This window comes from Crinia signifera, chromosome 1 (assembly GCF_055691185.1).
Source record: "Crinia signifera chromosome 1, ASM5569118v1, whole genome shotgun sequence".
In the NCBI taxonomy this organism is placed as follows: Eukaryota; Metazoa; Chordata; class Amphibia; order Anura; family Myobatrachidae; genus Crinia; species Crinia signifera.
In genome coordinates, this window is record NC_139217.1 from 230,951,549 (window position 1) to 231,023,637 (window position 72,089).

At 45.1% G+C, this 72,089-nt stretch overlaps 1 protein-coding gene across 1 annotated transcript; it reads left to right on the forward strand.

Annotated features, from left to right (window-relative positions):
* Positions 1-26,644: 26,644 nt before the first annotated feature.
* Positions 26,645-41,465, forward strand: LOC146070777 (ectoderm-neural cortex protein 1-like). Its single transcript, XM_083179402.1, has 4 exons — positions 26,645-26,746; positions 27,121-27,216; positions 31,223-33,038; positions 39,463-41,465. The coding sequence occupies exon 3, from the start codon at positions 31,264-31,266 to the stop codon at positions 33,028-33,030; it is 1,767 nt and encodes a 588-aa protein (XP_083035528.1). The 5' UTR covers positions 26,645-26,746; positions 27,121-27,216; positions 31,223-31,263; the 3' UTR covers positions 33,031-33,038; positions 39,463-41,465.
* The last annotated feature ends 30,624 nt before the right edge of the window (positions 41,466-72,089 follow it).

A 72,089-nucleotide genomic window follows, 5' to 3' on the forward strand; every position in this document is an offset into this window, starting at 1 on the left:
GCAACTTCTTTCTTAGAGCTGGCTTTACATATCTTTTTCCTGTAGGGGGCGTGAGATTTGAAACTCTCGTTGCTGAGAAGGCCACTGGATCAATAATGAAATGTTGATGTGTGGACTTGGACTCACTTTCTTGCTCCCATGAGCGGGAAAGGGCATCAGCTTTTCGGTTTTGTGTCCCTGGACAGAACGACAGCTTGAAACGGAACCTGGAAAAGAAAAGTGTCCATCTGGCTTGACGGGGATTTAAACATTGAGCAGACTTGAGATACAGAAGATTCTTGTGGTCTGTGATAATTGTGATCTCATGAACAGCGCCCTCTAGAAGATATCTCCATTCTTCTAATGCCAACTTGATGGCGAGAAGCTCTTGGTCACCGATGGCATAGTTACGCTCTGCAGGCAGGAACTTACGGGAGTAGAACCCACAGGGATGAAGACGACCATCGGGCGCTTTCTGCGAGAGGACTGCCCCAACACCCACGGAGGAGGCATCAACCTCGAGAATAAAGGGCAAGGTGGTATCAGGTTGTCTTAAAACAGGAGCGGAAGTGAACCTCTGTTTCAACAGATGGAAGGCTTCGATGGCTTCTGCCGGCCACTTCGCTGGATTAGACCCCTTTTTCGTTAAGGCAGTGATGGGAGCCACAATAGACGAGAAATTACGAATGAATTTTCTGTAATAATTGGCAAAACCCAGGAAACGTTGAATACCTTTCAGCGAAGAGGGAATTGGCCAATCTTGGATGGCCTGCAGTTTTCCTGGATCCATTTGAAGACCAGAACCGGAGACAATGTACCCTAGGAAGGGTATAGACTTCACCTCGAAGACACACTTCTCCAGTTTACAGTAGAGATGATTAGCTCGCAGCCGGGACAGAACCTCTTTGACCCAATAACGATGTTCTGTGATGTTATTGGCATAGATTAAAATGTCATCGAGATATACAACTACATGACGATACAGAATGTCCCGAAAAATGTCATTGACATAGTGCTGGAACACGGCTGGGGCATTGCTGAGCCCGAAGGGCATGACGAGGTACTCATAGTGGCCGTCTCTGGTATTAAACGCCATCTTCCACTCGTCGCCCTCTCGTATGCGGATGAGATTATATGCACCCCTCAGGTCGAGTTTCGTGAAGATGGTTGCACCGCTGACACGGTCAAACAGCTCGGTGATGAGGGGCAACGGATATCGGTTTTTTACTGTAATGTCATTGAGGCCGCGATAATCAATGCAGGGACGTAGGCCTCCATCCTTCTTCTTGACGAAGAAGAATCCTGCGCCAGCAGGAGAAGTCGAAGGACGGATGAATCCCTTTGCCAGATTTTCCTTGATGTAATTGGTCATGGCTTGAGTCTCTGGAAGAGAGAGAGGATAGGTTCTACCTCTGGGTGGTTCTTTGCCTGGGATAAGTTCGATAGGGCAATCCCACGGTCTGTGAGGAGGTAGGACATCAGCGCCAGACTTGCTGAATACATCTGAGTACTCTTGGTAGGGAAGAGGCGGAAGGTCTGCTGCATCGGCTGAAGAATGACGAGCTGGGAGTACCTTTTGGAGACAGGTACCGGAGCAGGAAGGATCCCAGGAAAGGATTTCCGATGTCTTCCAATCAAGACGAGGATTGTGAAGACGGAGCCAGGGTAAACCCAGAACCAGAGCATGAGTGGCTCGGGGTAAAACCAGGAAGGACAAAAGTTCAGTGTGCAGGACTCCCACTTTTACTGTAAGTGGCAAAGTTCTGCGGGAGACTGTCGCATCAGGAATCCTACTGCCATCCACAGCAGTAAGGAAGACAGTCTTGGAAAGACTTTCAGTGGGCAACCCCCACTTGCGGACCAGTTCTGCAGTAACAAAGTTGCCAGCGGCACCGGAATCAAGAAGTGCGGAGACAGTCTTGAAATGCTGACCAACTTGTAGGGAAACTGGAAGGACACAATCAGTTGCTGATGGAGAGGACTTAATTACTCCTAGCCTACCCTCTCCTTGACGGGCTAGGAGGAGGAGTTTTTCTGACGCTTTGGGCATGCAGAAATTTGATGTGCAGGATCGGCACAATACAGGCAGAGCTGTGCCAACCGACGACGTCGACGTTCTCCGGAAGACAAACGGAAGCGGTTTATCTCCATTGGTTCTTCTTTGGAATGGACTGCGGTAAAGAAGGTGGAGGAGTTGGCACTTTAACTGGAGCGCTCTTGTGACATTCTACAGCCCTTTCTCGAAGCGTAGGTCTACTTTGATACACAATGATATAAGGTCATTTAGACCTGAGGGTAAGTCTCTGGTAGCGAGTTCATCCTTAATACGATCGGATAGGCCATGCCAGAAAGCTGCGTATAAGGCCCCATCACACCAGGAGAGTTCAGACGCCAGAATCTGGAACTGGACCAGATATTGCCCGACGGAGCGGGATCCCTGTCTGAGACGGAGGAGTTCAGTGGAGGCAGATGTTGATCGCCCAGGCTCATCGAAGATACGCCGGAAAGTTGACACGAAGTCCTTGTAATTGGACAGGATGGCATCAGATCTTTCCCATAAGGGAGACGCCCATTCTAACGCTGCTCCACACAGGAGGGAGATGATGTAGGCGATCTTGACCCTTTCAGTAGGGAAGTTGCTGGGTTGCAGCTCGAAGTGAATCTCACACTGATTGAGAAAACCTCGACAGGTCTTGGGGTTCCCATCATACTTGGTGGGGACAGACAGATGAAGGCGAGGTGCAGCAGCCATTACAGGAGGATGAACTGGACTTGGAAGTTCTCTGACAGGCTCAGGGCCACTGAGAGTGGTCTGTAGCTTATCCAGCCGGGAAGACAGATCTTGCAGACAATGAATCACTTGGCTCTGCGCAGCCTCTTGCTGATCCAAGCGAACAGCCAGTTGCTGTACAGGGCTGGGTGGAGATGCTTGGTTTGCGGCTGGATCCATTTGGCTAGTGCTTACTGTCACACCAGGGGGCTTAGTCGACGAGACTGAGACCTCTGGTGGGGACCTGGACCGGGGAGGTTGGAGAGGACCCTTGCGCATGGAGTGCGCGACAGTGCACCCAGAGCCAATAAGCAGTCAGAGGTAAAATACAACCGGAGTTTATTTGCAGATGGTTGTAATATAAACAGACAGTAAAGTATGCAGGAGAAATAACAGAGTTCATGCAGATTGCAATACTTTACAGATGTGATGTGATGTGGGATCGATGGTGGAACATCGGATGTGAAGACTGTGGGTCCGGAATGACGGACGGAAGACTTGAGCTTGACTGTGGGTCCGGAATGACGGACGGAAGCTTGGCTTGGAGATCCGGAATATCGGACTATCGATGATGATGTGGGAACATCGGATTCGGGTATCGGATATGGAAGGAGACTATGGGTCCGGAATGACGGACGGGAGATGACTGTGGGTCCGGAATGACAGACGGAAGCAGGAGATCCGGAATATCGGACTAGCGATGAAACATCGATGGTGGATGATGCTGGAGCATCGGAAGGATTAGAGTCCCGGAGCTAGGCTTGGTCGCTGGGCTGAGAGGCAGGATCACAGGCGGTGGAATAACCTGGACTTCACAGGAGATGGAACAACCTGGAACACACTGCAGCATGGAAAACAACACCAGCAGAGAAATACACTTGCACGGAGACAAGGACAGCTGACCATACACTGGAGACAACTGAAGCACTAGCAATGGTTCTGAGAGCTCCCAGCATACTTATCCCCACTGGGTGGCCAGGATTGGCCAAGGAAGTATGACAGGGAGATCAGAACCAACAGGATTGGACAGCACAGACATGTGACTGGGAAGAACATGGCAGCCCCCATGTCTGCTATGGCGGGAAAGTGTATTTGTGCACACCATGCTGGATACTGGGAGCAATGGCGGCGGACAGGTGGATTGCCGTGCACTGGGGACTGTCACTGGGAGACAGGAGGCCGGCAGAGATGACGTCTGGACCGCAAGCTGAACCTGCGGAGGCACTTAGCCGGTAAGAAAGTCTGTCTGACAGCTCGGATCGTGACACCTGTCAAGCTGGTTGGCCCTTTCCTCATATACAGATTGTCTGGAACAGTTACGTTTAGTTCTTAAATATTCTCCCTTTGGGAGACCCTTAATAACTGGTGGGAAATGTGCGCTGCTACTGTGAAGTAGCGAATTAGTTGCCGTGCTTTTCCGAAAGATGTCAGTGGTTACCGTCCCATCCTCCTCAATGATGATACGGAGGTCTAGGTATTCAACCTCTTTTTGACTCGTGTGGAAGGTGAGTTTCAGGTTCATATGATTATCATTGAGTTTCCCCATAAATTCTCTGAAGAGATTGATGTCACCTTCCCACACTATCAACAGGTCGTCGATGTATCGCAACCACAACAAAATATGTTCGGTATAGGCCTCATTGTCCTCAGTAAAAACGCACTCGCGCTCCCACCACCCCAGGTACAGGTTCGCGTACGTCGGAGCACAAGTGCTCCCCATAGCGGTCCCCTGTACCTGGAGGTAGAATTGTTCCTCACAGACAAAATAGTTTTTGGACAGGACAAACCCAAGTAGCTTGATGAGGAACTCGTGGAAGGGTATGTCTCTGTCCATACTGAGGAAATATCTGGCAGCCTGTATACCGTAAGTGTGGATAATACTGGTATACAGGCTTTCCACGTCACACGTGATTAACCAGGAGTCCTTGTTGAGGATGATACCCTGAATTTTGTTCAGGACATCCATGGTATCTCGCACATGGGACATGGGACATATTTCCTGAGGTGGTGATCCACAAACTGTGAGGCTTTCTCGGTGAGGCTTCCCATCCCAGACACTATGGGGGAAATTTACCAAAATGGATTCGTAGAAAAAAGGTGTATTCGTAGGGAGAAATACACCTTTTTTTCACGAATTTGTATTTTCGGGATTTACAATCCCAAAAATACAACAATTCGTAGTCCTAAAGATGGAACATTCGTATTTGTAGTTACAAATACGAATGCCCTACACCATCGATAGGATACGACAGAAATCACCATTCAAAAGAATGGTGGTTTCTGATTTACTAAGCAGCCGTACTGACAATACGGCTGCTTAGTGGTGTGAAACACCCACGCAAATACGACAGGAAAATAGAACACCATTTTCCTGTTCTATTTGCGTTTTAGCCTGCACGGATCAGTCAGATCCGTGCAGGCTTTAGTGTAAAAAAATAGAAAAATAAATAAATTTAAAAAAAAAACGGCGTGGGGTCCCCCCCACAGCCGAAACCAGCACCAGGCTGAAGGAGCCGGGGCCGGTAATTAAAAATCAGGGAACCCGACAAATAGGGGTTCCCCGATTTTTAACAACCAGCCCCAGGCTCCAGGTCCGGGGCTGGTTCCCAAAATACGGGGGACAAAATGAGTAGGGGTCCCCGTATTTTAAGAACCAGCCCCAGGCACAACCAGCCGGCAGGGTAATGTCACAGCCGGGGGACACTTATAATATAAGGTCCCGCGGCCAAAACATTCTCCCTACCGACCAGTCAGCCTGGCCAGGGGCCCTGGGGGAGTGGGGACCCCCCCAATAAAGGGGTCCCCCCCCTCCAGGACTTACCTGACCAGGCTGAAGCCTGGTGCTGTCCCCGATGCCCCTGGGCGGTGGGCATCGGGCTGATTATGTTGTAAAAAATAGATGAACCATTGTTTTTTACTGTGGCACTACAAGTGCCAGCAAGCCTCCCCAGCAAGCTGGGACTTGGAGAACCACAAGTCCCAGCCTGCTGGGCATTAAAGGGCCCGCTGGCACTTGTAGTTCTACAGTTAAAAAAATAGTGCACAAAACACACTGACACACTTTTAAAATAAAACTTTATTACACACAAAGCCCACACATACTAATACTTACCTATCTTCTCTCCGTAGGTAGCCCTGATGTCCTGTGTCGGCGTCTTCTGGTCCTGTGTCGTCTTCTTCCTCCATGTCGACCGTCGCTGTCGCCGTCCGGATCCGACGAAATCCATTTGGGAAGCTGTGGAAGGAAACCATACTCACCTGTCCCAGCGCGACGTAGTCCAGGTAAGGGTCTTTGCAAAAAAATAAACCGACACCCCGAAACCAGACCGGACTGACGGAGACGCACGGTGTTTACATCGTGCGGCTCCGCCTCCCGAATGCCGCTATTGGCCGCCTTGCGGCCTAGCGGCTCCTGATTGGCCGCTAGGCCGCAAGGCGGCCAATAGCGGCATTCGGGAGGCGGAGCCGCACGATGTAAACAAACACACGTGCGTCTCCGTCAGTCCGGTCTGGTTTCGGGGTGTTCGGTTTATTTTTTTGCAAAGACACTTACCTGGACTACGTCGCGCTGGGACAGGTGAGTATGGTTTCCTTCCACAGCTTCCCAAATGGATTTCGTCGGATCCGGACGGCGACAGCGACGGTCGACATGGAGGAAGAAGACGACACAGGACCAGAAGACGCCGACACAGGACATCAGGGCTACCTACGGAGAGAAGATAGGTAAGTATTAGTATGTGTGGGCTTTGTGTGTAATAAAGTTTTATTTTAAAAGTGTATCAGTGTGTTTTGTGCACTATTTTTTTAACTGTAGAACTACAAGTGCCAGCGGGCCCTTTAATGCCCAGCAGGCTGGGACTTGTGGTTCTCCAAGTCCCAGCTTGCTGGGGAGGCTTGCTGGCACTTGTAGTGCCACAGTAAAAAACAATGGTTCATCTATTTTTTACAACATAATCAGCCCGATGCCCACCGCCCAGGGGCATCGGGGACAGCACCAGGCTTCAGCCTGGTCAGGTAAGTCCTGGAGGGGGGGGACCCCTTTATTGGGGGGTCCCCACTCCCCCAGGGCCCCTGGCCAGGCTGACTGGTCGGTAGGGAGAATGTTTTGGCCGCGGGACCTTATATTATAAGTGTCCCCCGGCTGTGACATTACCCTGCCGGCTGGTTGTGCCTGGGGCTGGTTCTTAAAATACGGGGACCCCTACTCATTTTGTCCCCCGTATTTTGGGAACCAGCCCCGGACCTGGAGCCTGGGGCTGGTTGTTAAAAATCGGGGAACCCCTATTTGTCGGGTTCCCTGATTTTTAATTACCGGCCCCGGCTCCTTCAGCCTGGTGCTGGTTATGGCTGTGGGGGGGACCCCACGCCGGTTTTTTTATTTATTTATTTATTTTTCTATTTTTTTTACACACCGCAGCCTGCACGGATCTGACTTGATCCGTGCAGACTGCTAGAAATAATTCGTATTAGCAGCCGTATATACGGCCGCTAATACGAATCATTACACCATCGGAGGGTTACAAAGCAGTCGTATCTGACTGCTTTGTAAATCCCCCTCCGGAACACGACTTTGCATACGACTTAAACAGTCGTATGCAGTCGTAGGGAAACAACCAATACGAAAAACTAGGTTTTTCATATTGGTAAATTTCCCCCTATAGGTCTGCCTGGGGGGTCCACCTCACATTTGTGGATCTTGGGCAAGAGGTAAAGGGTGGGGATTCTTACGTTTTCAACCTGCAGGAATTCATATTGGGTTTTAACTAGAATTCCCTCCCTATAGGCTTGTTCTATTAGCCTTTGGTATCCTTCCAGGTAGTTACTGGTGGGGTTGAAGGTAAGTTTTTTGTAACACTTGGTATCCCCCAATTGGCGTGCCAGTTCTCTCTTGTATTTTTCTCTTGCCCACAACACCACATTGCCCCCCTTATCTGAGGGCTTAATGATGGTGTCCTCCCATTTCCTGATTTCACCAAGTGCCTCTCTTTCTATTGTGCTGAGATTGTCGTCATGGTGATACAGATGTTTATGACTTTCGATTTTGTCAAGATCTTTGCTGACGAGTTCTAAGTAAACCTTAGCCTGTGGGCAAATGGAGAAGTTTGGGGTGAATGTGGATTTCTTTTTTAATTTTTTACATGTGTCAGTTTGCGTTGCTGGAGAGGCATCAATCTCTTCATTGTCATTTAATTCATCAAGGATTTGTAACATTCTGAGATCCTGACTGTCAAAGAATTGGTCTATTCGGGGTTGTAGTGGATCATTGACCAGCAAATCCTGTACCAAAGATTCTTGTGTGCAGGAAAGATTCTCTGTTCTCTTTTTAAAAAAAAATTTCAATAGTATTTTTCTCACGAACAGATGTAAATCCTTCTCATACTCGAAACGGTTAAGTGATTTGCAGGGTGAAAAGCTGAGGCCTTTGTTGAGAACTGATATTTGTGCTTCGCTTAAAGTATGCTCTGTGAGGTTTATTATCCTCAGGGGGTCCTCAGGTGCTATCTCCTGTATCTCCTGACCTCTCTGGGATCCTCCCTCCATTCCCTGTGTTCTCTCTTTCCTCTTCTTTTCCCCCCTCCTAGTCCTCCTATGTCTCATCCCAGGTTCTCTCTGAGATCCCTGGGACTGACCCCTAAAAAATTACGTCTGGTTCTGCTGGTGTGGGAGGAGTCTGGTTGGTCACTCTCCGATGAGTCAACATCTGATGTGGTGTATCCTGTATTATTGCCCATAATAGGTTTTCTGCGGTTATTGAAACCCCATCTGTAAACTCTATTGGTTTTTAAATCGTTCTGATCTCGCAGTAATTTATTCTTTTTCCTGCTGACTGTCTCTTTCTCAATGTTTTCTAATTCCTGTTTGATTTTTTGATAAGTTCTTTGAAATTTCTCTAGGGACTCAAAGCTTTTCAATCTCTCACTTAATACATTAATTTCTTGAGTATGTTGTGCCAACATCATTTCATCATGTTTGATCAAAATGCTCATAAGCTGTAAGGAGCATGTCGTCAGTGTCCGTTCCCATTCGACTTTGAGGGATTCTTCCGCTAATTCAAAGGACGGAAAGACTTTGGGCCTGAGGCCTCTGGGTGGTATCTGCTGTTTTATGTAGCTCTCAAACGTCGCTTTGTTCCAGAATGCCCTGGTCTGTTTCGCTAGGACTGTTTTGAGGCTATAGCTGTCATTAAGCCAATCCTCCTGCGAGGTATCTATGTGGGTAATGTCCCTCTCAAACATGGTTTCCAGATTTTTCTGGAAATTAGTCTGTCTGTTAGTGATCTCTTGACTTAAACTGAACGTGGCCGTATTACTCAACATGTTAGGTGGAAGAGACATGGTGCTGGTAGGTTGGCTAGCCGGTGGGGTTAGTCAGGATTTATAATGTTTTCAATTTAATAGCTTGATACACAATTGTGCCGTGCTGACTGATTTAAGAAGGTGAATGTGCTTCACCATGGATACATCAATGAGTTTTGGGGAAAGGGGAACGTGGGGCAATCAGTCACACAGGTTTTATCAAAGCAGTATTGTTCTCATTTACCCTCAGTGTATTTGTACATCGGTTGGTTAACCGTGAGTAGGGAGGGTGTGCTACCACTGGACACAGGTTTGACAATTTTTGGAAAGAAGAGAAAGTATGTCTCTGTGTGGTGCACAGGTTATTAAGAAAGTAAAATGTAACTTTTATTTGGATATGTTTAAAAGAATGTAGCGAAATATAGACAGACAGTGACACATAAAGACACACACAGTGTAGGTTTAAAAAGGATAGAAATCCTTACTCAGTGTGATCCAACTCAATATCCTCCTAGATGTTGGTTAGATTCTATGTATTAGTAATAATGGTTTATTGTACAGTTTTCCACAGTGGAATTTTGTGCGTTTAAGTCGCCTATTACTGATCTGCTGGTAACAAAATAATCTGGGTTTATGTTCCCCTGTGATGTTACTGATCAGATTACTTCACTTCACAAATAGGGTAGGCAATATGGTGCCCCGCGGGTCACCCCTCAAGCGGTGCGTGTCTGGTGAGATCTGCCACCTCTGCACCAGCACTGCGCGCCGCAAATGAGAGGGAGAGCCGCGTCAATGAGGACGTGTACCCTGCAGAGGAGCTCCGGCGTGTTAGAGTCAGCGCCGGAGATCTCCGTCTGTTAGGAGTCAGATCTGAGCGCTGCGGACGTCACGCAAGTAGCGCCTCTGACTGAGCGGTCCAGTGAGAACTGGCATACCGCTCCGACTAAACGATTTTAAGCTAATACAGATCAAAATACATGTAATAGGGATAGGGGAGAGGAGGAGAGCACACTGAGTGTCTAGGTCAGCGTACGCTTCGCATTGGAGCTTCGTCAGGACCAACCTGGCACCTCACCGGAAGCTCCTTAAGTACCTGTCATCTCATCAATATTCATGAGGGGTTTCATATGCAGGTGTGTGCGTGTTGGTTGATATGAGGCATTCATTGGTTCTTCTATCCGTTCTTGGGTGTGGTTCATTTAGATTAGAATATGATTCACACACTTGGTGATTTGAGCTCCAATTTGAGCTCAAAGGTAAATTAACCCTATGCCTGCGGGCCTGAATATCTTATGTCCATTCAGTGCTTTTTATATCATATTTCCATTATTTGGTTTGTTCTGGCTATTAATTCAGTAAGAGATACTTTATGTTGGGGACATAATTAGCTTTTTAAGATGATTTGATGTGATTTGTTACACATGTTGGTTTATTGATGTTGGGATGTGGCTTACACACTGGGCGATTTGGGCTCAAAGATAGATCTGGTCGAAGCAAGTCAAGTCTATCCCTGTATTTATTATGCCATTTTGTCAATGTTTGGCCTGATAAGCTTTATTGTTGTATAGGCAGGACATTGGATTCAGCGCATAGTTCCATTTACTGAGGTCTATGTGCTATGGTTTAATGCGGTTTAGTTTTGCAGCAATCTTTTACCCTTTGCCGTAATTTATTGGGATGTAGCCTACACACTGGGCGATGGGGGCTAAAATCCGTTCTTGGGTGTGGTTCATTTAGATTAGAATATGATTCACACACTTGGTGATTTGAGATCCAATTTGAGCTCAAAGGTAAATTAACCCTATGCCTGCGGGCCTGAATATCTTATGTCCATTCAGTGCCTTTTATATCATGTTTCCATTATTTGGTTTGTTCTGGCTATTAATTCAGTAAGAGATACTTTATGTTGGGGGCATAATTAGCTTTTTAAGATGATTTGATGTGATTTGTTACACATGTTGGTTTATTGATGTTGGGATGTGGCTTACACATTGGGTGATTTGGGCTCAAAGATAGAAACCAGCCTGCGGGGATTGTGCGCACATGCGCTGCTGCTGGCGATTCCAGCCAGAGACCAAACCAAACACAGACCTGTCATGGCGGCTCATATATCACGCCACCCAGACACTGCATGGCACCGGAGTATACGCCACCACTGTCACCTGGTGGTGACAGTGCGAGAGTATGCACACCACCAGCATAAGGAACAGGAGCGGAGGTGAGCGCTGTGGCAGGAGACACGCAGATATAAATCTTAGGGCTAGGCACAGCACAGGGGAACTGGGTAGCAGCTGTCTACAAAATCCTGAATGCAACCCATAATTACCAACTTTAACGTTTTCCACTGCAGAGAGATGCCCTGATAGGTGAAGTGGGAGTCTACATGCAGGGCTAATCATAACATTAGGCCATACCCATATGTAGGCAGACAAAATGCAGTAACTGGACCAAATTTGCATATAGGTTGGGTTAAAATTACACGATTAGCATATAATTGCATCAGTAGGCCCCTTCCCCTCCGCTGGACTGCTGGTAAACTACCCATTCAGCTCATTTCACTAGGAAGTGGGCAGAATGCGGGAGGGGACAACTCCAAAAAATTGGTCTCCCACAGGATCTGGGAGAGAAGGCAAGTATGACGCAACCCTAAAATATTATCTGGGTGGTTGTAGATAGGCTTATCACACTGTACCATATCTTTAAACTGGGGTACTCATTTATTACACTGGTTCTGTTTCTGGATAAAACAAGGTGTCCTAGTTTAGGAATAGAATAGTAATCCTAACTATAGACATTTCTGCTACCCTAGGAATCAGTTTATGTTGCATTTTGTATATATTTGGACCTGCATACAGTACATTGGTTCTGCTTTGTAATTAGTTCAGATACTATATTCTGCATGGATAAATGATAACATGCAGAATGTTTCTGTTATTAATTTAAGTGCATACTTTATAGGTCCGCACTTATACCAGGGTTGCCGACTTTAAGATTCTCGAGAGATTCAGCAGCCACTCAGGGGGCGGGGGCTTGCGAGTGACATCACTAAGCCCCGCCCATGCTGATAAAGCAGCTAATTCAGGGATCTCCGTGGAGGGGGCGGGGCGGGGCTAAAATGACGCGATTGTGCCGTTTTAGCTCCGCCCCCTCCTCTGAGACCCGAGGATTGCGGCATTTTAATGCCGCGATCCGGGGGTCAGCGGGGGTCCCCCCTGAATCCGGGAGGGTTGCCCACCCTTCCGGGGGGCCGGAAGGGGGACTCGATTGTCGGGAGACTCCCGGAAATTCCGGGAGGGTCGGCAACCCTGACTTATACATTAAACGATAAATGCCTTTTCACATAACAAATCGTTATTATTTAATACATTACAGTCAGGCATAATTATTGTACTATGAAGTTTTTAGTAGGCATGTACAACTGTAAGAGAAAATATTACGTTTTTATCAATGACAATTAAACCACCAGTGCAGGCAAACAAACTTCCCATGAAGGGGTTAACATTTGGTACTGCATTATTACTCACCAGCTGAGCAAACACATAGAACAGGAGATTGGCTATCTGTATATGAGACTTCCTGTACAAACAGGGCTTATACATCAAGGACAGCAGTGTAACTCCTTACCTGCCAGCAGAGGCTAACTTCAGCTGACCTCATGAGCTGAGAGTGCAGAAACTCTATAAATCTAGTTATCAGTATCTGCCTGTGAGACTGATGGCCTGTCACACAGCAGTCACACTAGTGATTTTCTCAGCTTTAGGCTTTTGTAGGTAAAAACATTGAGCATACTTTTGAGAGCATTTTAATGCTGATTAAAATCCAGAGTTTGAAAAATGCTGATAAATGATTTTACATCAATGTTCATGCTATGGAGCACAGGAACAAAGGAGTAATACAGGAATTATTAAACAATTGAATCAGTCTCTCCTGTCTGTTGAATCACACTAGTAAAATGCATGATATCAGATACTCTAGTAAAAATGCATGATTTGGTAAGAGATCTCCAGTTTTTTTTTAAATCATTTACCCTGTAAAACCAGTTTGATTTTAAAGTGTAAATGATTGTGTAAATGATTGCCGCTTTAAAAAAACTGGAGATTTCTTACCAAATCTCTCACTTTCTGAATCTCTTATCCTATTAAATTTCACTCTTGATGTTAATGGAATCATATTTAATATTCCTTGTGCATCTAATAAATATTGTAAACAAAAAATGTTTCTATTGTAACTGTTTACAGCTGAAAATTGAAAAGTTTCTTGAATTAACTCAACTTCAATGTATTATATTTTATAAACACTAACATCTAGCCTGGGAAGAGACCCGATGGTGTGGAATGATGAATAATGCATTAACACCAGCTTAATTTATCATTGGTCTCCAGAGGCTTCTACTGATTTATGGATTCATTTTGGGGCACCTTGGCAAACATTGCTGAGGTTATTAAAGGTTATCCAATTCTTTGTTTAACCCTTTGAGTGCCAAAGGAATTTGTGAAAATAGATGTGAAAACTGTCAAATATTTGTATTTATCCTTTAAGTGCCAACATTGCTGTGAGAGATCCTCAAAATATCCATTAAAAATGCCAGCACCACTCACTGCGACTATTCTCTTTTTTGGGTGCAATATTTAACTAAACAATGAATTGACTTGGCTGTACAGGTTGAGTATCCTGTATCCAAAATGCCTGGGACACAGGAGAATTTTGGATAACGGATTATTCCGTATTTCAGAATATTTTAATATTTCAATGATGTATTTCGAAGTATCTTTCATTTATGCTGTATAAACACATCAAACACATAAAATGCGCACAAATATATTTTATTCGTTCAAAAAACAAGGTTTCAAAACATGAAACCAAATTTGTGTACTATCTCCGATATTGAATTTGAATGCCAAGCAATCATTTTCTTGTACATATATAGTGCCAGTTACATATCATGTCCCCAGTGATGCTGTTACAGATGTCCCCAGGGAATTTTTAGCAAAAAAAAAATTAAATTATTTTCACTTTCTGGAATGTATCGTTTTCTGAATAATTCGGATTCCCAGAGGTCCGGCACTCGCTCAAAAATAATGACTGGCTCCGGGTGCCCTCCTTTGGTTATCAGTCAAATGATAGAAGCAAAGTCGGGGCGGCACTCTTGGAAATAACTCACGGACACAAATGTGTGCTTAACGTTTCAATTCTTAGGTCAAATTTTTATCAGAAGCAATACATAGAAATAACAAAAAACTTAAATACTTTCACCGGTACTTGTCTCCTAGCACGGCGCCCGTCGAGGTGACCGCATACCTTAAGTTAAGGCATGCGATGCGACCGATGCGATGGACCCGATTTTACATAGGGAACTCGCCACGCTTCGGGTTCACATTCATCGTGGGGTGGCGTTAACAATGGGGGGTCATTTGACCCATCAGGGTTGGGAAACAATGAAAATTGGGGTCTGGGGGGCATTTAACATTGGGGCCAATGTAAAATCGGCTCTCAGGGACCATTTTACATTGATTCCAATGTAAAAATCGCGCCGATATCGTCGATCGCATCGCATGTGATTTGGTTGCATGCAATCGGGATTTTTGGGGTCCCGATGGATACAATTTTTAGCGCTGGCCCCATGCTAGGAAACAAGTACCCTTTCACCTCACCCCATGCTGAGAACAGTCGCCACTCCCGGCCCGTGCTTCCACCCACGTGCATGCCGATGTGTCGTTGCCTACCTGATGACGTCTCTGCCATCATCCAGTTGCCTAGGAATGGCCACCGCCATCAATACAGTGTGCGGCAACTGCTTCCTGGCTTCCGTGTTCACCCGTAGTCCAATCAGGAGCGCGTTATTCCTCAGGTGATGTCACCAGCCTCCCACGGTTGCCTAGGGACGACTATCTGTGTATAAAACAAAAACAAAGATACATATGACAAACGATATACATCACAGTGATAGAATTATCAACATACAGTATGCATTAGGGCAGATATAAAGGGAGCAAAAAACTCAAAGGAAACAATTAAGTTTTAATTGTTCATTAAGTCCAAACAGGCTAACTGTATTTAACATGTAAATCCAACGTGCTTCTCTTTGTAAAAGAGCTTTATAATCTCCTCCATGGATATTGGGTGGAATACCATCAAAGATTTTATACCTCACTGTTGATTTGCCATGCTTCATGTTTTTGAAATGGCGCGCTACAGGTTGTTCTGTTTCTCGCCCTGCAAGGGCAAGATGGATGGCACTCCTATGCTGTGCCATCCCAGGCCACAAAGTGTAGTAGGGCAGATCCACTATAAACCCGTGTGCTTTTCCTTCCTCTCTGCTTTATCTCACTGTCCCTTTGATTTTCTTCCACTGTAATTATATATATGATATGCAATGGCTTGCCAAGCAATACAGTGACTGACATGCCTTAATCGAATTCTGCCCTTTTAACAGCAAACCAAACTACTGTTTTAGGCAGTAGTTCAAATGCATAGATATAGTGGGCCTTATTCGAGTTCACTCTTTCTGACAAAATCATTCTAAAGGTGTGTACACACGGGAGCAATATTGTGTGAAATCGCTGGAAATATGGTCGCTGAGCGACCATATTGCCAGTGATTTGGAGCGCAGCTGGCGATAAATCGCCAGCTGCGCGCTCCCGTGTGCACTGCCTAATGGTCGCTGGTCGCAGGAGCATGCTCCTGCAACCAGCGGCTTTCCCCGCGATCGCTGTGCCTGGAGGTCAGCGCCGGGGAGATCAGCATTGATCTCCCCAGCCCCGTGCGGCTGCTCCCTCCCTCCTCCCATCAAAGTGACAGCAGCAGCGTCTGCTGCTGCTGCGCTCCCCCTCCGCCCCGTAGCAGTGTCACCTTTTCATCGCTGATGAAAAGGAGACACTGAGCAATATGATTGCTGGGGATATATTGCTAGCAATATATCCCCAGCAATCATATTTCCCCGTGTGTACACAGCATTAGATGGACAAAACCATATGCACTGCAGGGGGGCAGATGTAACATGTGCAGAGAGAATTAGATTTGGTGATGTTTTGGTGATTCTTTGCAGGGTAAATACTGGTTGCTTTATTTTAACACTGCACTATAGATCTCACTTTGAAGTAAAACCCCACCCGAATCTAATTAGATCTGCACAAGTTACACCTGCCCCCCTGCAGTGCACATGGTTTTGTCCATCTAAGAAGGATTTTGTCTGAAAGAGTGAACTCGAATAAGGCCCCTAGGACACACAGGGGATCCACTGATACTCAGCACCCTGGAAGCGTTCACCTACAATGCCTACTAGTTCTATTTGTAAGCACTACTTATTAAAATCATTCCCACACACAGATTTAATCTCAGGCTTGTATGCAGCCTAGCTATTTCATCAATCCCCCCCGTTAACATGGGTGGGGATCTAGACACTGAAATTATGCCCAATGGACATATCTTACATTTACACCCAAACCTTCACTCATTGGCGTGCTATATATTTATTGAAGGTCAATGTGCACTAATCGTGTTTTTACAATGTTTTTTACTATGTATTGTACTTTATATCCTCACACAGTCAGCGTGATCTTCTGAGGTATAACACCGCCCACCGGGTCCATTCGGCTGCATCCCCATCCATGGTAACGCAGCAGTGTGCATTCCATTGGAAGCGGTACATCTGTCAGACCAGACTTAGGTCTACAGTCATTAGGTCGACCCCGGAAGGTCGACTGGCCCCAAGGTCGACAGGGTTAAAGGTTGACATGACTTAAGATCGACATGGCCCAAGGTTGACATGGGTTTAGGTCGACGTGAGTTTTTCCCTGTTTTTTTTTTACCCGGATGCCGACACAGTCGACATGGACACAGTTGGAGTTGAACCGCAGCCCCTCGCATCGCTCGCTTCACTCGCTAGGCTTCGGGCACAGTGCCTCGCTACGCTCGGCACACTATTTTATTCTCCCACCATGCCCTAGTGGATGGTAGGGAATGAAATACCGCCTGTCGGCATATGTCGGCTCAAAAAACAGTGAAAAACTCATGTCGACCTAATGACTTTCGACCTAAACCCATGTCGACCTTGGCTCATGTCGACCTTAAGTCATGTCGACCTTGACCCATGTCGACCTTTAACCCTGTCGACCTTGGGGCCAGTCGACCTTCCTCCAGACCTTCCAGGGTCGACCTAATGACTGTCGACCTAAGTCTGATCTGACAGATGACCGTTTCCCGTTCCATTCAGCTCCCTTGACAGGATGACTGACTGCATGACCACTTCCGGCCGCGTCATTTCCGCCCACAGACCCGTCGCTGGCACAGGTGGAGCCCAGCAGGTCACGCTGCCTGACTTATTATCACCCTTATATAAGGTAAGCACCTCACTTTGTTTTTTGTTCTCACCTACACCTTGACAAAGGGGCACTGCCCCGAAATGTTAGTTGGTTTTTCCATGATTTGAATACAAAATTTCACCAAGACCCAGGAGTGCTAGTCTTTCTTTTCCTGCTATATATATATATATATATATATATATATATATATATATATATATATATATATATATATATATAGATATGCTGTGTAGGTCCGGCACTCCTGATGTGCAAGTGGCAAATGCCTGGGTGCCTTCCTCAATTGGATCCCTCCAATGTACATAGAACAAGAGTAATAAGTAGGCGTCACTCCGGGTCTTAAGTGCAGTAGAAAAACTTTACTTTAGTGCAGCGGCCAACGCCGTTTCGGAATCAATCCGTCATCAGGTGTTGGCCCTGATGACGGATTGATTCCGAAACGGCGTTGGCCGCTGCACTAAAGTAAAGTTTTTCTACTGCACTTAAGACCCGGAGTGACGCCTACTTATTACTCTTGTTATATATATATATATATATATATATATATATATATGTCCAAATCCCACAGGAATAAAACAGCATTTAGGAGACGATAAAGAATGAAAAAAATGTGTCTCAAGCTCAGGGTCTGAGTCTTCAAGCACTGACTTCTTGGCCCAGACAGAGGAGTTAAAATGGTCTGATCAAGCTTTGTCTTACCCAGATGGCCAAGGGCTGTGAACATGATGGTGATCCGATTCTGCATCTTGTGATGCCGTATGCACATTTGCATATACGCATGAAAAGGCTATTTTTTCCCTACAGAAGCCTCCTGCAGAATTAAATATTAGGTTCTGTGAGGCAGTACAATATTGTACATCTCTGCAACAGGCCCCATGGGAAGTGTTAAATATCACACAATCTGTTTGCAAAACCAGCTCACTTTCAACTTTGCTTCAAACCCTATATACTGTATTTTTTTCACATAAAAAATTTACATTTATGCAGACACTATATTTAACATAATATATTTAATTGTATTATAATTTGCTTCTCAAGGCGTGTATGATTTATTTACCTAGTTAAAAATGATTAATAATTTACTGTCCTCATAATTACGGATTACTGACCTGTTTTTATAGCTATATCCTTATTATACATTTCTGTACACATATAAACACATTTGGATTTCCTAGTGAAACAATTATATATATATATATATATATATATATATATATATATATATATATATACTGTATGTATATATATATATATATATAAAACTTTTGCCCATTTTATAATAAGCATCAGTTTCCGAACAGTTTAACTTTCTCTCCCTATATTATGATATATAAATACATATAACGTTTAATACAAACACACACATATGCTTTGTAATGTGTATGGGAATCTTGTACAGCATAGTGTTGTGTTTATTGTGTAAACATGTTTCCTTCAGGTGAGAAGATCCATATAACGTGGTTGATGGAAGTCTAAGTAGCCCTTAAACACCTATGTGTTTTTGTGTGAGATTGCCCATTATATTATTTTCCCAGGATTTGTGAATAACACGATTATGGCTTCATTGTCAGTAACTGTTAAGGTGTATATACAGGGCTGCCATCAGCAGTTGTGGGGCCTCGGTACTGAACAGACGGCACCATCAATTTGAGTTTTAACAAAAAAAATAAAAAAGGGACAGCAGGGTGTGGGGGGGGGGGGGGGGGTGAGGTGTTATCACATACCTGCAACATATATATTAAGTATACGCTGTAACCCCTTAATGCCCATTTCATATTGTCACACACTGCAATGCCCATTACATATTATACAACACTCCGTAATGCCCATTAAATATTATACAAGACACCGTAATGCCCATTACATATTATACAAGACACCATAAGGCCCATTACATATTATACAACACACCATAATGCCCATTACATATTATACAAGACACCGTAATGCCCATTACATATTATACAACACACCATAATGTCCGTTACATATTATACAAGACACCATAAGGCCCATTACATATTATACAACACACCATAATGCCCATTACATATTATACAAGACACCGTAATGCCCATTACATATTATACAACACACAGTAATGCCCATTATATAAAATGACACACAACGTAATGCCCATTACATATTATACAACACACCATAATGCCCGTTACATATTATACAACACACCATTGGCTAAAACATTAGTGTGTTACACTCCGCGTTTCGGAGACACTCAGGTCTCCTTTTCCAAGCTGGGTATCCAGCTTGAAAAAGGAGACCTGCGTGTCTCCGAAACGCGTTGATGACCACTTTGAAGGACACACTTTGATTGATCCTAACAGTGCAACCCTACATCTTGTGCACTGATACCTGGACACTTGGACACTTTATTTGGACCGCACCTTTCTGCACATTGCACTTCATTTGGGGACTCATCAAAAATCAAGCCTTCTGCGGTGGTGTCGCAGAAACTTCATCTGAAGTACTGTATAGCCCACCGCAGCACCTGATTATGGTGAGATGATTCAATGCATTTAACCCCTAAATATATGAAAATTTGTGATCCCATTGATGTCCACAAGTATCTAATTTTGTTTGTATGTTTTTATTGTAAAACTTCTCCAATAAACCCTTTCTTATTACATGGTGTTTAACATCAAGTCTTTTTGAGAGAGTTGCGCCTGGCTACAACATATCTTGTTTCTCCTATTGACATCAATGTCAGTGTATCTCTTGTGCCCTCTCTGCTGGCCAAAGCAGCTGCAGGAATAGTCATCTGAGCGCGGGTTGGGAATCATTTGGTCTACAGCATGATGGTCGACACCATTAGGTTGACATGGGAAAAGGTCGACAGGGGTATAGGCCGACATGGGAAAAGGTCGACATGGTTATAGGTCGAAAGGTCGTTAGTTCGACAGGTCATTAGTTCGACAGTGTCTCGCTGCACTCGCGATGCGTCGGGTACAGTGCCTCACTACGCTTGGCACACTATTTTATTCTCTCACCATGCCCTAGTGGTTGGTAGGACATAAAATACTGCCTGTCAACACATGTTGGTTCAAAAAACAGTGAAAAACCCCATGTCGACCTAGACATTGTCGAATGACCTGTCGAACTAACGACCTGTTGAACTAATGACCTTTCGACCTAGAACCATGTTGACCTTTCCCCATGTCGACCTAGAACCATGTCGACCTAATGGTGTCAACCTAATGACTGTTGACCATCATGCTGTAGACCAAATGACCGCATCCCCTGAGCGCATTATGATGGAGGAAGTGTGTATAAAGCTATGCGGCAAAGTTACCTCCCAACATTAGAAAGTCTAAAGTCGGGACCTGCCGCGCCTAAGGCACAGCTGTACCAAAAAGGGGGTGGGGCTACTGATTGAGTGGGCATGGTTTGTTGTAGAGGGGGAGTGGCCCAGCAACAGGACCCCTGTTTTTGTCATTTTTGAGTGTGTGCCCAGAGCCCCCATAGCAGCTGGGCAGCCCCCGGCTCCTTCTGTGCACTCCCTTCCTCATTCTGGCCCTTATTCTGATCGGTGCTGCCGGATCCGATTATGCGGCCAGGACCGTGCGTGCGAAACCCCGCCTTCCATACGGATCGCCAACTCCGTCCGTACGCGGTAAGAAGCTGGCCGAACGGACCGCACGTGTATTTTTCACGGAATACACCTCCTCCATCTAAGGGAACCTCCCCCATCATTCGATGGTCGCAGACCATCGAATGCAGGACCGAGTACTCCACCAGCTCCCGCAACCTCAGACCACACGGACATTTCTCCGTGCAAAAGCAGGGATCTGGGCGGGCAGCTGACATCCGGCGATGTCATATGTCCGCCCCCTACACGTGCGTCACGGCCGCATTACCATATGTACGCCCAGCATTTGCATGGGAACGCCCATGAAACGCGGGGCGTATGCATATGGTAATGAGCCCAAATAGCCCTTCACGCCCCTCTCCACCCCCTGTTCGGAGTGTTCACATTTCATGCGGGATTTGGCCGTACGCCCCGCTCGCACATGCGCAGAGACGCCTCTGCACATGCACAGACACAAAACATCGGCGGCACGAACGCATGCGGATATTACCGCAACGATCAGAATAAGGGCCTCTGTTCTCTCCCTCCCTCCTACCTGCAATGAAGAGAGTTTCCTTCTTATAGTAATGCTCATTCTACATTATGCCACACACCATAATGCCTATTACACATTGGGGGTTATTCTGATTCACTCGTAAAGGCACAATCACTCTCTGATGGACAAAACCATATGCACTGCAGGTGGGGCTGATGTAACATGCGCAGAGAGAGAGAGAGAGTTAGATTTGAGTGGGGGTTTTACTTCAAACTGATATCTATATTGCAGAGTAAAAATAAAGCAGTATTTACCATGCACAGAAACAATAAAATACCCAAATGTAACTCTCTCTGTACATGTTACATCAGCCCCACCTGCAGTGCATATGGTTTTGTCCATTAGATTACCATACCCCCCAACAGTCCCGATTTTATCGGGACAGTCCCGATTGTCAGGGCCTGTCCCGATGTCCCACCCACGGGCGGCAGTGTCCCGCGGTGTGGGGGGGCTGTTGGGAGTCCCCCCTGTCAGCTGCTAAGCAGCGGGGAATAAACGCCAGGGGACTGGGGGCATGGCTAGAGGCTCACAGAGCCTCTGGGTCATGCCCCCATAGCGGCAAAATGGGGGCGTGGCCTCGCAGAAGAGCCGTGCGTATAGGCCACGCCCCAAATTAGGCCACGCCCCCCGAAAATTTCAACGCGCCTCCGGCGCGCAGAAGCATCGTCCCGCCTACAGAACTTCAAAAGTTGGGAGGTATGGATTACAGAGTGATTGTGCCTTTCCGAGTGAATTAGAATAACCCTCATTATGTCACACATTGTAAAGCTTGTTTCATTTATGCCATACAATGTAATGCCCATTGCACATGCCACACAACATGATGCTTAATTTACTTTATGCCACACACTGTATTGCATGTTCCACATTACACCACACATCATAATGACCCCACTAGTGCTGCTTAAACACATAATGCCCCTTGTAGTGCTGCTTACACATATAATGCCCCCCTGTAGTGCTGTTTACACTTATAATGCCCCCTTAAGTGCTGCTTACATATAAAATACCTCCTGTAGTGCCGCTTACGGAAGCGGTACATCTGTCAGAATGAACTTAGGTCTACAGTCATTAGGTCGACCCCACTAGGTCGACTGGCAGGAAGGTCGACTTGACTTAAGGTCGACATGGGCCAAGGTCGACACGACTTAAGGTCGAATTTGCATAAAGGTCGACATGAGGAAGGTCGATTGGTCATAAGGTCGACATGGGTTTTTCACTGTTTTTTTACCTGAATGTCGACACAGTCGACATGGACACAGTTGGACACTATTTTATTCTCCCACCACGCCCTAGTGGATGGTAGGGCATGAAATACCACCTGTCGGCACATGTCGGCTCAAAAAACAGTGAAAACCCCATGTCGACCTTATGACCAGTCGACCTTCCTCATGTCGACCTTTATGCAAATTCGACCTTAAGTCATGTCGACCTTGGCCCATGTCGACCTTAAGTCAGGTCGACCTTCCTGCCAGTCGACCTAGTGGGGTCGACCTAATGACTGTAGACCTAAGTTCATTCTAATAGATGACCGCTTCCCCCGCTTACACATATATTTTACGTATTTATTAAGTTTCTTATATAGCGCAGCATATTCCGTTGCGCTTTATATAATACATACCTCTAGTGCCACTTACACACAAAATGCCCCATGAAGTGCCGCTTACACATATAATGCACCCTATAGTGCTGCTTACACATATAATGCTCCACTGTAGTGCCACTTACACACATAATACCCCCTGAAGTGTTCCTTACCTACATGCTCGTTGCCAGGAGTTTGCCAGGGGTTTCTTGCTTCTTGCCATGGGTTACATAACCCCCCTGCTCATTGCCAGGTGGGGTTACTTGGTAATTGCCCAGGGGGGGTTACATTTTTGCTTGCCAGGGGGGTTATGAACTCCTTGCCAGGGGAGGTTACATGCTTGTTGTCAGGGGGGTTAAGTGCACATTGCCAGGGGGGATACATGCTCATTGCCAGGGGGATTTACATTCTTGTTGACAGGGAGGAAAACATACTTGTTGCTAGAGGGGTTGTATGCGCATGACAAGGGGTTACATGCTCGTTGCTATGGAAAGGGGGTTACATGCTCATGGCCAGAGGGGTTACATGCTATTTGCTAGGGGTTGCAGGGGCACAGAATGCCAGCGCTCCCAGATTCCACCTCCATTTTGGAGGGGTGCAGGGTCTCTCTCTCTGCATGTTGATGGAAACTCTGCACCCCTATGCCAACGCTTCCCCTGTCAGCGTCTACTATCTTTATCTCCCGGTGCAGCAGAGGAGTGAGGAGAAGGGACAGACAGCTCAGCTCTTGGAGCTTGAGTTTCACTGGAGCCAATAACCTTATGCCTCTGGGTAGAGTGTGTGTAAGGGTTGGATGTACTAACATCTTGTGGTACATCCCACCACACATCATGATGATTCTTTTAGCATTTGCACTAACATATGCGATAAGTAAAGCACAGGGTTAGTTTGTAAACAGGGAGTCTATCATTTGCAAAGAAGACCACAGATCCCTCTCAGTAAAAAACAAAAAGAGGCACAAAGGCTTCTATGTGGTAACACCAGCTTTCCGTGTTGGCTCCCCAGGGCTTGGTAAATTTGTAAATATGGTAACGCCCCCGAAAACAGAGATTTTACTGAGATTTTTTTGCTTTAGTGCATCCCACTCTAAGTGCTGATTCGTGATAATATTGGCCAGATGTGAATACATTGTACAGATGTATCAATTATCGCATGTAGGGACAGAGTTAATGAGAAAGCTCTGTCCCCGTGATGGCTCACTGCAGCAGTATCAGGGTATTTTTCATAAGAAAACACTCCGGTCACATGCTACACCACATGCCGCCGCCATCACCCGTACTGCCGGAATTCCCACCCAGTTGTGATGACCCGCAGACCCGCAGTCCCCCCCCCCCCAGTTGTGATGACCTGCAGACCCGCACCCCCCAGTTGTGATGACCTGCAGACCTGCACCCCTCCCCAGTTGTGACAACACAATTCTACCTACCTACCTGCCACTTTGCAGCATCACTTTACTGCACCTTGGCTCATAGAAACCTCACAGAACCCCTGATTCCAATTGTAAAGCGCAATGGAATATGCTGCACTATATAAAAGATTGTAAATAAATAAATGACTAGTAGCCCTGACTGATCAGTTGAACTTTGGATAGATGCATATAATTTTTAGTTATTTTTTTTTATATAGTTATCTTCTTGTAGTTTGCACAAAAAAATGCTTCAAACGCCCTTTTAATGCATTCAGGTAATATTAAAAAAATGCTGTTAAAACACCCCTTTTCAGAATACAGTATTTTAATAAAACTTTTAATAGGAGCAGCCCCGATATGTTTGTGAAGTGCTTGTTGTGTTGTTGTGGCAAAGGAAAATGTCTAGAATTTGTCTGAGTAAAGTTTGATGGGCCCTACACACGTGCCAATATTGAGGCATTTTCTAAGCGACTTTGCTAAATTTGGCAAAGTCACATAGAAATGCCCCTACATCGCTGTGTTTGTAGAGGCTGTAGCGACAACAATGCGCATCCCCATGCATCGCTGTCGATGGCCGAGATTGATGGTCATTGACCATTAAAATGACCATCAATCGGGCTCACCGTCAGTATTCTATGAAAACACTGGCACTGTCAGCTCACGCTGTGTGTGGGCTGTCAGCGCTGTGTGTTGAGCAATAGCGCTGTAGCAGAGACACACTGTAGGGCAGTATTCAATGATAAAATTTGGCATGTGCAGCCTAAACAGGATTCGCTGCACTGTCGCCGTGTTCCGCAGGGAGCCGGGGGACGGCAGCAGGCAGGGAGATGGAAGTCTCCCTGCCTGCCCCAGAATGTATGTGGGGGGGGAGGAGGGCTCCCCGGGACCCAGGCAGCACAAGCTGTCCCCCGGGAGAGCTAGCAGGGGACCGGATAGGGAGCCGCTAGCACTGCTCTCGATCGTGCATATGTAATGATCGGGAGCAGTAAATATATGAATACGTAATGGGCGGCTCTCGGCTCCCGGGCCCCTGCTGGCTGTTATGTGTAAAAAAATATATATATTTTTTTAATTAAATATATATTCATGTGCTGTAAGCACATGAAAAAAAATAGCATGCCCCTTCAGATAATAAAATTCCTGATGACACCAAATTTAAAAAAAAAAAAAAACCTTTATTTTAAAAGTTCACATACCACTTCACCATAAAAAGATGGCAATTGCTACACGGTGACACACGGCGAAAATCACTCAGAAAGCAATTCGCCATCTTCTCATTGAATACACTCACGGCGAATCACATTGAAAAAAAAACACTGATAAACCACAGCGAATTGCGGAGACCATCAGACGGCAAATTGTCCGTCATTCACTGTTCGCCGTCGGCGAATATTGCACGTTGAATAGGGTGATTCACTTTTTCAGTGAAAAGATTCACCTTAGAGCAGTGGTTCCCAAACTTTTTGAATCACAGAACCCTAGAGTATCAGAATATTTTTTACGGCACCCCTAGGCCAAAAGTTGGTTACTAGTTTCAGGAAAGATATTAAATAAGTTGTGATTTAAATGTTTTCCTCAGGTCCACTTATGTGGTGAGAAACATGATTCACATCTGTTTACCCACATATTCTTAATTGGAAGCCACAAGCACTGATTTTGCCTATTTCATTGGCCATAAATAACTTGAATTGATTCTGGACCACCAACCTGAGGCACCCCTGCAAGTGCTCCAAGGCATCCCAGGGAGCCTAGGCGCACAGTTTGGGAACCACTGCCTTAGAGCATGAAAATAGCACACATTCGCCATAGAACATGGCGGATCAGCCTCATTGAATACTGCCCTCAGCATAGCTAGGCATGTGTGTAGGGCCCATAAGGGGCAATATGGGAGTTCTATTGAAGATGGGTTGTTGTCGATAGCAACCAATAAAATTCTATTATCTTGAAGAAGGTGCTAAATAAATAAGTAGAATGTAATTGGTTGTTATTAGCTACATCCCAAATAATTAGTAAATTTATTTACCCCTATTTCACCTAACAGCAAGTGAGCATTAGTGCAGGAACGGGTCATGTATTCATTTACAGGGGAGGAGCAGCTTGTCAGCAATAGAAAATTAGCTGTCCGCCCATTGGCTGGTTGGAAGAGGGCGTTTCTAGAACCCGTGAATAGTAAATACGCTTTGTCCCATACGAGTGCTGGCAGCAGCAGGACTGGGAGAGCCGGGGGACAGCAGCAGACTTACAGGTACAGTGTATAATTTACACCAGGGTTACAGTCTCCAACATCGCTCCCTTCCGACTGCGCCGTGTGTGTGTGTCTCTGCACATCACATCTACCCACGGCGACTCCTCCTATGTACATTGACTTGTCCCGGGGTGGGGGCAGCGGGAGTATTGCTATACATGATTGATATTGATGCCAAAGTAATCTGAATCCCCATGCACGGTCACTCCTGGTAGCTGGTACCGTCACGTGGCTATATCACATCCCGCAGCGGACTGGAAAGTACTACTGCAGCCGTGTGCGGCCACCTCCATTGTCCTGTCCTCTGTGCCGCCTCCCTGTCTATCAGATCAGAGCTGTGCACACTCATTATTTCTCTATTTCTTTCTTTGAAGCTCTTGGGACCCTTCCTGCATCGAACTCCCGGGACTGGCAGAGATGGACACTGGTATCTGACCCTTACCCGGAGCTGCCACCACTCTGGGCACACCGTAAGTCACTGCCAAGTGGTATTCTGTGCCTTCTGGGGATTATAGATTCCTACACATGCACAATCACAGGGGGAACAAAGTTACACTTTCTGGAATCATGACTACATTGTGTCTTTCAGTGACAACATGTAATATACAGGATCATCGTGAACTTATAAGTAGCCATTTAATCTGTACAAGAAAAAGAATATTAGTGCCTGCATGGCCTGTTGCATGTAGCTACGTCCGCTTCCTCCTCCATACAATAGAGTAGCCTCATATCTCAGTGTTGTATGTCCGGACTTGTCTGTCTGCTCCCATGTGGCTTACTTCACTCTCCTCCTCGGCGACGAGGGGTTAATGTTGTGGCATGCCATGTGCTGCTGGGCGATGAAGGGGTTAATGCTGTGGAATGCCATGTGCCGCTGCTGCAGGAAATGACAAAGAGGTCTCTGTCTGTGGAGCTGCCGCCCAGCTTACATTGTCAGGGCTGATTATTAACTTCATATCTGGTTTAATCATTACTTAAGGTGAAACCGTTCTCTTTCAACTTCTGCCGAGCCCTGGCCCGAGCAATGTGTACAGTAGGATGCAGGGGTGTCATCTACAATTGTGGGTCCTGGGACTGACAAAATAGGCAGAGCTCCCCTTCTCTTTCTCAAACACCTGGGGCGAAATGTAATAGGGTGCGATTTTTTTCGTAAGAAAAAAATCGCACCTTTGAAAATCGCGTTTTTTGCCGCGAATTCGCATATGTTATGACATGCGAATTTGTGGCAAAAAAGTGCGATATGGTGCGATTTCGGGCGATTTTTAAGCATGAAAATCGGCACATTTATAGCCCGATGCCCACCGCCCAGGGGCATCGGGGACAGCCCCGGACTTTCAGAATGGGCTGGTAAGTCCTGGAGGGGGGGGACCCCTTCATTGGGGGGGGTCCCCACTTCCCCAGGACCCCTGCCCATGTTGACCAGCCACGGGGATAATGCTTTGGCCGCGGGACCTTATATAATAAGTGTCCCCCGGCTGTGGCATTACCCTGCTGGCTGGTTGGGTCTGGTGCTGGTTCTTAAAATACGGGGGAGCCCTAGTCATTTTGTCCCCCGTATTTTGGGAACCAGCGCTGGACCTTGAGCCTGGTGCTGGTTTCATTAAATCAAGGGAACCCCTATTTGTTTGTCCCTCTGATTTTATGATACCAGCACTTTTTGAGCCCGGGGCTGGTTATGCTTAGGAGGGGGGACCGCACGCCGTTTTTTTTCTTTTTTTTTTTGTTCTAACTATTTTTTTACAACAGAACCATGCACAGATCTCAATGATCTGTGCATGTTTCTGATAAAATCACCAGTCAGAACCTGGTCTATTTTTTTTTGCGATTTTTAGTAACCCTTACTAAAAATCGCAACCCATTAAATATGCGAGTTCTATCCTTTTTAATGGGAAAACATCTGGATGCGATTTTTAGTCTAACTAAAAATCGCACCTTTAAAAAATGCGATTTTTGCCACAAATGGCACCCTCTAAAATATGCGATTTTCGGGAAATGTCCGAAAACGGCATATTTTGCGGAAAAAAAACGCAAATTTTTTTTTTCGCTTCCCATTACATTTCGCCCCTGGTATATGCATGGTAAACCCTCCAGTGTCCTCAGCACTGGCTGCACTGCTTAACCTCTACATTGCTTCAAGAGAAATGTGAACTTTATTTTATGACAACTATACTTTTTATACTCCAGTCCTGGGCCCCCTTTCTGTCTGGGCCCGTAACTGGAGTCCCCACAGTACCCCCCTGATGGCTGCCCTAAAAGGATGCATACCTCCCAACAGTCCCGAAAACTGCTGGAATGTCCCGGTTTTCAGGAACATTCCCGCGTCCCTCCCGTGGCTGGCAGTGTCCCACAGCGAGGGGGGGCAGGGCTGTTGGGAGTCCCCCCCTGTCGGCTGGTGAACAGCGGGGAATAAACGCTGTGCGCATGCCAGGGGGCTGGGAGCATGGCTAAAGGCTCAGAGCCTCTGGGTCATGCCCCCATAGCGACAAAACGGGGCGTGGCCTCGATGGTGAGTATAGGCCACGCCCATGAAATTAGACCACGCCCCCTACAGCGTGCAGTCCCTACTCCGGCTCCCAAAAAGTTGGGAGGTATAAGGATGGGCACTAAGGGGGAAATTTACTAAAGGAAATGTGTAAAAAATAGGTGTAAAAATAGGTGTATTTGTATCCAGAAATACACTTACTTTTGATATTTTCTATCCCGAAAATACGGCAATTCGTATTGATAGCACATCAATACGAATTGCCGTATTTTCGGGATAGAAAATGTAAAAAATAAGTGTATTTCTGGATACAAATACACCTATTTTTACACCTATTTTTTACAAATTTCCCCCTAAGTGTCATTATATAAAACGATCGCTTTTATAGGACCTCATTCTGTCTTAACCTATAATCCTTCATAGGTACTCTGTTTTTCATATTTCACTGTTTAATTGCTAACTGTTTGATAATCTATATTACATTTTTAATACCACTTCAATGATGGTGCAAAAAACTCCTAGTTCTGAGAGCATCAGCCTTCATAGACCAATGCCGCTTTCACATTGTAAATGCTGGGTCGCACCCAGGATTTGGACACAGGTCCGTCCCGAGAGCAATCCGGCCTATGTGCTAACTGCGGCTCTCAGAAACCCGGGTTATTGCTGGGTCGCTGATGTCATCCTGGGGGTGGGGCAGAACAGCAGCGCGTCAGACGAGGGAGGAGGCAGCACTAAGATAACGCTGCTGCCTCCACCAGATAAGTGAAATTACACTGCTCAGCAACCTGGATCCGACCCGGGTAAAACCAATGTTTTTACCCAGGTCAGATTGCTGGGTTGCTGGAGCTGGTGTTTTTCAAAAGGCACTTTCACACCGCACAGTGACCCGGGTCGACCCGGCAACAACCTGGATCGGACCCAGGTTATTTGTGGAGTGTGAAAGAGGTATTAGTTGCCCAATTATTATGGATTGCATATTTAGTGCAAGCTGGACAAGATCTTACCACACAGGATCGCATTGTAATATGCTATCCCATTGGCGGGATGTGTGATTGTGAACCACAGGGGCTCCAAAAAGAGCCTGACTCTGTGATGTGCTCTGACGGCTGCCAGGAGAGCATCACATTCCAGATATTGGTAAATCGGTCAGCGTCTCTTCCCCCACGGAAGTCTACTGGGGCCAATACACTAGGACGACTTACGAATCATAAGTCGTCCTAGTGTATTGGCCCCAGTAGACTTCCGTGGGGGAAGAGACGCATCATATTAAAAAGGACTGCATATGGTGTATCATAAGTTATGATACACCATATGCAGTCCTTTTTAATATGATGTATCGATCTCAGCCAAGCCTGCCAGTGGCTTGACGGTGCTATATACCTATAGTGCAGTGCGTGCAGTATATTAAGGCTCCGATGCAATGCATGCGATTTGTGATGCAAATGGAGAGATTCCCATGTCGATAAGCTTCAGTAGTGGACTTTAGGTTCTGTGACCTGGGTGTCCCTCTGCGCATCCGGTGGCAGTGGGGCATGCTTGAAGGGATTCTTGTTGGATACCTCACACAGAGCTGTGGAAAGAAGCCCATAGGCTTCTATGGGGAAATACCAGATATTTCTGGCATAACCCTCTGTATCGGGGTCATGGAAGCAGGCCTTTAGTACATTCAGAAATTAAGTAAAAATCATCCCACCCTGTATGATAGTTCTACCTTTTTTTAAAGTGATCATTTACACAGCATTGTCACCCTTGTCAAGTTCTTTTTTTTTTTTTTTAAGGCATTGAGAAAGTTAATGGGAGTTTCTGAATGAGTTTATTTGCTCAATGTATACACTAGCCTGCACTTCCTGATGGTGCTGAATGACACTCCTTGCGTTACAAGGAGTGTCCTGCAATAAAACGAGGAAACACAAAGCAGTGTCATGCATTCATATTTCTGTCGCATACTAAATGTGTCTTTATTCAGTATCTCATTTTATTTTATTTCTTTTCAGATTCTTCTTCTCCTGAAACAAAAATAGATTAATATATAAAAATGTCTGTCAGTAATCATGAGAACCGCAAGTCCCGTTCCAGCACGGGTTCCATGAACATCCACCTGTTCCATAAGCCTGGCCATGCTGACAGCCTTCTAACACATCTTAACCTGCTTCGCAAGCGCTGCCTTTTCACAGATGTGGTATTGCTGGCAGGGAACCGGGCTTTTCCTTGTCATCGAGCCGTGCTAGCTTCCAGCAGCCGTTATTTTGAAGCAATGTTCAGTGGTGGTCTAAAAGAGAGCCAAGATAGAGAAGTCAACTTCCATGATGCTTTGCACCCTGAGGTCCTTGAACTTCTACTGGATTATGCCTATTCTGCTCGTATTATTTTCAATGAGGAGAATGCTGAGTCCTTGCTGGAAGCTGGAGATATGCTACAGTTTCATGACATCCGTGATGCAGCCTCAGAATTCCTTGAGAAGAATCTTCATACAGGAAACTGCCTGAATATGATGCTGATATCTGATGCTCACTGCTGTGAGAGACTGTTTGAGCTGTCTTGGCGAATGTGTCTTTCCAATTTTGTGGAGTTGTCAAAAGCAGATGACTTTTTTAGATTACCAAAGCTAAAATTGATGGAATTGGTCCTTAGTGAAGAGCTTGAGGTGGAAGATGAAAGTTTAGTGTATGAAGCAGTGATGGGGTGGATAAAATATGATCTTTGTCTTCGTCTGGATGATTTACCAGATCTATTGAGATGTGTCAGGTTAGCTCTACTACCTGAGCAATATCTGCGAAGTTTAGACACAGATGATCTTGTGACTCAGAACAAGCTGGCAAAGGCAATTGTTGAAGAAGCAACTCACTGCAGGAACAAAATTCTGCAGAATGATGGTTTGGTGACTGGATTCTGTGCCCGTCCTCGGAAAATTAACCAGGCCCTGCTTCTCTTGGGAGGACAAACGTTTATGTGTGATAAGATCTATGTCATGGACCCAATAACCACAGAGATTATACCCAAAACTGACATTCCCAGCCCACGTAAAGAATGTAGTGCATGTGCAATTGGATGCAAGGTTTATGTTACTGGAGGAAAGGGGGCAGAGAATGGAGCTTCAAAGGATGTCTGGGTCTATGACACACTACACGATGAATGGTCAAAGGCAGGACCCATGCTTGTTGCTAGATTTGGCCATGGATCTGCAGAACTAGACAACTGCTTATATGTTGTTGGTGGACATACAGCCATCAACGGAGCTTTCCCAGCATCTCCTTCTGTTTCCCTGAAGCAAGTTGAACATTATGATCCTCAGCTTGATAAATGGAGCTTGGTTGCTCCCCTTCGAGAAGGTGTAAGCAATGCTGCAGTTGTGGGAGCAAAGATGAAACTTTTTGTATTTGGAGGGACAAGCGTCAACCGTGAAAAACTTCCCAAAGTCCAATGTTTTGATCCAGTTCAAAACAGGTGGACCGTGCCTTCCACCTGCCCCCAACCCTGGCGTTACACAGGAGCCGCTGTTTTAGGAAACCACGTCATTGTGGTGGGAGGGGACACAGAGTTCTCAGCCAGTTCAGCATACCGCTTCAACAGTGAGACTTATCAGTGGTGTAGGTTTGGAGATGTTTCCTCCAAGAGGATTAGCTGCCGTGTAGTTGTCTCTGGCAATAGACTGTATGTAGTTGGTGGATACTGCGGCTCGCAGCGGGGAAAGACACTGGACTGTTATGACCCTTCAAATGACACATGGAGCAGTGTGACCACAGTACCTTACTCTCTGATCCCTACAGCCTTCGTAAGCACATGGAAATATCTTTCTGCTTGAGTTATAAGGTAAATCTGTTCTATAGGTCCAGAAATACAGCTGCTTTTATTCTAAGTAAAAAAAGATCTTTTACTAACATGTAAATGTTAATTTCTTTCATGGTCTGGGAAATGTTTTAACTTGTTTTAAAGGGTCGAGGAGGACTCCTCATTGTCTTCTTCCATTGAAACCTATACTATTAAATTGGCTAAGGGTCAACAATTCTAGATGGACAGTCAATAGGACATTCACTATTTGTTGACAGGCAGTCGACACATGAAAAATTGTTGACATTGACAAAAGTGACACAAGCAAAAGGTCGACATGGAATAGGGATAGGTTGCTGCGAGTTTATTACATTTTAGTCTCTATGTTGACATTTGTCGCCATGGACACTATTACTGTTCTTTGTCCCTTCACATGGCCCGTTGTGCTCGCCATGCTTCGGGAACACTATTAGATTCAGCCTTTGTGCCCACTTGGATCGTGAAGTAAGAACAAATCAGTGTAAAATAATCATAAAAAGCTTGTCATGCCGACCAATAGTGGTCAACCTTTAGACTGTCGATCAAGACACTGTTGACCTATTGACCGGATACAGGCTAAAAGGACTGCAGATTGTCTGAAGTTAACATTAGTGTGGAAAGGACTAGGACATTTTTTTTATTGGTTTTATTTTTTAAAGCGTTCCACATTGGTAATTATAAAAGTGATCTGCCACTTGTGACTGGACAGCTGCATCTAATTGGAATGATAATCCAGTCACAAGGGACATACTACTTCTGCAGTTGCCAATAAAGCATGCCTTGGGAGTTTCAAACTGCCATTGGACTGACTCCAATGTTTTTTTTTTTTTTTCCAGGGAATCTCCTGTGTTCCGAAAGGAGAAACCCTAAAGTACATTTGGTAAACAATGTTGAAACTAATAGGATTGAGAATCCACTGCTTTAAGCAGTGTGTGAATATTCTAAATTATGTGGATTACATTTTCTCTATTGTATAATTTGTTAGAACAATTATGCCCTTGTAGAAGATCTGCAGCTGTTTCTCTGTGCTTTTTGATGGTTTTACAGATCAGTCCCACTATGCCATATTCCACCCAACATAACCACCACTACAATCATTGTACCAATCTCACTGGGTGATGAAATTGTACAAGAAGAATGAAGCTACAAATAATGTATTTGAAATAATGTATACCGTGGTGTAATTTGTTTGCGTTAGAGTGGAGTGGAGATGTTGGTGGGCAATGCAGGAAAGAATTGTATCTTTTTCCATGAACTGTGCTGCAAAACAATAGATTTTCTCTCAGAACAATTACCTGATGTTGTGTTGTTTAGGGATTTGCTATATACCTCAAGTGGAAATAGCAAGAGATTTCCAGGTTGGGTAGAACCGTTCTTGGTATATTTCAAATATACCCGAGGCAATTATGCTGTGGCTTGTTTTTCATTATTATTCATTTGACAATATGACCTATACACTATATGGGTATGTGGCATTAGGTCTATAGTCAAAAGGTTGACCATTATTGTTAGCTAGTCAAAGGGTCAATACATGAGTGGTCAACATGGTTAAAAGGTTGACACAAGAAAAAATTTGACATGAGTTTGTTTATACTTTACCATCCAAGTGGGAATAGAGGGAGAATACTTACACGGTGTCCATGTTGACAGACAATAAAAAGACACGTGAAAAGCTCATATTGACCCTATTCATATCAACCCTTTTCATGTGTCGACCTATTGACTGTCGACCAAAAGTGGTCAAACTTTGACTGTCGACCTAATGATCCACACCCCACTATGGACCTTATTGTGGATGACTCGCGAGGTTGCAAATTTCGCAGCCTTGTGAGTCCACCGAACGCCACCCGCCCCCCTCGCACGGCGAATTCCCCCACACACGTGTGAAGCGGGTGGGCAGCTGACATCCGCATCTTTGGCGAATTACCTTGATAACACCCATGAAACGCTGGGCGTTCCCATGGGCGTGACCGCTCATTGCCGTCCCCTGTCCGTAGTGTTGTGTGCGAGCAGCCGACAAATTGTCAACTCCCTGTGGCCGCTTGCACCAAGAAAATATTATGCACATGTTCAGTTGCCAAACATCACTCACCATTGCGAAAGTTGCAACGCTGAGCGCCAACCAGAATTTATTGATTTATTAACAGTTTCTTATATAGTGCACACAGATTCCACAGCGCTTTACAGAGAGAATATTTGAACATTCACATCAGTCCCTGCCCCAGTGGAGCTTACAATCTATATTCCCTACCACATGTACACGCGCACACTGACATTCTAGGGTTAATTTTGTTGGGAGCCAATTAGCCTACCAGTATATTTTTGGATTGTGGGAGGAAACTGGAGTACCCGGAGTAAACCCACACAAGTACGGGGAGAATATACAAACTCCGCACAGTTAGAGACATGGTGGCAATCAAACCCATGTGAGGCAGTAATGCTAACCATTACACCATGGCCCTTATTCAAGTTCGTGCGGTACGGCCCGCGTGCGGCCGTACCGCCGATGTTTTAACACTGCACATGCGCAGAGGTGAATCTGCGCATGTGCAGCCCCCTTCGCCGCAGACGGATTTCGTCCGCCGCAAAGGGGGCGGATAGGGGCGTGAGAGGCATCATGCCCTCATTTCCCTATGTGTACGCCCCGCGTTTCATGGGCGTTCCCATGCAAACGCGGGGCGTATGCATGGTAATGAGGGCATGACGCCACTCATGGGGGCGGAAAGCTGACGTCGCCGGATGTCAGCTTTCAGCCCCCATACAAGCTACCACACGGACGATTGTCCGTGTGGTCTTAGCTTGCGGGAGCTGCCGCGGCGTGCGGACCTGCCTTCGATGGTCGACGACCATCGAATGCAGGGGGCAGCTCCCACCATGGTGGAGGCATAGCCTCCACCAGTTTTATGCGGATCGCCAGCCGTCCGTGTACGGACGGCCGTGGCGATCCGTAGGGTGGGCGGGGAATGGTTTGTGCGGCCGGAGCCCCGTGTGCGGCTCTGACCGCACCAACCAGAATAAGGGCCTATATGTGCAGCAGTATAACCTCCGATATGTATAAGAATGGACCATGCTTCAAGCTTATATATATATATATATGTGTGTGTGGTATGTGTCAATAATGGTGGCACTGAAACAAGTAAGGCACAGGAGGCGAAGTTCGCCATGGGTGTGTATACTTTAGCATAGACCAGACAGAAATGCCTCAGTTACAGCTGTGAGTGAAAGCCTAGTGAATGCTCTTTATATTTTTGGCCCTTGTCCAGTGGCTGAATGGATTGGGAACCTGGAAGCTGCACCCTAGTAGTCAAATGCTAAGAGGATTGTGAGTGAAAGTTACAGAAACAGGTTTTGGTGTATGTTTTTGGGGCAGGGTTGGCAGGTTTAAAAAAAAAAAACACTCTTTTATTTTGGAAAACTTAGTGACCTCTTTGAAAGAAAATTATTGTAAGAAAATCCCGGGTATTATTCCACATTTTTTATTATGTTTAGTCTAAAATTGGTTTTATTAAAAGATTTTAAAGTGGATAAAAGTTTCTAATTATATAACAATTTTCATTAAAAGTTATTGAAATAAACATAGGTTGTTTTTTTTTTCCCCAACTCTGGTTTTAGGTATTTGTCAAATTTGAAGCTGATAGTTATGACAGGTGTTGTTTTCTTTTACAAAACATAATACATTGCTTTGTGTAGTGTAGGGGTGGATGATTGTGAAATGGGCGCATTTTTCTCAAAGCACTTAAGGTGCCCACACACGCGGCGATGCGATGGGGTGCGCGCTCCCGCGGCACCTCATCGCACAGTACAAAATGTATGTGCTGCACATACTTTTTGTACTAGCTTTTTCTAGCATCGCATCGCATGCACAAGGCATGCGATGATATGTGTGCTAGTTAAGCCCACAACGCACGCCGGGAACGGTGCGTGTGTGGGCTCCTTTACAGAATGCAGCACAGCTGTAAATATTGTGTTAGAATGACGAGGCTATCATATGATCGCTTCTTAAAATGTTTAGCCATGTTTCCCTTTTAAAGCAGATGTCAGGCTTAAGTTTGGACATGACAACTTTTTTCAGGGCATTTCAAATATGCGTAATCTTGTACCAGCATGTGAAAAACCTTTTAGCCTAGAGCATGCCTAGACGTCCTAATTCAGGCAGAAGTGGTGCACGGCCACTGCAATTGACTGTCTAACAAAGTGCTGGTGACCAAAGGATGCTAGGTGGGGGGGGGGGGGGGGGGGGAGAGGGGGGTGATTAATCAGATCTTGGATAGAGTATAAAGTACCAAACAATCAGCTTTAAACTATCACTTTAAAGGCTGGCTAGTTGTTAGGAGCAACTTCTCAACTGTAGCTCTCCAAGATTTGATAACTCGCTTAGATTTGTTAGCAAATGACTACGTTCATATTTGTTTAATTACATGCACATGGTGTCATTGTTGCTAGTTATCTTTGCACAGATCCACAATTAGTACCTTTGACCCTTTTCAGAGTTATGCAACCTGAAATTGAGACCAGCTTGATGTGTTGGCCTTGAGCACATATTTCCTGACATTGAAAAGGTCTAATTGCTCTTTGACCTGGAAGCATAAAAGGTCATACACATAATAGTATTTACTCACAACAGGATGTAACACATTTTTTGCTATAACCCCCCCCCCCCCCCCCCCCCTGTCAGCCCAAAATGTACCAATAACCGCAAAATATCCACTGTACTATATTCCATCTTAAATAGAGTGGATAAGTAAATGGATGGGACATGCAGATACTGCCCCTGTAAACTGTCCTACATAGTAAATATGTATTCATAATAAAATAACATGTCACAGTTAGTGGCTTTTTTTATAAGTCCATTAAATTGGCTATTATCAAATGAGGGCTTATAAGTAATCAATAAAAATAATACAACATTATTGTTGTGAACATTATTGTTGTGCCTCATCCCTAAATTCGGCCCTGCCCCCCCCACACACACACACATGCACTTTTTACACAGAACAGCAAGTTACTAGGTCATGCATTTCTTCTGGTTATGTGCTGATCAACATGGGTATTTCTTCTGTGTGAAGGGGCAACTCGGGCTAAAATTCCTGGGTCTTCGACACTGGTAAAACCCAGGATTGTAGACCCAGGAATTTCAACCCAGGTTGACCCTGATTAATATTGTAATACATGTAAAAGTGTGAATAAAATCTTGTAAGCTTGTGGGGAGGGCCCTCTTGTTACTACCCAGTGTATATTATCACTGTTCCTATTGTAAAGCGCAACGGAATATGCTGCGCTATATAAGAAACTGTAAATAAAAAAAAATGTAACCTTTTTTTTTTGGGGGGGGGGGGGGGGGGGGGGGGTTGGTATGTTTTGTAAGACATTTCTCAAAGGCCAGGATATGATGCCAAAATTGTGTAAAAACAAGCACTGTGCCTCCCATCCATCATCTTTTATGCTGGCCATACACACTAGACCATAGGTAGCCAACTCCAGTCCTCAAGAGCTGCCAACAGTTAACATTTTCCAGGTCTCCTCACAGAATCATAAGTACAGATACAGGACCAAATTTTTCAGTCCAACCAACCAACTAGTTGAATGAAAGCTGCAGTGCAGCGGTTCCCAACCCGTTTCCTAAAGTACCCCTAACAGTTCAGGTTTTCCAAGTCATTTAGCCAGTGCACTGTGTATCACCAGCTGTCACATTTTAAAAATCCATAGATGACCTGGAAAACATGAACTGTTAGGGATACTGGAGTACCAGGGTTGGAAATAGGGTGACTAATTCCTGGATCAGTGGGATGCCGGGATTGCAATCCCAGGATTGGAGTTTTAAATCCCTGGATTTTGGGATTAGTCTGTGTATATATAATATAATGCCTTGCAGTGCCTGAGCACCCGCTCAGGCACTACCCGGCTGTTCCCGATCCCCGGCATGTGGCTCTGTGTAGCGTGATGGTCAGAGGTCACGCTATGCATTCCGTGCAACTGCCGCCCGACTAACTTCCGGCGTAGCCCCTGCACCCAGTGGCCGCCCGTTTTCAGCAGCACCCCTGGGCCAGCACTGCCGCACACCCCTGCCTCCCACTTTACACAGCAACCCTGGGCCCGCACCGATCTGCCGCCGCTCCCACAACCACCTAAGGGTGGGGGCATTTTTTTAAATTAGGGAGGCCAATCCCCGGAATCCCAAAATTGAGCATTTTTTGAATCCCGGAACTCTGGATTGAACAATTGCCTGGGATTGGCTTCCCAACTTGGAAACCACTAGTCTAGTGTATAGCCAGCATTAGTGTTAACTTTTAAAACCCAGAATAAGCAAAATCTTTTCAGCTGGTATTAATCAAATCAATAAATGGGGTGGGGGGGGGGTGGTTATGATGTACATGCATTTATCTATTTCACTTTAAATTTACACATATATCTTTTTATTTTCTAACAGAATCTTCTGGATGATTACTTGTGACATATAATCTTACCATGGTGGAGCAGTCTTGAATAGAAACTTGGCAATTTCTAGTGTCCATTGGAAAACAACAGAGTCGTTGATGTCAAATTAAATCTGTTCATCAGTGTTAATGTGTGATTATCGGACAGTTAATGGCTATGGTGACAACTCTCTAGTGCATTACTTACTTATGTACTGAATTTAAGTGAGAAGTATTTGTCATTTTATATTAAAATGAGTTATTTTTTAATTATTTATTCTCTTTTCTAAAACCTCAAATTCTGTCATGGATTTCAATTTGCAAATACAAAAATAACCCATGCATTCCAACTATGTGTCTGCACAATGCTGCAGTGATTTAACATTCCACTACAACTTGGCACAACGTGTTCCAGAATCACAGTCCTTACAAGAACCTGCAGATAGTATATGAACATTTTCCTAGCTATTTTTATAAAACATTAACAGAATTACATTCTTATGCTTCTGTAGCATATATTCTATCTCTGGTATGAATAAGGCCCCCATACTAGGCGATGGTATATCTGTGATTTGTACTTGCCACTAATTTCTAGTGCCCAGCCTGCAAAAGCTTTGGAATTTGTATATTTTATGACAGACCATGCCAACCTCTTTTTAAAACAAATAATAAAAAAATGTTTTACCTTTTTTTTTTTTTTTATCTGCAAAATTTTCTGGTACAAGATCTAATACAAAACAAAGAAAGAAACATACTTTGTAGCTTAATTAGGTTTTTAGATTATTCTAGAACTGAAGGATCAAGCAGGCAGCAGGCCAGACCTGTTCATTGATTTGGCATTGTTCCTAGGAAGGCTAGAAATTTTTGTTCTAAACAAATGCATTTGTCAAATCGCAAAAATAAATGACATGTACCAGCATGCTTTGTCACAGGCAGTTAGCGCAAAAGACAAGCTTGCAGCCTGCCAAATATCACAAATCATTGTGTACATTGGTCCTGAAAATGTATCTAAACCACCAGCAACTTTTTTTTTTTTATATTGTCTCCACTTAAAACGTATGGGACAACCCAGATTCCTTCAGAGGTCTCTGAAATGTCATGTCATGTGGCAACTCAATAACTGATCAATAAAAGGTTTGCTAGAGCAATCTCATTTATTAAACATCATTTAGCTGTGTCACACTGCCGTTCTTTGTTCTCTGTATAGTCAGCACAGTGCTTGTGGCTTTGACAGCCGCCTGGCAATTCTGAATAAGAACAGGCAGGGGTTTACATGGTGTGTGTGTGTGTGTATGTATAAGCAAGCATGAAATAAACATGTATCACGTGTGCATGTATGAATATTTACTTATTACAAGGGCTGTGGTTGTGTGTGTGTGTTTTCTTTAATACATAGCTACACATTTTTTTATTTTAGAAACAAAAGCACCTGTATTTTTATCTAGTTGTGCTACAGGCTAACATTTCTATCACTGTGGGGTAGATTTATTAAGCTTGGTGTAGTGATAAACTCTGTTTTTATCACCGGCCAATCAGCTCCTACCTGTGAAGTTACAGGCTTGGTTTGAAAAATGACAGATAGGAGCTGATTGGCCGGTGATAAAAACCAGACAGTTTATCACTTCACCGAGCTTAATAAATCTGCCCCAGTGGTTTTTTTTGTGAAGTGACCAGATAATAATCTTCCCGGAAGCAATGGCGAGCGGCTACTTATCAGAGAGCCTCAGATATTCCATATTTAATTTTACAACACTATGTTTATAAAACATAGATACTGTACTTCCACCCAGTGCTCAAAAAAATATCCATTGTAACGTATTTATGTAATTGTCTCCATGACCATTTCTGTTGATTGTAGAATTATGTGCTAATTAACAAACTAGCAAGAAAAAAAATTGAATATTGTACAATGTGAGTCTTACTGTGTTAGATAAAAAAATATGTATTTGTATATTTCGTACTTTTCAGCCTGGAGCTGGTATTTGTCATACTTCAATAAATAAAAATACAAACAGTTGGTTTCTTGTTTGATGCGTTTTACACTGTTAGCTATTCACCATCAGTGGCAAACACAGGATTTTTAATGGGGGTTTCCAGGTATGAGGTGTGTGTATATAGACAAACACTCACGTATCCATGTAAATGGCATAGGGGAAACAAAAGCCCGCTCCCTGCTATGCTGCGACACCCCTGCAAATTTCAACACATATATAAATATACGCTGTAGGAACCTGCTGTGTGGTCCATGCTGTGCTTCACCCTGTTATGGATGTATTGGTTGTCTAACTCCTGAAGAAGGTCCTGTTCGGACTGAAACGCTAATGTTGAGTGTCAACTTTATTTCTGCTGCATATGAAATTTAAAAATACACAGCTGATTTTACTTGCATAAATAAGTGGAGAGTGAGTCCTCTCTACCGTTTATATACATGAACTTCTGGACATCACCCTGGCAGTTGTTTTTCCACTGAATGGAGTGTGATCTTGTACCACAAATATATATATATATATATATATATATATATATAACAGAAGGAAAATAGATTGTGCGCAAAGTCTTATATGAGGGATATGTAAAAAAGTACTTCTGTGGAACTATCAGTCCCAGGAACACCAAGCCGCTTCTTCCACGGTAGGGTGATTGCACTCAGGTGATAGAAACCCGGCTGCTCCGTTTAAGCCCTTCAGGGCACTTGAATCCAGCAGGTAAAAGAATTCTATAGAAATAGACAAAACGGGCGCTTCATAGTGCAGATATCTTTTAAAAAGTTTGTATTTATTTGAACACGTAGATAGATAAAATAACGCTACCAAAGGTTGCGGCTCCAAATGCCGCACTGTAAAAGCATGAATACACAGACGTCCCGGCGTCTGGTACAGGGAGAGGTTACACTCCTCCGGACTCTCGCTGGTCTGATCGACGCTGAGCCACGCCCCTACGCGTTTCGTCACGATGACTTCGTAGGGGCGTGGCTCAGCATCGATCAGACCAGCGAGAGTCCGGAGGAGTGTAACCTCTCCCTGTACCAGATGCCGGGACGTCTGTGTATTCATGCTTTTACAGTGCAGCATTTGGAGCCGCCACCTTTGGTAACGTTATTTTATCTATCTACGTGTTCAAATAAATACAAACTTTTTAAAAGATATCTGCACTATGAAGCGCCCGTTTTCTCTATATCTATAGAAATATATATATATGTGTGTGTGTGTGTGTGTATATATATATATATATATATATATATTGGGAAAAAGGGGTGAGAAAATAGCGCTCTATAGTGTAGTAGTTTTCATAGCCATTCTGTAATTAAATATTGTGCGTACCGTATAAAAATAAATTTTGTGCTCATCAAACAATTCTTTGTCTGTGTGGGTTCTTTTACCAGGATAGTACCCGGATTGTGCCGTTTTCAAAGAATCCTCTTTGTCCACAGTTTCTTTTAAAATCCCGTGCAATTAGGGACCAGGTATCCCACAGTGGAAAAGAAGAGAGAACTCCAATTATAATAAAAAAGGAGTTTTTAATAAAGTGCTTCAAAGTAAAGTGAACAAAATTGCTTACATAAGTAAAATGAGTGCTGGAGTAGTAAACGGTTATCCCTCAACGCGTTTCATCACTTATGCCATATGCAAATGGCTGGACTTCATCAGTACTGTTAAGCCCCCCATACATTAGCCCGACTTGTCTTAGGGACAAGTCGGACCCGATTTCCCCGGCAGCTCCCCGGGAGGTTTCCATCATGATAAGGCACTTGATGTGCCAAGTTGTGCATATGATAAATCGCCATGCGATTTATCATATAAAACTCCCGGGGAGCTGCAGGGGGAGAGCGGGGTGAGGGACACTGGGGAGCAACAGGGGGGGAGCCGGGCATTGTAGCTGTCAAATAGGCAGCGGGCGGTGGGGGGGCACTGGAGAGCCGGGCTGGGGACACAGGCAGCAGCGGGCGGGGGTGGACGCCGGTGAACGGAGCTGGCCGGGCACAGCATGACCGGGGACGGGGAGAACGCTGCAAGAAAAAAAAAACATTACAAATGAATTGGAAGCCAGTGATTGGCTGAGAGCTCTCTCAGCCAATTGCTGATTGGCTGAGAGAGCTCTCTCAGCCAATCACTGGCTTCCAATTCATTTGTAATGTTTTTTTTTTCTTGCAGCGTTCTCCCCGTCCCCGGTCATGCTGCGCCCGGCCAGCTCCGTTCACCGGCGTCCACCCCCGCCCGCTGCTGCCTGTGTCCCCAGCCCGGCTCTCCAGCATCGCCCTCCCCAGCGTCTGTCACCGCTGACGCTGCCCGCTCTCCCCCTGCCTGGCTCTGGCGTCCCCCGCCCGGAGGCTGCACATAAGATTTAGGAAATCTTATGTGCAGCCGGTCCGACTGCCCGACTCCGATCCGATGCGCACGGGACCGCGCATCGGATCGGGGGGGCTGTCAAACCATGCGATTTGGGCCGATTTCATGGCCCGATTCATCCGAATCGGGTGAAATCGTGCCCAAATCGTATAGTGTATGGGGGCCTTTACTGGCTACCTAGCTGGCTATGCAATCACCATGTGGCGCCGCTGAATGGCTGCCTGGGTGCTGCACAGCTCAGTAATTATGTTCCCTATGTCTGTGTCCCTCATTAGAGTACATCTAGTGCATATCTGAATGTGTGATGTATATCTGTACTGCCATTGTTGCTAGTTCTGATAACCCTTTGTATTACAGTATGTGAATTATTTTTAATGTCTGTAAAGCATCTTGAGTCCTGTTGTAGAAAGTGCGCTATATAAATAAAATGTACTTACACTTGTAACTGACTATATGCTATGCTGTATAACCACCAGGGTGTGAGTGGGTTAATACTCACTGGTGTGGTTGCCGGGTTCCATGCAGCATGTAGAGGGGGAGGGGCTGAGTAACCTGAGTGCAGGGAGTAGAGTTCCTTGCCTCCTAGTATGAGCATTAACAGAAGTATTGTAGTAGGGCGGATGTCATGCAGGCTGCAGCACCAGCCTGTGAGGAGGGAGAGTCAGTCTGTGACTATGCACAGAAACCCCTCCTGCCTGTGCTGCAGCTGCAGGGAGAGGAGTGAGGACATCATCATCAGCTGCTGGACGGAGCTTCCGTAGCTGCCTGTCAGGTAGTAAGCACAGGTGTATGGCAGTGGGGATGCAGAGTACAGAGAGCACCTCTCCTGAATGGCGCAACTTCCCTGCACTGAATCCTCTGCCGCAGTGACAGCTCCTGCCTTTAGACTTAGGGCTATTTCACAGGCTCCGGCACCTGCCGGGCGGCGAAACCGGGCAGGGCCAGGAAGCCGTGCCGCACACCATAGTTAATAATGGACACAAATATGTCCATTCACACGGGACGTCCACGGCCCTATTGCAGCCAGATCCAACCACTGGAAGTGACGGCTGCCGGGCTGTGGCCATCCCTACCATTGTAAACTGCTGGGTGCGGCTTCCTGCCCGTGCTTGGTTTCGCCGCCCGGCAGGAGTGTGTGAAATAGCCCATAAGGGGGGCTGCAATTTCCTGGCTACTGCTCATTGCAAATGGTCATTAATTATTTGCAGGTTATTAGTTTGATTTGCGCTGTACAACTGTTTGTGTGCATTTACTGTAAATAAATGATGGGTACTTATGTATTATCTGGACTCCCATGTTAAATGCACCCCATTTTTTCATACCCCTACTATCCAACTATGCATGGAGTTGATTTTATATAGTGTGGCAAGCGCAGCGAGCCACCGTGCCCGAAGCGTGGTGAGCACAGCGAGCCCCGCGAGGGGGCGCGGTCTCATAAGAAAAACGGGAGTCCAGATATTACATAAGTACCGTACAATAAATTATGCCCCTTTCCCACTGCAGCTAAAAAACGGTAAATTGCCGATTTTCAGCGCAATTTACCGTTTAAAGGCTGCAGTGGGAAAGTGCCAGAGTTGAAATACCGTTTAAAGTTAAATGGTATTTCAACCCGTTTTTAAAGCAGAGTCCTACACGTTAAAATAACGTTTAAGAGGCTGTGGGAATGCCTCTTAAATGTTATTTAGCCTCCAGGCAGTCCCAGTGCCTGATGAGACCTAGTAGTTCTCACTTTGTGCATGTGTAATGAGTGCACGTGCATAATAAAGAGCCGCTCATTACATATGCACATATGTAATGAGCGGCTCATTAGTATGCATGTGCACTCATTTCATATGCGCAAAGTGAGAACTACTAGTTCTCATCAGGCACTGGGACTGCCTGTACCCCACATGGACCCTGCATGGACCCCCGCTGCCTCCCAACTGCCCTGCATCCCATGCAGGTAAGTACAAGGGGAGGGGAGGTGGGGGCACAGGGCAGGTACGGGGGGTTAGGCACTCTTTACACTTGGGGGGGGGGGGAATTAGGCACTCTTTAAACTGGGGGGGGGGGGGTTAGGCACTCTACATTTTACACGGTTCACTGCAATGGGAATGGTACTTAAATTGTATTTAAAACGGTAATCTGCTGCAGTGGGAATGCTAATACCGTTTTAAATACCATTTAAGATTACCAGTACTTTAAACTGGTCTGCAGTGGGAAAGCAGCATTATACTCTTAAAAAAGATCTACACACAAAAAATCTTAAAATAAAAAATCTTCCATGCACCTCTCTGGTGTAATGCATACCTTCAGCTGCATCACAATGAGTGACTCACTGAAGTCTGGGCATGCTCACTGCAGAGGAATTGCTTCTGGGCTGCAAAAACAGCAGCCCATAGAAGCACTGTAGCTCTGGTGATTTGCACAGAATTGCTTCCTGTTGGAACCTGTTGCTGTTATCACTCCATGTACTGGCAGCCCAAGAGAGGGAGGAGTTTCAAGCTCTGTGTATGATGAGCAGTAGCAGCTTCCAATAGGAAGCTACCACATACAGGGTTGGGCTATTGCTGTGACTGCCCTGCTGCTTCATGCAGCCTGGTGAGAGGAGGTTACGAGGGTGTCAGAGACACAGACAGCAAGCACAAGAACTCCGGAGGTAGCCCGCACCACCGGAGCTCTGGTGCTGTCTTTCTGTTTCTCTGGTGTTGTGATTTTAACTGGAGGGGCTTCAGCCCTGCAGCCCAATAGCAGGAGCCGCCACTGCTCTACTGGCACCTCTAGCAGCACCATTAAAATTTGGTCCGTCAGGGGGGTTTCTGGGTACCCAGAACTCCCCCCCCCCCCTGCGTGCGCCACTGACCATGTTGCTTATTTTGCATACTAGATGTACTTGCATGTTGGTATAACAGGCAGCATTGCTTTTCTTCCTTAATGGTATGAGTGAATGCTTGATCACAGTAAAATAAAGCAGCAGTACATAGCAATAATATTTTTCGGTACTCTTTACTTAGAAGGGCGCCCATCTCAGGCATCTCGGGCATTGAATGCACTAAAAAATCAGGTGCGATGCGACAGACGAGATGCCCGAGATTTCCCATAGGGAACAATGTTAAATGTCTCAATTGACCCGATTTTCCTGTTCAATGCCTCAATTGACCCAATTTTTCTATAGGAAACAATGTTAAATGGGCCACAGAGGCCAAATAGGCACCCTGAAGTGAATAATGGGCACCCGAATTGTTAACGCCACCCCACGATCAACGTCAACCCGAAGCGTGGCGAGCGCAGCGAGCCCGCGAGGGGCGGCGGTACGCGTCCTACGACCTTTTCATACCCCCACTATCCACGTCGGCGTGGAGTTGAGAATAGAAAGTGTGGCGAGCGCAGCGAGCCACCGAGCCCGAAGCGTGGCGAGCGCACGCGGATACCTTCACAGGTATCCGCGTCCCCTCGCGGGCTTCACAGCTGTCCGCGTACCCTCGCGGGGCTCGCTGCGCTCGCCACGCTTCGGGCTCGGTGGCTCGCTGCGCTCGCCACACTTTCTATTCTCAACTCCACGCCGACGTGGATAGTGGGGGTATGAAATGGTCGTAGGACGCGTACCGCCGCCCCTCGCGGGCTCGCTGCGCTCGCCACGCATCGGGTTGACGTTGATCGTGGGGTGGCGTTAACAATTCGGGTGGCCATTATACACTTCAGGGTGCCTATTTGGCCTCTGTGGCCCATTTAACATTGTTTCCTATGGAAAAATCGGGTCAATTGAGGCATTGAACAGGAAAATTGGGTCAATTGAGACATTTAACATTGTTCCCTATGGGAAATCTCGGGCATCTCGTCGGTTGATCGCACCCGATTTTTTAGTGCATTCAATGCCCGAGATTTTTTACTAACGATGCCCACGATCAAAATCGTGGGCGCCCTTCTAAGTAAAGAGTACCTATTTTTCATATCCATTCCTGTTCTACACCTCTAAGCTCAAACAGGATGCCAGAATGCTGATGCAGGGCCATCTTAATGCATGGGCTTGATAGGAAGTTACCCAAATGCCTCATAATCCTAGGGGCCCAAGCCTTCTACCCCAGGAAATCGGAAAGCTGTCCCGCCATGAGACAGTTTGCTGGTGGGACTGGCAGTACATGTATGTATGTATGTATGTATGAGTGTGGCAGTGCATGTATGTATGTATAAGTGCAGCGGATTTGGGGGGAGATTCTCTAAAACTCGCCGCCCAGCTCCGCCCCCTTCGCCATCATAATTATTGCATATGTTCTAACATATGCGATAATTATAGCAAAGGACAGCTATTGCGTTAAGAGCTGTCTTTTGCGGTGAGAGTCGCCAGGTCCCGGCGGCTCCCCCTCCCTCCCACACCCGGTGCTGCTGCTTCTGCTGCGCCGGGCTCTCCTCCTCCCTGCACCCGGAAGAGGATCAGTGCAGGGAGGAGGTCACAGGTCCGGGCAGCACAGCTCTGTGCTGCCCGGACACAGGTGAGGGGGGAGGGGGCGGCGGGGGTCCGTGCGGTGGGTTCGCGTTAGAAGCCCATTGGCTTCTATGGAGCATTGCCAGATTTTTCTAGTGGTGCCCCCCGCCGCGGTAACCCGGCGGGGGATGTTTAGAGCATCCCGAAATGCGGTAAAAACCCCAACAGGGTTTTTACAGCATTTTTACCTTAGAGAATCTCCCCCTTGGTATGAAATCCTAACGGTCAAAATCCCGACAGGGTCAAAATCCGGAATGGGTCATAACACCGACAAGGACAAAATCCTGACATTTAAAATCCCGACAAGGTCAAAATACCGACATATAGAATGTACACAGTAAACATGACTTTGGGTCGACAGATTGCGAGGTCGACATGGTTTTTTTCACTGTTTTTTTTACACGAATGTCGACACAGTCGGAAGATGGACACAGTTGGAAGTGAACCGCAGCCGCTTGCGATGCTTCGGGCACACTATTTTGTTCTCCCACTACGCCCTAGTGGATGGTATGGCATGAAATACTGCCTGTCGGCACATGTCGGTTCAAAAAACCCATGTTGACCTCACGACCTGTCGACCTGTTTCACCTGTGTACATTCTATATGTCGGTATTTTGACCTTGTCAGGATTTTAAATGTCGGGATTTTGTCCTTGTCGGTATTTTAATTGTCGGGATTTTGACCTTGTCGGTATTATGACCCATTCGGTAATTTGACCCTGTCGGGATTTTGACTACATCCCAGTGCGGCAGTACATGTATGTATGTATGTATGAGTGCGGCAGTGCATGTATGTATGAATGCTGCAATGCATGTATGTATGAATGAGTGCAGCAATGTATATATGTATGTATGAGTGTGGCAGTGCAAGTATGTATGTATGTATGAATGAGAGCAGCAGTCCCAGTAATATAGTGGGTGGTAAAGCGGGGTCAGTAAAGTATGTGTGTGTTATTTATATATATATATATATATATTTGTGTATATATATAAATAAGGCAGGGGCCCACTGCACTGCTTTGCCCAGGGGCCCATAATGCTGTTAAGGAATCCAGAACGTAAGTATGAGGTCGTGGTAAGAGGGGGGTCGGAGATTAGGTTTAGGCCCTGGGGGCAGATTTATGGTAAGGCTTTGTGGGTTGAGGTTAGGGTTATGCACTTAGAAGGGGTAAGGGTTAATCTGGGGGTTTGGTTTAGGAGACAGAGTGGACCCCTATCCAGGGGCGTAACTAGATATTCAAAAGCCCCATAGCAAAAGTTTGTAAGGGCCCCTATTTTGCAACTGATGGTGATAAATATATGTGAAAAATATTACTTAAACAGCAAAGATGGGCCCCCTGCAGCTCTGGGCCCCATTGCAGCTGCACCCCTTGCACCTATGGTAGTTACGCCATTGCCCCTATCTGAATCTCTCCTTCGGGATGCTGGCGTCCCCACCACCAGTCATCTGTATGTATTCTGCTCAAACAGCTTCGAAATATGTTTGCTAGCTAAATCCGTTTTACAGCTATGTAATGATCAAGTAAACCTGTGCAAGTTTCATTGCAGCCATGATGTACAAGGGCTTTTTGTTGAATTTCCAGAAATTAATATCATCACACTGTGTACTTCCCTAACCGCTACAGACATGAGTGAATCCGCACTCTGCAAACTTCTCCTGCCGGACATATTTTTAGCTAAATAATACCTGACCTCATAACGTGCGCTGATACCCCTTCTCCCCATAATGATCTTTCATACATCTGCCCCATTGTGTCTTATCAATAAGAGTGTCTGGTTGTCAGATCTTGCTAATAAGAAATAACTGTTGCAGTCTGTTATTGAAAAACAGTAACTGTTACAATAAGTATTACAAGTAACAGTGTAAACTGTTTAATGCATCATTTTAAATATCACTAAACATTAGATGTATTTGTTTATTACATCATAATACACTTCAACAATTTAACTGTTAATATATTGGCTTATCTTTGGCATAACTATATGCTGTAATGCAGCCCTTTTATGTTCCCAGCATAGGAGATGCAAACTGTTTTTCAGACTGTTTTTCAAACAAATAAACTGCCACAAGTAAAGACAATCAGAAGTGTTTTAAATCCTGCACCTAAAGAACAGAGTGTAATGCATTGTTATTGAACTTACTGGAGCATTCAGCAAAGAGTTTGTTGGGAATTAGAAGACACATAGATGCACTATTCTATTAAAAGGCAAACAAAAGGGATTTACCCTGTTCTTGATCACATCAATTACAGAGCATCCCCCCAACCCCCCCCCCCCCCCCCCCCCCCCCCCGGAGAAAACACCATATTCACAATTGAAACCATGAAAATTGGTCATTTATCAGGGATTTTTTCTCCCACCAAAGTCAGTCACTTTGCACTAGGACAAGCTCGTACTATATTTTTTACTAAGCTAAAGTATATTAATAAACCACTCTAAGACATCCTGACATAATTTTAACTAGATCGGAGCATCTTCACAGTTTTCATCATTTTCACCAAAAAAGTGAAACTTCAGGCCTATTACCAGAACAGAAGATGTTGACACAGATCAAAAAGCTTTTGCATGTTTCTTATTCAGGTCAAGTCACAACTTTTCCACACTAGCCGATTTTGAATTTCTCAATTTCAGTTTTTTCACTCCGCCCTAATGCATATGCTTAAAACCTGCACTGAGTTTGGGAAACACTGAAATCTAAGTGTACCGCGTCCCCTTGTACATAGGGCACGGTGCCTCACTGCACTCTGCAAACTATTATATTCCCTTTCTAGGTTCTCCGGGATGGTAAAGTATAAAAAAGTCTGTTTTAGGGCAAAAATTGCTTAAAAACTCATGTTGACCTGTCGGCATGTAAAATGTTGGTATTTTGACCATGTCGGTACAATATCGGAGGTATAATGTGTAGTAATGTAGTTCAAAGTATAAAGATGTAGTGCAGAGTATAGGGTTACTTAGTCTAGTGATGAAGTGCGGAGTATAGGGGGTACATATTGTGCAGTGGGGTAATGCATATTATAGGGGTATATAGTGTAGTGATGTAGTTCAGAGTAAAGGGGTATATAGTGTAGTGATGTAGTGTGGAGTATAGGGGGTATAGAGTGTAGTGATGTAGTGCAGAGTATAGAGGGTATATAGTGTAGTGATGTAGTATGGAGTATAAGGGGTATATAGTGTACTGATGTTGTGCGGAGTATAGGGGAACATGCGGTATTAAAGTACTGCAGAGTATAGGGGGTATATAGTGTAGTGATGTAGTTCAGAGTAAAGGGGTATATAGTGTAGTGATGTAGTGCGGAGTTTAGCAGGAACATAGTGTAGTAGAGTATGGTGGAGTATATAGGGGGAACATACTGTAGTAGGGTACTGCAGAGTATAGGGGGTATCTATTGTTGTGATGTAGCACTGAGTATAGGGGGTACATAGTGCAGTAGGGTACTGCGCAGTATAGGGGGTATATAGTGTAGTGTGGAGTATAGGGGGTATATTTTGTTGTGATGTAGCGCTGAGTATAGGGGGTACATAGTGTAGTAGGGTACTGCACAGTATAGGGGGTATATAGTATAGTGTAGTGATGTAGTGTGGAGTATAGGGGGTATTTATTGCAGTGATGTAGTGCAGAGTATAGGTGGAACAAAATGTAGTAAGATACTGCGGAGTATAGGGAAAACATAGTGTAGGGGGTATGTAGTGTAGTGATGTAGTGCAGAGTAAAGGGTCTAATTCAGGATGGCAAGTGTTCAGAGCTAAGCAAGCAGGTTATCACCACTACACTAAATGCAATTAACTAACATTATGAATGCGTACGTAGACGTGTGTCAGGAACACCAGGTTTTGCATTGCTTGAGCGCACCACTTAAAGGCGCATTGGTGTATTCTGCACTGCAGATCGGCCACTGGCATGCTCTGTGGATACTGAGAAACAACAGTGTTTGGTGGGCACTGTGTGGGGGTGACCACCTGAGGGCGCAGAGTATGAGAGGCTAATTCACAGCAGCTGCACTAACGGGTTTGTTGTACCCGACGACATGCACAGAAAAAAGGTTAGAACGGTAGTTCTAGGCAGCGCTTGATGGGGACAGATGTTTGCGTTAGAATGTAAAAAATTTAAAGAGATTGGATGTTCTTTACATATACTTTATACATTTTGATAAATTTTAAAAAACACACACACTGTCTTGACAGCATTAGTGCAATCTGAATTCATAAAAAACATACATCATGTACATAAAATTGAGGGTAATAAAACTCTGCATGCTAGACCTGTTCCTGTGACCTTAGTGGATATTGGTGGAGTATAGTTACCACTCAGTGGAAGAGATGGCAGGGACACTGAAGTTGGTGGATCAATTGCCAGTGGGTTGATGGAATTCTCACAGTGCCCAAATATTCCAGTGTCCTCCTGTATTGTGGGGGCAGATGGTGGGCCCCAATGGGCTGTGGCAATATGGTGGATCTTGTTATTGATGGGCTGGTGGAAGTCCAAAATTGCCCAAACGATCCCAGTGTTCCTCCAAGTTGCACAGGGTGGATGTTGAGCCCAACTGGGCCGGTGCACTGGGAACTTCCAACAAGGAATTTTGATGATGTTGTAGTCCCAAGTGTGTGTGGGGGGGGGGGGGAGGGGGGAAGTTGATCCTCTCTAGTAGGTGGCCTGGAGAAGGGGCTGGATTTCGTGGCCACTGGAGGATTATAATGGTCTTTCCGCAGTTGAGCTGGATATCAGGCAGGTGCAATAGACAAATGTTCAGGGTAGGTGTATAGCAGAGGCAGAGAATGTGGAGTCTCCAACCTCTGTGGGTACTGGCATGATGTCTCTGTGTCACAGTACCGTGCGGCTGCCTGTCACCCTGCGCCCCCCATAATGTGTTACTGCACATGACAAAAAATAAAATAAAGAATTTTAAAAATGACATGGGGCCTTGTGCCCCCCTTGATATACCTAAGTATGCACAAATGTATGCTTCCCATACAGGTAAAATTGTATCCATTAATGCAAGCACAACTTAACCTGTTAAAAACTTTGTGAAAATAGAAAAAAATATATAATTCAATAAAATGAATAATCACTTGGCCGATATGGGTAGGCACTGCTAGGGGTTATAAAAAAAAGTGCATGTGAATCTGTTCTTGTGTAACATAGTATTGTTTTGGTTTCTGCATAAATACTGCCAATGGTGATGAATTCTGCAAAAGACTGTATATTGGAACCACATTACTGTGTATGCAAGGTGCCGTTTTGGCCAACATGGCTATATTGTACACTTTTCGTACCCTCCCCTCCTGTCACACACAGGGCCCCCTCTTCAGGACCAAACAATTGACAGGATCCCTGCTTTATCAAATGCACAATTGTGGCACCAAGGCAACTCCAGATATTTGAAGAGACTCGCCCCCACCCCCTCTATTAAATAAAGAGGGCGAGCTAATCCTTTCTGAGTCAGGAGCAGGCCTGCTGTGTTTTAACCCTTTCACTTCCAAGCCTTTGGGATATGCTAGTTTCACAGTTTTTATGTGGATCATACATTCAGTAAGAGATAATTATTCTGTTTCAGATACAACTTCCATTAGTTAATATACTTGCCAATAGTTACAAATGTGTCCCCTAAAATGCTCCTGAATTAACTACTAATAAATGGGCATTACTGCTTTTGTATAGGAGACATACTTTCGGTGATACATGCTGAATTATGCCCATACTCCAGTATACTCTGGAGTTGTTACTATATAAATGATTAGAAGAATACAAAGAAGATATTCATAACAGGACATAGGTAATACTGCACATTTTGCACTGGATCCATAGGCTAGCACAGATTATATTGCTGCACCTTTACATAATGCCCACATAAACAATCGATAGCGCGTTGCACGGTGGCCATGGGGGGTGCTGAAAGGGATCCAGTTGGTTCTCTCTTAGGAAAATTGAGAATCCCATATGCTTCTATTAAGTATCATAATATTCAGCCAAGCCCCAGAATGCATCACAAAAATGGTACGTATGGGAAATGCAGGGTTGCAGACTTTCAAAAAATCCTCTCCGGGTGAAGCCGGTAGGGTCGGCAACCCTGGGGAAATGTGGTCAAATTACAAAAAATAGCAGATTTCAGGTATTTGAGCGCATTTTCAATTTAGTACATCCTGCCCTTTATATGCTAGATAGACACTAGACAACAACTTTCATTTTAAAGATTGACACCACACAGCTTTCAGAATTTCAGATATCCTATATTCAATAATTCTATTATTTTTATTTTTTGTTTCAAAATTTAGCTTAGGCTTTAAAACCATTTACTGATTAAAACCAATGATTTAAAATGGTTATGAATTAATAATAATAATAATTATTATTATTATTATTATTATTATTATTATTATTAATAATAATAATAGACTGAAGATAGCAAGAAGTTACTGCTGGGTCTGAGTGCAGCAGGGAAAAAGTCTATACTGCAGGGCTGGATTGATAGCTCCCAGCCACAAATCTCCCTATTTATATCCAAACTACACATCATATTCAGGATGGATTGAGTGTAGGCTATAATAGACAAAGGACCTTATTCTGGTCCATTCGCAGGCCCGTGTAAGTTCGCACTGGGCTGATGTTTTTGCATTGCGCATTTCTGCGCATGTGCATGCACTTGGTGCGTGTTTCCACGGCTACCAAACTGGTTGCTGGGTGCACGCACCCATGCTTGCGAATGGATGAACCTGATTTCAGCTGCCCGCCCACTTCTCCCTGAGTGTACACGCATATGTAAGGTTGCTCAGAGCTACCTTACATATGTGTGCACATTCCACATCATTCGATGGTCGCCGACCATCAAAAGATGTGTGAGGCTCCCAGTGGCATGCGAATGGATGTTTATGTAAAACATCCATTCGTGTCCAGTGCAAATGTACAAGCCTTGTGAATGGTGGGCCGGCGTACCTCCATTCACAAGGCAGGTTCTGGGTCACTCACAAGGATGCAAATTCGCATCCGAGCAAATTAACCAAAATACCCCCAAAGGAAAGAAGGTGGAAAAAAAAATGTATGCTATGGGATTCATATATAAATTCCCTTCCCATCATAACGCATCGACAAATACACAATTTCTTCAAAAATACCACTTAGTACTTAAGATGAGTGGCGGCACAGGATCAATCTGTTACCAGGGGTGTCAAACTCAAATTCATCGGGGGCCGCATCAGCAGTTTGGTCACCCTGAAAGGGCCGGTCCCCCAAAAAGTACAAATGACAGAAAACTTGTACAAGGTGTACTTTAAAGCAGTATGAAACAGGAAATGCATATAACAATAATGCGATAACAAAAATGGTGGGCCATCAAACACAGAGCTATGCTGCAGAAATTTAATTCCACATCCAGTACTAATTATATTGAGGTGCAGGGTTCAGTGGTAGACAGGAACAGAAGGTACAGAGCTGCCTTAGGGATGCTAGAGGAGGTGACACCATTTTGGGAAAGACATTTTAATGTGGGCTAGCAAGATAGACATGCAGTGACTAGAGGATTGCATGGCCTGGTGTGTAAATGTCACCCTCAGTGACAGAGATCCCCACGTACAGCGACTAGCCCGAGCTATACACTACTAACCTATTTCATTCAGCCGCCATAGCACACACGGTTACCGCTACTACCAGCAGTCCAGCACGGATCGCCAGCTGCGTGACGTTCCAGTCCCAGCAACCAACCCCGCAGCTCCGACGAGCGAGTGCGCGCGGGGTGGGTGAGAGGAGGTGGCCTAGGCAGGAGCTGGGACACACTGCCCCTGCGTGCTATCTCCTCGTGCGGGCCACATGACGAGGTCTGGCGGGCCGGATTTGGCCCGCGGGCCTTGTGTTTGACACCCATGCGTTATACTGTCCTAGATTTGGGTCCACTGATGTTCACCTGATACTACTTTGATCTTTGTGGTACCAGTACACATGTTTTTTTTTTCATATCTTTCATGTTGTGGATAATTCATTTCTCACAAGATAAAAATAATATTTTGTGAATGACACTAGATAAATGTATTAATATGTAACAATTCAACTTTATTTATGTGTGATATCTATGATGTTTCAATAAAACACTTAAAAAAAAAAAAAATTGAAGAGAGGGTACTTGTTTCCTAGCACGGCCACAACGATCTTAATCGCGGTCATCAGGGGTAAAATCGGGGCCATCGCGGGCATCGCGGCCGCTAAAAAATCGGGTGCGATGGGCCAGACGCGATGCCCGCGATTTCCCCATAGAGAACAATGTTAAATGCCTCAATTTACCCGCGATGACCAAGATTTCACATAGGAAACAATGTGAAATGGCTCAATTTAGCCAAATTATCATAGGAACAATAGTAAATGGCGACGCGGACACCTGGGAAGCCCGCGAAGGGACGCGTTTACCTGTGAAGGTATCCGCGTCCCCTCGCGGGGCTCGCTGCGCTCGCCACGCTTCGGGCTCGGTGGCTCGCTGCGCTCGCCACACTATTCTATTCTCACTCCACACCCTAGTGGATAGTAGGGCATGAAAAGGTCGGAGGACGCGTATCGCCGCCCCTCGCGGGCTCGCTGCGCTCGCCACGCTTCGGGTTCACGTTGATGGCGGGGTGGCGTCAACTACTTTTGGGGGGAAATTTCAATGTTCAGGGGTGTTTTTGGCCCATTTACTATTGTTCCTATGCTGATTTGGGTAAATTGATCCATTTAACATTGTTTCCTATGGGAAATCGTGGTCATCGCGGGTAAATTGAAGCATTTATTCATTGTTCCCTATGGGGAAATCGGGGGCATCGCGTCTGGACCATTTAAGCATTTTTAGGTGCACACGACGCGACCGACCCGATTTTTCACTGTTTTCAATGGAAAAATCGGGGGCATCGCGTCGGTCGCGTCGCAGGCCACTCAAATTACCCCCGATGGCCAAGATTTGTGGCCGTGCTAGGAAACAAGTACCGAAGAGAGTTCCACAGAATCAGAGCCACAAAGCTGAAAGCTTGAGTTTAAGACATAAGAAGGTCTTAAGGTCTGTCCAACGGACAGGAGAAAGTTTATGCTTATGCAATTCTTGTTCTACCTACCCCTCCCAACCACAGCAGGGAAAAAGCTGCTGCAGCAGCCAGAGCAAGACTCCAACTATCCACCTACCCTACCCAACCACAGCAGGGCATAAGCTGCTGCAGCAGATACAGAAGATCCCAAAACCCCTCAATGAATAAGCAAACAATCAAGAGACAAAATAACTGACTGGGGATCGATCTAGCATGGTTTTTACAACGATATCTGCAGTGTTCTATTCACAGACCGCTCTACTGATGGGTTGGTTATTAATTTCAGTTTGTCAAAAGTTTTGTAGGGTGAAATGTTTTTCATTTAGATCAGTGGTTCCCAACCCTGGTCCTCAAGTACCCCCAACAGTGCATGTTTTCCAGGTCACCCGGCAGGTGCACTCATTATTCAGGCACATTTGAAAAGATCCACAGGTGGAGCTAATTATATCACTTGTGATTCTGTGTGTAGACCTGCAAAACATGCACTGTTGGGGGTACTTGAGGACCAGGGTTGGGAACCACTGATTTAGAGGATAGACCATTAAGGGAGTCTGTGATATGTTGTTGGAAAGCTTATGACTTTATGAATACAACACAATAAACAATGAATGGAAACAAAATGGACCCTTATGACAGCACCCTTAAGGGCTTGTACAATTAAACCCATCTTCGAACTAAGATCGTCCCTTAAGGTGATAATATAGTGTGTGTGTGTGTGTGAATTTGAAGATGATTAGTCGATTAGTTTGAGAGTTATTGTGGATCATCCACACACACACACACACAAGCATCATTCAATTATACTTATGTAGATACCAATTTTATACAACTCTTTATTTGCCCTGAATAGTGAGCAACAACAGTGGCATTTTTGTTACTAATAGGCCTGATTGAGGTCCCATTGGATCTGCAATGCATACGTTATAGACAGTGCCAGATTATCCACGGGGTGACACGGGCGGTCACCCAGGGGGCCCCCACACATCTCCCACACTGGTCCCCCCTCCTCTGGTACCTGGCTAGCATGGGGATCCAGGCAGCAGGGTCCTCCCCAGCGCTGCGACAGGTGACAGCTGCCTGCTTACCCTGCGTGCTTCAGTCCGCACACACCTCCGGCTCTTTATCCGCTTTGAGATGTTGGCAATGAACGTGGAGGCTTGGTCCAGCTGCTGCTGTCATTAGCAAGGTGATGGCTCGACATGTGCTGACGTACTGGGACACAAAGCCAAGGTGAGCTGTGCTACACAGTCCGGGGCCACACAATTTTGTTGTCCAGGGCCCCACAGACCTTAATCCAGCCCTGGTTATAGATTACACCCCATTGTTATATATAGTATATTGTGTGCCAAATTATGAATCCCCTAATTGACTATGTAATATAAGTTTGGTTAGAGCGGGCTTAGCTAATTAGTGATATTCACATGATATATCATGCAGCAGCAACACCATACAAATATGTACATCATTGGTAAAGCAATTTTAGTAATACGCTTTTAGAAATAGGATGCCATTAATGTGTCTATAAATATTAATAAGCTAGTAGTGGTTCATAAAGATTATTTTGGGCCCTGGGCAGTAAATTAAATTATAAACTCCCAGGGACCCTACAGACCTTTGTTACATGTGTCTTCCCAACCAATGCTGGCAATTTGTTTTATTATAATGCAATATGTAAATTGTTACTAGCAATGAAATGCAGTAAGCACTTTGAACTACAGTATGCAGAGCAGTACATAGAAATGCCACAAGGCAAAATACTACATATAGCATTATAAAACAAAACAATTAAGCCACAAAATGAGAACAATAATAACCAGAGTTCATTGTTTCTTCAGCAAATGTACCCTTAGTTGCATTAAAATCTAATTTACATGCCCATGAAAGCAATTTACTGATATCCAAGCAACTTATTGAAAATTGGTAATTTGAGCATAATATTATTAATACAAATAAAAATCAACATTCAAATTATGCAATTAAAAACTATTACAGAAACAGGAAGATAGTATTTTATCATCCTGCAGTATTGTCCATTAAATGTAGCTGAATCATGTAGTTTTGATTATTAAACACTTCTGTATTGACTTGATTACCTTATATAGAATGGTCTGCTCAGATACTGTATCACAATTAATGAGGTTTTCAATAGCAGATTATATACAGTTGCAAGAAAAACTACAGTTGTGCTCATAAGTTTACATACCCTAGCAGAATTTGTGATTTTCTGGCCATTTATCAGAGAATATGAATGATAACTCACAAACTTTTCTTTCACTCATGGTTAGTGGTTGGGTGAAGCCATTTATTGTCAAACAACTGTGTTTAGTCTTTTTAAATCATAATGACAACAGAAACTACCCAAATGACCCTGGTCAAAAGTTTACATACCCCAGATCTTAGTATTGCCCCCTTTGACATCAATGACAGCTTGAAGTCTTTTGTGGTATTTGTGAATGAGGCTCTTTATTTTCTCTGATGGTAAAGCTGCCCATTCTTTTTGGCAAAAATCCTCCAGTTCCTATAAATTCTTGGGCTGTCTTACATGAATTGTACGTTTGAGATCTCCCCAGAATGGCTCAATGATATTGAGGTCAGGAGACTGAGTTAGCCACTCCAAAACCTTCACTTTATTCTGCTTTAGCCAATGACAGGTTGATTTGGCCTTGTGTTTTGGATCACTGTCATGTTGGAACATTCAAGTACGTCCCGAGCTGATGAGTGCAAATTTTCCTCCAGTATTTTCTGATAACATGCTGCATTCATCTTGCCATCAATTTTGACCAAGTTTCCAGTGCCTTTGTAGCTCACACATCCCCAAAACATCAGCGATCCACCTCCATGTTTCACAGTAGGAATAATGTACCTTTCATCATAGGCCTTGTTGACTCCTCTCCAAATGTAACGTTTATGGTTGTGGCCAAAAAGTTCAATTTTGTTCTCATCACTCCAAATGACTTTGTTCAAGAAGTTTTAAGGCTTGTCTCTGTGCTGTTTGGAGTATTGTAAGCAGGATGCTTTGTTGCATTTGCATTTTAATGGCTTTCTACTGGCGACTCGACCGTGCAGCCCATTTTTCTTCAAATGCCTCCTTATTGTTCATCTAGAAACCTTGAGTCCTGTATTTCAGCTGAAGTTATTTGTGGATTTTTCTTTGCATCCCGAAGAATTTTCCTGGCAGTTGTGGCTGAAATTTTTGTTGGTCTACCTGAAAGTGATTTGGTTTCCACAGAATCCCTCATTTTCCACTTCTTAATTATAGTTTGAACACTACTGATTGCCATTCTCACTTGCTGGAATATCTTTTTATATCCCTTCCCCACGCCGGATGGAGGCAGGTTGTAGCCAGCCCCCCTGACGGAGGCAGGCCACTCCCCCCCCCAATGGAGGTAAGCCAGTTACTCTCCCCCAGACGAGGCAGGTCATGCAGCCCTGGACTGTGTTGTGCCGCTCACCTTGGATAATTCCCGGCTTTGTGTCCCAGGACTATATAGTGCAGATTGAATGTAGATAGTATGAATTGTATGCAAAGATTGCATAGCAAAGGAATCTCACCATGTGGACACACCAGTAGACAGGAGGGGAATGGGGCCACTACTCTGGGCAGGGCCATATAATAAAAAATAAGTGATAAGTAGAGATGTGCGAGCTAGGATTTTCCACATCTGAGCTCGCACGAACATCACTAATCCGAGCCCGGATTACAAGCAAAACATCATTGTCCAGCGCCGGACTCTTGCGAGATCCGGAACCTCTATATAAACCACGAGAATCCGTCACCATTTGCCACTTGTGAGTTGTTAGGGTTAGGGATAGGAGTCTGTGACTGTGCGGAGCTTTGTTAGGTTAGGTAGGTCAGGGAGCTGTCTTATTATTGCTGCTGGGGCGACTGCTAGTGCCTACTAGTGCCACTGTCTGCTCTGTTCTCTGGTGTATGCTCTGAGTTTGCACTGCCAGTGGCTGCCAGCCCAGCCAGTACTACCTGGCCACTTCAGTTCAGTATATGAGCACTGTTGTTATGTGTTGTTAACCACTTGTATACCAGTCTGCTTGTGCATTTACTGTATAATACCTCCCTGCTGGTGCATTTAATTTTACACAGCCTTATATCACTAGTAAACTCTGCTGGTGCATCTACTGTACTGCCATATAAATAAATATTCTACGTGTACTGGTGCATCTACTGACGTGTATATATATATCTATCGAGAACAGACTCCTGTTTCGTGCCACAGAATTAACAATTACTATGTGGAGGCTGGTCCCTGGTTGCCATACTGCGAACAGGAGGCTCAATATAGGTAAGACCTAAAATTGACATTTATTGCTAGTCTTGGGGGTGCGGCTCCCCTTGGGTTGGTGTGGCTGAGTTGCTTTCGGGGTGGCACACCCTAACATTTATTTAGCACTATTTATTTCCCACTAATATATTATACTTTCTAGCACTTCACTTTTTAACCTCTAGCTTCTGCTACTTTCTTATTAATACACCTTTAGCTTAGTTTTTCACTTGTGTGCTGCCCTGGGGTGACTGGCCTATGCCAACCTTTTCTGGGTTCGCCGATCGAGGCGGTTGTGGCACCGTACATTTTGTGTGCACACCCCCGTGTACGCCCATGTTAACGCCCAGTTTTCCTCATTATTCTGGCCGCTCCCCTAAAAACGCCCCCATGCCACCCACAATGACGTGTTCTTGCGGACAGGTTTTTTCGCACTGAGAGACCCGTCCGTGAGCGGTGTGCGGTCGCCGCACATGCACATTGCGAAAGCTACGCATGCACAGATGAAAAATAAACCTGATCCGCCCGTATATGGTCCCACCGTACCAAGCAGAATAATCCCCTAAGTGAGGAACGGACCTGACTAATGTTATTATCTATATTATCTATGTGGCTTAGGAACTAATTGTTGCAGAACATTGTTCGCTATTATCATTACACAGTATTTCTATAAACCCCCTGTCCACACAGGTGTTCAGTCATCAAAATATTCTGATAGCTGAGGATCCCCTTTTTCCAGGGATACCAGAATTTTGAAAATCTGCCATGGGGAACTGGAGATATCCAACTTCAAAGCAGCAGTCCACATCCGACCTGTTAATTGCAATTCCCAGTCATATTTCTCAGATTCTCTCTGATTTATAGTTTTTCTGAGAGTATATATCAGAGAGTAGAGATATCAGCCTTCCAGCAGCCGGTCCCTGCTCCAGCTCCAAAAGTCTGGTGTACAGTTTTATATTTTTGTCAATGGATTGCTCTGGCTCCTGATCTCTGATACCCAAGTTCCCAGCACCTCCTGAAAGTTGGGACTCTAGGTTTTTATACTATTGAAGGCTAAGAAATCTATTTCCAGATAATGGAGATATCTGCAGTCAAACAAGCTGCACTTCCACCGGAAAATGACGAATATTAAGCCCACTCCATTATCCAACCCTCCCCTGCATATAAAACACCCCCTACCTCCCTGAAAGTCATTTACAAAGGACCGTTCATTCAGCTCAGTGCCCCCTTCCACACGTTAGTGTTCACCCTCCCACCACCTGTGCAGTAAAGGAGTAATTAGCAGAAGTTACTGCTCCAGGTCCTACATGTTGAGTGGAAGATAGAGCACCCCTGCCACCCATGGGACATCAAAGCTGCTGCTGATAGCACCCCCCACCCCTAGGAGGGGAGAATGGGTAAGGGCCCCAGGGCATTGCTTTGCCCAGGGGCCCACACTGCTGTTAAAACGGCCCTTTTTTGGACACACCCTCTTCCTATAAATCTATTCATGCAACAGTCGATCATTCACCCAGCACGTTTGTTATGCCGAAGTCCAGACACCCCTGAAGCTCCTGTGCCAGTACCGGATCCACAAATTACGCAGAGCGTGACAATACCTCTCTGCTGGTGCATCTACTACCGTATAAATAATACCAGTCTACTGGTGCAACTACAGCCGAATATATACAGTATTGACATTTATTGCTAGTCTTGGGGGTGCGGCTCCCCTTGGGTTGGTGTGGCTGAGTTGCTTTCGGGGTGGCACACCCTAACATTTATTTAGCACTATTTATTTCCCACTAATATATTATACTTTCTAGCACTTCACTTTTTAACCTCTAGCTTCTGCTACTTTCTTATTAATACACCTTTAGCTTAGTTTTTCACTTGTGTGCTGCCCTGGGGTGACTGGCCTATGCCAACCTTTTCGGGGTTCGCCGATCGAGGCGGTTGTGGCACCGTACATTTTGTGTGCACACCCCCGTGTACACCCATGTTAACGCCCAGTTTTCCTCATTATTCTGGCCGCTCCCCTAAAAACGCCCCCATGCCACCCACAATGACGTGTTCTTGCAGACAGGTTTTTTCGCACTGAGAGACCCGTCCGTGAGCGGTGTGCGGTCGCCGCACATGCACATTGCGAAAGCTACGCATGCACAGATGAAAAATAAACCTGATCCGCCCGTATATGGTCCCACCGTACCAAGCAGAATAATCCCCTAAGTGAGGAACGGACCTGACTAATGTTATTATCTATATTATCTATGTGGCTTAGGAACTAATTGTTGCAGAACATTGTTCGCTATTATCATTACACAGTATTTCTATAACCCCCCTGTCCACACAGGTGTTCAGTCATCAAAATATTCTGATAGCTGAGGATCCCCTTTTTCCAGGGATACCAGAATTTTGAAAATCTGCCATGGGGAACTGGAGATATCCAACTTCAAAGCAGCAGTCCACATCCGACCTGTTAATTGCAATTCCCAGTCATATTTCTCAGATTCTCTCTGATTTATAGTTTTTCTGAGAGTATATATCAGAGAGTAGAGATATCAGCCTTCCAGCAGCCGGTCCCTGCTCCAGCTCCAAAAGTCTGGTGTACAGTTTTATATTTTTGTCAATGGATTGCTCTGGCTCCTGATCTCTGATACCCAAGTTCCCAGCACCTCCTGAAAGTTGGGACTCTAGGTTTTTATACTATTGAAGGCTAAGAAATCTATTTCCAGATAATGGAGATATCTGCAGTCAAACAAGCTGCACTTCCACCGGAAAATGACGAATATTAAGCCCACTCCATTATCCAACCCTCCCCTGCATATAAAACACCCCCTACCTCCCTGAAAGTCATTTACAAAGGACCGTTCATTCAGCTCAGTGCCCCCTTCCACACGTTAGTGTTCACCCTCCCACCACCTGTGCAGTAAAGGAGTAATTAGCAGAAGTTACTGCTCCAGGTCCTACATGTTGAGTGGAAGATAGAGCACCCCTGCCACCCATGGGACATCAAAGCTGCTGCTGATAGCACCCCCCACCCCTAGGAGGGGAGAATGGGTAAGGGCCCCAGGGCATTGCTTTGCCCAGGGGCCCACACTGCTGTTAAAACGGCCCTTTTTTGGACACACCCTCTTCCTATAAATCTATTCATGCAACAGTCGATCATTCACCCAGCACGTTTGTTATGCCGAAGTCCAGACACCCCTGAAGCTCCTGTGCCAGTACCGGATCCACAAATTACGCAAAGCGTGACAATACCTCTCTGCTGGTGCATCTACTACCGTATAAATAATACCAGTCTACTGGTGCAACTACAGCCGTATAAATAATACCAGGTTATATCTGGTCAGTAGGTTCCATTCCTTTGCAGCTCCGCAGTGCAGCTATTGCATTGCTGCACAAATAGCCCACTGCTCCTCAGCTGATCGTAAAAATGATCAAGCCAGATAGGGGTCGTATTGGGTAATAAACTGACAAAAATACACTCGCAGAACAACTCAGCGCTGCACGAAATGTCCACTGCTCCTTGGCTGCACACAGTGGCGTGCGGTGGGGTGAGGCAGGTGAGGAACAGCCTTTCCTGTCCTTCTAGTGTATATGCCGGCATTTTTAATTTATAAAGTATGTAAAAAATACAAAGAATATATATAAAAAAAATCTTATTTTTATTATTCTAATCATTTTTATAGTCAAAACTTTGGAGTAAAAAGTCTATGGCGGTGCCTCACCTGGCTACCTTTTCTGTACATCTCATATCAAAACTCAGCGAATCTCCTGCAGTGTATACTGCTGCACATATGTATAATGCCGGCATGTATCCCATGGCTCATAAATTGTGTGCAAATCTGGCTCTGGTACTTGCCAGGGACACTTGAGCCATTTACCTCACCGCACGTCCCTGGCTGCACATCATAAACACGATCTAGCCAGATAGGGTCTTTTTGGGGCCTAGTTTTTCAAACTGCCATCCTGTCTGCCCCTGCAGTGCCACTCAGGGCCAGACTGGGACCAGAAATCGGCCCTGACATTTTGAGCACACAGGCCCACCTGCAGGAGTGGGGACACTTGCACGGCAAAGCCACACGGCGAAAAGGGAAGGAGGTGTGGCATCACAAAAAGGAGAGCATGTCAACCATATATGGAAACTGCAAAAAGGGTCTGACAAGTAACAATGGAAATAAAGCTAAGCAATAGTATTTGTGCAACTTTAAAGGCATGAGGCAAGTAGTTTAACCTTCTGATGGCTGCGTAGCTTTTAGTATGAGAAAGGATCCATTTATTATGGAAGAAGCTGGGTAGTGTGAGGTACAATAGCTGGGAATGGCAGGGAGCAGCTTTATGGGGACTGCTGATGAATATGCAGTATGTGGCTGGAGGCAGTAAAATGCTGAGGTCACTGCCAAGTCAGGGGCTGCAGGGGTTAAGAAAGCTGTATGCTGGTTTTAAGGGTTTAATCTCTCTGTAGCAGCCCAGCCTGTGCAAATAGGGGTGCCTCTCTGCAGCAGCACAGCCGGCACACACAGAGAACCCTAGGAGAGCTCCCACAGCGGGAGAGCCTAGTTAGAGGGGGGTGCACAAGACTCCAGCATGAGGGGAGAGCGCGCTGCTGCAGGGAGAGGGAGTGGCTGCGTGCGCAGACCACAGCCCGTGGGCACAGGACCGCACATCCACATCAGCACAGCTCAGCCAACCAACCGTGAGTCACTGGAGCAGGTGCAGGCACTCCAGCACCTACTCCAGGCAGGTCCAGCGGGGTCCCCTGGGCAGAGGGAGAGACATTCCAAGAGGGCTGCGGTGTTCAGGACTGCAAGAAATCTGTTATCTAGCCTCCGGAGGGGCCCGTCCCCTCCTCTCACAACAGCAGGGATCGGGCGGCTGTGGCACAGCACTCAGTGGATCAAGTGCGCGGCCTCCCGGTGCTCAGCACAGGAGGCAGTGCTGTAAGCACTAATTCCTGAATGTATGGCTGCACAAAATCGGTCCACAAGGCCATCGACCTTCTGGCATTTGCCATAAGTGCCAGGTGGCCAGTCTGGCCCTGGTGCAACTCCTAGATGAGCCACACTTGTGTGGCTTAACATAGTTATACAGCTACCTCGGTGCAACCTTTTGCCCTAAAAACAATATTATGAGGTGTTCAGAATAGACTGGAAATGAGTGGAAATTAATATTATTGAAGTTAATAATAGCGTAGGAGAAAAAAAAATTCTGCAATTTTAGCAGTTTTAATGCATTTAAAAAAAAATCAGAACCCAAAACGTTTAGGGGTTGTTTTGGCAAAAGCAATTAGAACCCAAAACCTGAAGGTAATCAGAACTCAAAACCCAAAAAGTGGCCGGTGCACATCCCTAGTGATAAGTGGCCTCACAGGAGTGTTGGCCTACAGGGGGTCTTCCCTGTAAGGTCTATGGCAAATACGCTCATGCATCCGTTTCTGTCCGTAGGTGTGTGTCAACGCCGCTACAGTCTCCTTTTCATTTGGGCACACCTTATATTTTGTGTGCATTTGCCATCTAACATCAAACATTTCCCGGAACACTGCAAGGACAGAGTTCTGTAGTATAATCATTTGCCGCTACAATCAAGAAAAGGAAGGTACATATATCTATCAATCATTCTTTATAAATAAGGAAAAAATGCTTGCCACCAATGATAAATAGGCTCATAATAGTTAATAACATACATCAAAGCAGAGCAATAAGCAAACACTACAGTGTTATGTGGATACATATTCCCAGTGTATTGTCAGAAGTTTACAGTTTAATATCACTAATTCTCAATAATTCTTACAAAAAAAAGCTGATAGTGTAAACATTGTACAAGCCATAATGTGCACAGGATTAGGCTATCTGATCTTTATTACCACAATAATTGACATATGCGTATGAATAAGTATAATAAATGTTACCATTATCTTTATTGATCAGTCGGCGATAGAAAGAAAAGAGTGTAACATGGACTTTTTACTACCTATGCAGAACATAGATAAGGAATGTTTGCCCTAGTATGCGGTCAGAATTTTCCAATAATCAAACACAAGAAAATATTATATGTATACTATGTACTCTAAATTTAAAAGGGAGATTTTACATTGAATATATACAGTATTGGGTACTTATGTATTATCTGGGCTCCCATGTTAAATGCACCCCATTTTTTCATACCCCTACTATCCAACTACGCATGGAGTTGATTCTATATAGTGTGGCGAGCGCAGCGAGGGGACGCGGTCTCATAAGAAAAACGGGAGCCCAGATATTACATAAGTACCCAGTATTGTCAAAACAATATTAGGGTCATACTGTTTGTCCCCCAAAATAGTTGCATCATGACATGTAAAATGGGCTTATACCAAAATGGTAATCATGAGTATCTCTTAGTTAACCCTTTTCGGTACTTATGTAGTATCTGGGCGTCCGATTTAGAAATCGGATCGGATCGCATCGTATCGCATCGCATGCGACCAAATCGTATGCGATGCGATGGTCAAGATTTTTCCATAGGATTCAATGTTAAAATGGTCTGAGTCCATTTTAACATAGAATTCAATGGGAAAAGGGGGTCCTTTTCCTTTCCCCACTATCCAAGTGGGCATGGAGTTGGATATAAACCTGTGGCGAGCGTAGCGAGCCACCGAGCCCGAAGCGTGGCGAGCGTAGCGAGCCCCGCGAGGGGACACAGAATACTTTTTAAGAAATATGCGTTCGCTCGCCACGCTTCGGGCTCGGTGGCTCGCTGCGCTCGCCACGCTATATAAAATCAACTCTATGCCCACTTGGATAGTGGGGAAATGAACAGGACCTTCTTAACATTGAATCCTATGCAAAATCGCATCGAATCGCATCGCATCACATCTGATTGTATGCCTTAAGGTAAGGCATACAATCACAAAATCGGCAGCCCAGATACTACATAAGTACCCCCTTTTCTTTATTAAAGCATTTATATATATATATATATATATATATATATATATATACACACATTTGCAGTATGTACCTTACTTATACTGTGATGCAATCACTGTGGCTGCACGCTCCCTCTAGATGAGGCCACTCTGCTACAGGTGTGGTATGAGTATAGCATCTGTGAACAGAAGGGCCCTCCAAATACTATTCTGCTTAGTGCCTGGTGGAAGGACATCAGCAACAGTGTAAATCCAATAATGCTCATTGCCAGACCATCTGGTGATGAACAAACAGAATCATTTTATTTACAGTTCTCCCTCTAGCACAATACGCATAACGGTTGCTTAGCACATTTTCAACGCCAATCTCCTGCTCAAATCATGATGGTTATGAGCACAACGTCCTCGCCCACTTCCTTCTGCACAGTAGTTTCCGCACATGTTAGCTGTGATACGTTACATACTATTTTGCAGATTTCCACTTTGTATTAACATCTACAACACATTTGTAAACTCAATATAGCAGCAACGAATGTCAGATTCCCACAATGCCATGCAGCCTCCTATCCCGAAATGACGTCACTTCACAGTGACATTTCCCCAGGTATTCTCTAACTTGGCTCTAACATATAGAGACTCCTAGCTTCCCTTTAGCAGAAAGGATAAAGGGTCATTTAGAATGGAGGCAGACAGGGGGTGGTAGCAGGGGAACTTGTGACGTTTTATGGGCGTCCCCATAAAAATTTCGGCTGCTCCCCTGCACACGCAGGCATGGCGATTCCTGCGGGGCGGACGGCTGACCTCACATGATGTCAGCACCCGCCCCCTTTTCGGAGATCTGCAGCCAGAATAAAAATCAGTTTAGGCTGACTTTTACTAATGAAGGGGAGAGAATTCATTTGATGGTGTGCCAACATTGAATGATTTCTCTCCCGTCTTCCTCATGTGAGGGGATTTGTTAGGGAACACATCCCCTCGCATGCAAACGATAGGATTTGGCGTGGCGGTGGGTGGATGTTTGGGCAGGTGGCGTTTTCCTGTTCAATAGGCTACAAATATACGCATCCTAGCAAACAGGTCTGAATCACGCCCCATGTTCTGTATGTCTATCGGTATACATCAGTTTCAGCTTGAGCGTATTCCACCCCTGTACTTGGGAACCCAGACAGAAGGCCGCGACCTACGAGTCGGATGCAGTGAAGCATAAACTTACTTGCAGGAGTCTCTGAACTGCAGTGTTAGACTCCATGCCACGGTTGTGGGTATACACCAATTGCAAAGTGTGGTTTATCCTCGATATCTATCCATGATTTGAAACACTAGGCATGGCATGAAAGGGATAGCAAGTTTTAAAAGGACAGTTATATAATGTCAAGGACCTGGTTCCAAGATGCTCCAATCTCTAACAACTGCCTGTAACTTTGTCAAATGAAGCACTCTAAAGAGTTTTTGTGATTTGGTTCTGGCACAGAGTTAATAAACAAACAACCATCTGGTCTATTTACAGTATCTCTCCCACACATTAAACATGCCGAAAAGGGGATGTATTCGCCAACTTAAGAATTTTTAAGGCGATTATGGTCGCCCTATGAGTACAGTTACATCCCAGTTTTTGTTGTCCCATATTATTACCTGTAATACAGATATATAACACAGATTAGCCAAATCTACAGGCAACATGGATCCGATAAAGGGCCCAATTCAGACCTGCCTGCTAGGCTGTGTGTTTTCACAGCCTTGTGAGCAAGTTAACACTGCCCTGCCAAGTGCTGGCGCCCCTATGCTGCAAAGTCCCTGTGCAGGGATGGGAATGGATGTTATTAACCATCAAGTGATTTCTTTTCCTGTAGCCGACACTTGAAGACGTGTGTGACCCAGGAGTCACTCGGTGGCTGTTTGTGGTTCATTGAAATCATGCCTGCGTTTTCTGGGGCCTGCCCAGCCTTTCTATGAACATGCTCAGCGTTCTTGTGGGCATGTCCATAAAATGCTGGGGGTCCACCCAGCAATGCCCCCTGCCTGTTAATTAGGCTGTTAGCACCTCAGCGAAGGGAAAACATTCTGAAGTTACATAGTTACATAGTAGGTAAGGCTGAAAAAAGACTTGCGTCCATCTAGTTCAACCTGGTATAGATATCCATTGCTGATTTGGTAGGTTCTGATATTTTACAGACAAATTATATTTCTTATTTGTACCCATGGATGTTTTCCTCCAGTAAATGCTTGGCCAACTTTGCCTTGAACGCATTTAATGAGCCAGCCGTTACCACCTCTCTGGGAAGAGAGTTCCAGAGTTTGACTGTTCTGACCGTAAAGAAATTCTTTCTACTAGCTGAATGAAATCTTTTTTCTTCTAATCTATACTCATGCCCTCGCGTCCTAGATTCCTTTCTAGTAGAAAAGAGGTTGTGTGACAGTTCCTTATATTGGCCCTTGATATACTTGTACATGTTGAGCATGTCCCCCCTTAAACGTCTCTTTTCTAATGTAAATAGTCCCAAATTGCTTAATCTCTCCCCGTAGCTTAAATTCTCCATTCCCCTAATAAGCTTTGTTGCTCGCCTTTGGACTTTTTCTAATTCTATGATGTCCTTTTTATAGTGTGGGGCCCAGAACTGCACTCCGTACTCTAGGTGAGGTCTCACCAATGCTTTATACAGTGGCATAATTACCTTTGAGTCCCTAGTTTCCATCGCCTCTTAATACATGCCAGAATTTTGTTGGCCTTTTTTGTACAATGGGCACTACATCCCAGTTTGCTGTCTATTTGGACTCCTAGATCCTTTTCAAGTATGGAATTACCCAGTTCCTCTCCGCTAAGGTTGTAACTTGCACACTGGTTGTGTCTCCCAAGGTGCATAACCTTACATTTATCTACATTGAACCTCATCTTCCATTTTTTTGCCCACTCATCTAGAATTGCAAGATCATTTTGAAACATGGTAACATCTTCTGATGATTTGATGACTTTGCTAAGTTTTGTTTCGTCCGCAAAGATGGATACATTGCTGAGTAACCCTATCCCAATATCGTTAATATAAATGTTAAACAAAATGGGCCCCAAAACTGAACCCTGGGGCACTCCACTTAGTACCGGTATCATATCTGATACGGCACCATTCACAACCACTCTTTGTTCTCTATTACATGTCACAATGGATTGTTGAGGATCCACTGGGGGCGTGGATTCTGACACGGATGCCAATGGTGGAGAAAGAACTGCTGGTCGAATATACTGGCGTCTCATAGGAGTCTCCAAGGAGTTTGGCTATACTCCTAATCAGAGGCGCGGAGTCTAACTGAGTGGCGGTTTTCACCAGGGACCCCCGCAAGGGGATTTGGACTTAGCTGCGTCCACCCAGCAGGTCGCGGCCCTCCAATCAGGAGCCTCCAAGGAGATTTAGGACGCTTGCTGGAACAGATGGATATAGCTGTACTCAGGAGACGCTTGAAATAATAATAGAACTTAGGAGACACTTGAAACGTGAACTGAACTCAGAAGGCACTCGGAGGGTTAACAGAACTCAGGAGACACTCTGAGGGTTAACAGAACTCAGGAGGCACTTGAAGGGTTAACGGAACTCAGGAGACACTTGGAAGGTAAACAGAACTCAGGAGGCACTTGAAGGGTTAACGGA

Coding starts and splice junctions, on each gene's coding strand:
- LOC146070777 (XM_083179402.1), top strand. CDS start 31,264: ATGTCTGTCAGTAATCATGAGAACCGCAAGTCCCGTTCCAGCACGGGT.